Source organism: Dermochelys coriacea, chromosome 1 (genome assembly GCF_009764565.3).
Source record: "Dermochelys coriacea isolate rDerCor1 chromosome 1, rDerCor1.pri.v4, whole genome shotgun sequence".
NCBI classification, from domain to species: Eukaryota; Metazoa; Chordata; order Testudines; family Dermochelyidae; genus Dermochelys; species Dermochelys coriacea.
The window spans coordinates 182,312,320-182,384,408 of record NC_050068.2 but is presented as its reverse complement, the minus strand read 5'-3'; the positions used below and the strand labels follow the sequence as shown (position 1 = coordinate 182,384,408).

The 72,089-nt window shown below is 41.7% G+C and overlaps 1 long non-coding RNA gene across 1 annotated transcript; it reads right to left on the bottom strand.

Moving 5' to 3' along the window:
- Positions 1-28,583: 28,583 nt before the first annotated feature.
- Positions 28,584-54,797, bottom strand: LOC122457732. Its single transcript, XR_006277408.1, has 3 exons — positions 54,692-54,797; positions 33,158-33,164; positions 28,584-28,629 (listed from the first exon to the last, which is right to left on the bottom strand). It is a non-coding gene; the product is annotated as an uncharacterized LOC122457732 (long non-coding RNA).
- Positions 54,798-72,089: the final 17,292 nt, after the last annotated feature.

The window sequence follows — 72,089 nt, the reverse complement described above, 5'->3', positions numbered from 1 at the left end:
CCACTAACGGCAGATTGTATCACAGTGCCTTGGTATCCTTCTTTCCCCCCACCTCTCCCAACATGTGGAGTTAAAAATGGTGACTTGGAATTTCAAAATTCATTAACAGCTGTAAAGGTTATTTTAACTAAGTCAAAGATGTTTGCTAGGGTCATTCTTGTTTTCCTTTCAGTAATGATAAATTTGCCACTCTGTAATCACTCCCCTTGGGTCTATGGAGCTGTCAGTAAACAATGAACTAAGTGTGGGTGTTTGGGAAACAGTTAGTCCATTTCAGTTAGAGGTTATCCAGGCCATGTGTGTGTTACAAAACCATTTCTCCTGAGTAGGAGAGGGGTACAAGTTTTTTCCCAGAACTGTGCTGGATGGAGGAAAGCTGCAGATTTCAGAGTGTTTGGGTGAAGCAATAACAGGATAAAAGTCATGTGTAAACTAATGCACTATCATGGATTCTGACCCAATTCTGGCTGCCGATAGTTGCCAACTTTTCCTGAAGCAGGAATGCCAGCTAGTCAGTCACATTGCGGAAAGGGCATGTTTTCCAGGCCCCCCTGTATAGCTGAACTAGTCCACTCCACTCACAAATGTCCTGTTTTGTCACTATATATTTGAATACTTCAGCTCCATATACTGCAGGTTTCCCTCCAGCAGTTTGGAATAACATCTCCCTCTGCCAGTATGGCACCACGAGAACAATTATGTCTTCCAAAATATGAAAGGCCTGAAATGACAGAGAAAAGCCTTTTTGCAGAAATGGCACTATACACACCTGACCCTACTCTCATGGGAATTAGTTATGAAATTTTTATGAAGCAAAACAAAGTTATAAATTAAACTTTCCATTGTCTCTGCACTTCAGTAGCTGTGGTTAACAAGGCTGAGTCCAGAGACAGTGTGAGGACTGAAGCATTCCCTTCACAATAGGCTTCACTTCAGAAATGTCAATTTGACATCCTTGAGATTCCACCAAAATTAATTCTGTGTTGCTCCACTCAGCTAATTTAGACAATAGCCTTCTGTTTCCTGTCCTGTTTCAGAATCCTCAACCTATACTGCCCTCTGTTCTTCGGAAACCCATTCTTTGGCCCAACGTATCTTCACAAGCTCTTCCAAAAAGAAGCATTTCAGTGATGAAGTTATGGTCAATGTTCTTGAGAGGGCAGACCACCTTATAGTCCATAGTCCAGCAGGTACAGAATTAGATGGACAAAAGACTGGAACAACAGACAGGAGGAAAGGCTGAGGCTCTTCACCCACGTGGAGGACAGGGCTTCAGCAAGGGCGCTTCCAAAGCAGTTGCTGCGACAGAAACATGGCTAAGGGAGTAGGACAGAGTTCAAAAGAGAGAATTGTTTCAGCAACTCCAGTCCATAATGGCTACAAGAGTACCATCTCCTGCTGCCTCCTCAACACCACAGTGTGATTTCCCTGCAATATATCCTCAGTCCAGCAGTATCACTGAAGGGACCTCAGGAGGTCATCAGTCCAACCCCCTGCTCAAAGCAGGACCAACCCCCAACTAAATCATCCCAGCCAGGACTTTGTCAAGCCTGATCTTAAAAACCTCAAAGGAAGGTTCCACTACCTCCCTAGGTAACCCATTCCAGTGCTTTACCTCCCTCCTAGTGAAAAAGTTTTTCCTAATATCCAACCTAAACCTCCCCCACTGCAACTTGAGACCATTACTCCTCGTTCTGTCATCTGCTACCACTGACAACAGTCTAGATCCATCCTCTTTGGAACCCCTTTCAGGCAGTTGAAAGCAGCTATCAAATCCCCCCTCATTCTTCTCTTCTGCAGATTAAACAATCCCAGTTCCTTCAGCCTCTCCTCATAAGTCATGTGTTCCAGTCCCCTAATCATTTTTGTTGCCCTCCGCTGGATGCTTTCCAATTTTTTTCACATTCTTCTTGTAGTGTGGGGCCCAAAACTGGACACAGTACTCCAGATGAGGCCTCACCAATGTCGGATAGAGGGGAATGATCATGTCCCTCGATCTGCTGGCAATGCCCCTACTTATACAGCCCAAAATGCCATTGGCCTTCTTGGCAACAAGGGTGGACACACTGTTGACTCATATCCAGCTTTTCATCCACTGTAATCTCTAGGTCCTTTTCTGCAGAACTGCTGCCTAGCCATTTGGTCCCTAGTCCATAGCAGTGCATGGGATTCTTGCATCCTAAGTGCAGGACTCTGCACTTATCCTTGTTGAACCTCATCAGATTTCTTTTGGCCCAATACTCTAATTTGTCTAAGTCCCTCTGTATTCTATCCCTACCCTCCAGCATATCTACCTCTCCTCCCAGTTTAGTGTCATCTGTAAACTTGCTGAGGGTGCAATCAACGCCATCCTCCAGATCATTAATGAAGATATTGAACAAAACCGGCCCCAGGACCGACCCTTGGGACACTCCGCTTGATACTGGCTCCCAACTAGACATGGAGCCATTGATTACTACCTGTTAAGCCCGACAATATAGCCAGCTTTCTATCCACCTTAGAGTCCATTCATCCAGCCCATACTTCTTTAACTTGCTGGCAAGAATACTGCAGGAGACAGAGTCAAAAGCTTTGCTAAAGTGAAGGAATAATACGTCCACTGCTTTCCCCTCATCCACAGAGCCAGTTATCTCATCATAGAAGGCAATTAGATTAATCAGGCATGACTTGCCCTTGGTGAATCCATTCCTGATCACTTTCCTCTCATCTAAGTGCTTCAGAATTGATTCCTTGTGGACCTGCTCCATGATTTTTCCAGGGACTGAGGTGAGGCTGACTGGCCTGTAGTTCCCCGGATCCTCCTTCTTCCCTTTTTTTAAAGATGGGCACTACATTAGCCTTTTTCCAGTCGTCCAGGACCTCCCCTGATTGCCATGAGTTTTCAAAGATAATGGCCAGTGGCTCTGCAATCACATCTGCCAACTCCTTTAACAGCCTCAGATACAGTGTATCCAGCCCCAAGGACTTGTGCTCGTCAAGCTTTTCTAAATAGTCCTGAACCACTTCTTTCTCCATAGAGGGCTGATCACCTCCTCCCCATGCTGTGCTGCCCAGTGCAATAGTCTGTGAGCTGACCTTGTTTGTGAGGACAGAGGCAAAAAAAGCATTGAGTACATTAGCTTTTTCCACATCTTCTGTCACTAGGTTGCCTCTCTCATTCAGTAAGGGGCCCACACTTTCCTTGACTTTCTTCTTGTTGCTAACATAACTGAAGAAACCCTTCTTGTTACTCTTAACATCTCTTGCTAGCTGCAACTTCAAGTGTGATTTGGCCTTCCTGATTTCACCCCTGCATGCCTGAGCAATATTTTTAATACTCATCCCTGGTCATTTGTACAATCTTCCACTTCTTGTAAGCTTCTTACAAGTAGCTTGAACAATTCCATGTTGGGGCAGTCCATACATTCAAGACTCATGGGTGGCTGTGCAGGGCAACTAAACCCCATGCAGCCTTCCTTCTTCAACCCTTCTCTGGTGGAAACCTCCATTTCCCTCTCTTGCCAGCATGTGTAAAGAAGGAAAAGGAAAATGTGAGGCCAAAGGACATGTACTGGTAGGGGACTGTGTCGGGAATTAACTATTTCCTGATTTTGCGTGTGTGGTTTTGTAATGACAGCTGGCCTGCCCAACAAGGTGTGAGTGCTTTATTATTTTAAGATGTGTTTACAAATAAATCATGTTATATCTTCAGGAAAGCTTATTGTTATCACTGTGTCATATCATACAATCATTATTTGAGATAATACAGCTAAAAACACAATCAGGAGCAATTAAGCTTTAGTAATCAAATGGTATTTCTCTCTTTAGCTGGGTACAGCAAACTCATAAATTCCATCTGTACACCCATTCTTCTCCCTAATCCAAATTAATTATTCATCATGTCATTCAGGCTTACAGTTCATGGCAACCAAACTCCCACCCTCACATGCACCGTCCCCACCTCCCATGAACCCCCCCCCCCCGTGGCAAGCACATTTCTACAGGTACTATCTTCCCCTCTGTCATTGGGCCATGCAAGTCCATAATGTGAGAACACAAAGCATCCAGGGGATGATTTCTACTGCCCAGGTGGAGCTATCGCTGTGAGAGCAGGTTACACTCTTTAGCTTAGGGTACCGATTTACCGATCTCCACACTGCCATAGGTCCATTCAGGGAGACATGGCTCACTGATGGCTTCATATAGGTTGAGCAGAGCAAGCCACAATAATGCAGAGAGCATTGATGACACTGGCATCCAAATGCATCTATAGATATCTCCAATGTGATTTCAATTTGCACATTCAACAACTATTCTATACGTGCTGACACTGTAATTAAACCTTCTTTTGCCAGGGCCTCTGAAAGCATGGTATGATTTCATAAACCAAGGCAAAAGGGGTAATGTGGGGTTCCCCAGAATAACAGTGGGGAAGTAACACCATTTATGTCAATGTCATTTGGTAAGAATAGTGTCCCAGCTTTTCCTTTACAACCCACACTGACATTCATAAATCTGCTTCTCTGGTCCACTAGTGCCTGCATCGCAATGAAGTAGTACCCTTTGTGGTTTATGTACTAAGATGCTCCTTGAGGAAGGCAAACTATGGGCACATGAGTTCCATCAACAGCCCTACCACAGTCAGGGAAGTCCGCTGTCTCAAAGCCAGTAATTACCTCAGGAATATCTTTAATGCCTCCCATTTAGGGGTAAACCACATACCTGATTGTCTCAGTTATCTGTACCACCACTTTACCCAGAGTCGACTTTCCAACTGAAATTAGATTGGCAATGGACCTGTAGCAGTCTATGGTAGCTAGCTTCCAATGGTTATAGCAACACATTTCTGGACTGGCAAGTGTGACATTAGTTGTGTCTCCTTATGCTGGAGGGTCAGGGCAAGCTGCTCTCAAAGCTCCAGAAATGTGGCTTTCTTCATTTGAAAGTTCTGGATTCACTGCTGATCATCCGAGGTCTACATGACAGTGTGGTCCCATCAGTCTGTGATTGTAGCTCTGTGTCAGAAGCAGTAATCTATATAAGGGGCATCAGTGGCTATCTGGCTATCTGAGCAGCATCTACCAGTGAGAGTCTGAGATGGCAAGGCAGAACTCCTCCTCCTCCTGCAGCTCCATCAGGAAATCCATCAGGTACAGAAAAAGTTGCTGAAATATCCACCAGTGCCTTGCAGATGCTCTGCCCAATTCCTGACACAGTAGTGAAAGCACCAGCAAGAAAAGTTTGTCAAAAGGTGCCACCTCCATGTTGCTGGCTCTGGTAGCTGGGAATGCACAGACCAAAAAGACTCCTCAGTGCGCTATGTTGGTGGGTTGTTCAAACTTCCTGTAATGTACAGGGTGGGCAGTAAAATTTTCCCACAGTGCACCACTGTCTTAGGGCTGGAGCAGCCACATTTGGGGGTGGAGGGGCACTAAGGTCTCTGGGCTATGATTACTTTGACTTGGATCTATTCGCTGCAGTGTGGACACCAGAACTCCTGGTTCGAACATGGGTCTTAATGTAGGGGTTAAAAACCTATGTAGATGCTCAAGCCTAGGCATTTCTAACATGGGTCTGCTGACCCGAGTTCCACTAATCCTGGGCTTAATTACAATGTAGATGTACCCTGAGAGACTTAAGAAGTGCCTAAGCCATAGTGTTAGGGTGGAGGTAGGGAAGACCTAGCAGTATCTCAATTTGAAACAAAATCCTGAGTATGTTTGGAAAGGGAGGCATCAGGAATCCTTAATGCAAGAGCCCTTATTCCTTGGACTAAGAAAAAAAGGAAGAGAAAGGAGGTGGCTAAATGAAAGCATTTTGGTGTAGACAGCAGGTCAAGATCACCTTTCACGTAACAGCTGTAGGATTCCAACAAGCTACTGTATAGGTGCTGGAGAAGGTGGAGCTGAAATATGAGAGATTCTATAATATTAATAATAATAATATTAATAATAATAATAAAACGCTGCCAGTATTTATGATAAAGTTGTGGATAAGTGTTCTGTGTTGGTACATTTCATTAGTGAGCATGTCAGCTTATATTATTTTGTCTTTGCTGCTTTAATAAATAGCTTAGTTTAAAACCAACTCCCACAATGTCTATGGTGGGAAGAAGAGCATCTTTCTGCTCCCGACAAAGGGAGTGAATCTTTTTCTTATTGATAGGCAGCAGCAGATAGGGAACTGAAGCAGTAAAATATTAACTTACAAAAATTGAAAAAAAAATACGGTTTCTGATAAAGAAAGAAAAGTCAGTTTTCACATGTTCCAGGATTCTTTACAGCTGTGAGTTTGTTCCTTGGGCTTCTTAAATTCTCAGCTTCTTCGTATTAGTAAAAGGTACACTCCCACTGATTAAAATGTGTATGTAATTGAATTTGAGTTTAAAGTGCATTTTTCTATAACTAATGTTTTCATTGAATCAGACAGAGCTATATCAGGGATTTTCATTCCTAACATACCTATATTAATTATCCATGTTCTACTGATAGTTATTGAGTGTTTAATTAAAATGCATGCAGGGGATATAAAGCCCATTAGGATGAAATAGCATGTCAAACCCCAAAAGTTGTAATACACTTGCAATAAAAATGCCAACTGTTGGCTTCTGTATATTTATTGCCAGCAAGCCTGGGGAAAATGGGGTGGTAGATGTTTCTGAAGTAATACCCTCCCTTACTACAAGTTGGATGGTCAATACTTGAATTATTAACTCAACAAATCAACCAGAATAAGATATATTTACAGCCTGATATTCTGTGACATTAAGTGTACCATATTTGTTAAGATTCACTGTGGGTGGGGAGAGAGTTGAGGATGTGGGAGTAGTGCAGGCAGCTAAAAAGGACAGGAATCTATTCAGATATATGTCTAATAAATTAACACAGATATCTTTGCAAAAGAGCCTGTCAATGTGCTATGTTCAAAAACACACTATTAGATTTGAAGAAGCTTAAATTCATTAATCTCTGTGAATTTCTGACACTTGTCTGACATGATTCCAAATGCTTACTCTGATGTAACATATTAAGTGAGGATAATAATATATTTGAATTTATGAGGTGTGTTTTCATTGCAATATATGTGATTTCGCACACACAACTCTGAATGCTAATGAGTTAAACGTAAATTCTTATGCACTGTGATGAATGAATGACAACTTTTTTCTTAACAAATAATTATGGATGTGATTCACCTTGGAGCAATTAAATCATATTAGGTGACATTTTTCAGAATGTCTGGACATGGTTTGTAGTTTTTCCTGCAGAACTGATTCATTTTCATTGTGGGGGGTGCAGGGGAAGAGCTGTGTCCAAAACCCTCTCAAATGGAAAACCAGTTCATATTACTGATTCATAATTCTGATTCAATTTCACAGTTAAATATTATGGGTATAATTTTCCACTCCAGCTGGGCCATGCTTGGTGTATGAACTGAAGTGGTAGGGGAAGGGTGATTTTCAGCCAACTTTATACCTCTGGTATTCTGGCCCAACCTGCCAAAGAAGTTAGAGAGACAATGTTGGTGAGGTAATATCTTTTATTGGATCAACTTTGCTGGTGAGAGAGTCAAGCTTAAACTTACACAGAGCTCTTTGTAAGTTTGAAAATTTGTTTCTCTCACCAGCAAAGTTGGTCCAATAAAATACATTACCTCACCCACATTCTCTCTCATATCCTGCATACAAAATAAGTTAGAGCAACTTGAATGCTTCTTTAAATTATGCTTAATTGCAATTGGCCCCTTGGGCCATTCCATAAATAAAAATCATTGGACTGCAGTGTGCTCTGGTCATGTCCCTCCATTCCCTGACACAGCTTGTACTCTGGGAGCTGTGATGTCTGTGTATGGCCATTCCATTAGCTTTGTGCTATCCAGAGAAACTTTATATGTTGGAGATGGTTCCTGGTACATTCCATTAGGTATCTAGGCCCTTTACACAGCCAGATTATCATAAAGCATATGGACAGCGATGGAGAATTTGACCAGTACTTTTAGTTCAAATCTTAAAATAATTTTGTGGGACTTTGTACTATGGGTACTGATTTGATTTCATAAGTACGTAATTTTAGTATAGTATCCTGTTTAATATGGCTAAATAAAGCACTACATAATGTAGTGGCATTTACAGAGGAGCCAGAGCTGGAACTAGGTGCCCAGCCTCTTCCACATGCTCTGCACTTTGGCTGTTTAGGGTTAGGGTTGAGTCATAAGAGTCAACTCCTGGTTTTTCTGAACCGAAACCGACTTGTAATCTGAAGCTGGAATAACCAAAACCCAGCCTCTCCTCAGCCCATCTCCTGCAGCATTACAATGGCTTCTCTAATGATCTGGCTAAATACAATAGTTACACAGAATAATTGTATACAGTTACTGATGGGGCTTTTATAGGGATCTTGCAGTGAAGCATCATATACTATCATCTTCTGGTATCTCCACTTTTTTCCCTTTGAATAAAATATAGTTACGGAAGGATTTTGTCAGATTTCACTCTAAATTCTGTGAGATTCACAAATAACTGATGTGTGCACCCAACATGTTGGTCTTAATGAAACATTTTAAAGAAGGAGGTACAGAAAGTAAAATTAAAAATCCAGTGTATGTTTTCACAAAGAAAATTGCAATTTTTTAATACAAAAGGCTGGGTTGTCATGTTCTCCTTGCAGAATATTAGAAGTGACTGTTTAAAAAGGAGATAATTCACAGTAGAATGAATTAAAACAAAAGGTTGAAGGCTTCTGCTCAATTTGCATTTGTATTCTCCCATGCTTGATAATGTTAAAAAACAAAGATGATTCCCCCCTCCCCCGGTTTGCCATCAAACAGAACTACTGTTACTTTTTAATTCCGTTTGTTTCTTTGTAATCAATGTTTAAATCAAGAGATCCAATGTTCCCATCCTGATGCACAAAGTTCTATAATGCCAACATTTTGCTGAGGAGTGATTTGGGAAAATGGCCTTAGGCATTGCTTCTTTTTCTCATGCTTAAGGAGCAAAGAAAATCTCTTACCACGTCAGTGCTACTGGAGTCATGACTGTTTGGCAGCTATTTAATTAAAAACTGTTTTAGTTTAGTGCCCTTTATACAAATGTCCAAGCAGCTGTGGTTATACTGTAACACTTACATATGTCTGTGCTGGCTATTAGCTTCTCATTTTTCATTTTAAATATAGATGGTATTCTGGGTCATCAGACTTTTTTTCAACCTGCAGCCAATCAGCCCTCTTCCAGAGCCCCCAGCAACTCAGCACTAACCATAGCCACTCCTTCCACTCCTGCCAGCCAATTTCCACCTAATTTGAGCTACAGCCCGCAAAACATTAGAAATTGTTTTGGGGCCCAAATGCCACAAGAATTGTGGGATATAGAATGTTGCAGGATATTCTGTTGCCATTTTTAAGAACAAACTGCTTCTAATCATTTTACTCAAAGGAATCCTTAATCAGGATCAGCCATTTCTTCTGTCCATATGAGGGTCTCAGATTGGCTGGAAAGTATCACAGCCCTTTCTAAATTTGGAGAATGAGGGATGGAGCTTGATACCAAAACTCAGCTCTCTTTTCTGTGATCATATTGAATTGCCACTTGAAAGCCCCAGGTTCATCCAGTGCATTCTCTATACCATGAAATGGTGCTAGTCCCAGGGAGATGCATATTCTTGTTCAACTGACAAGTTTTGCCTGCCTCAGAAGTAATTTACAAGAAAAAGAAAACTGATTACAGGCAGCTAGTTATAGAACTTACCTGTGTTCTGTGATCAAATTTATAAACAAAATAAACTTTTGGCACTAACTCATTTACCCTCCCGTCTTAACTGCAAGCTTCTTGGCATACAACACAAGTAATAATAATAGAAAAAGTTCTAGATACCACTGTGGTGTGAAAAGTTTAAAAAACTAGACAGTGTTGCAAATTCTTGCCATTTAATTATCACAGATAATAGTTGATGTTTTCCTTGAAGCCCAGCTCCTGCAACTATGTGAATATATGAGAATTTGAGCTTTCAATTAAATTTCTGTTCTCATGGTTGCGCACAAAAGCTGGAAACTGTGACCCAAGTCCACCTGGAAGGGTCAAACCAAAAGGCAAATAAGAAGTCAAAATATATTTAAAAAAACAACCCCCTCCTGTTATTTAAGCCAATTTTATGATTTTTTTAGGGACCTGACTTATGACTTTTTTGAAAGAAAAAAATAGTGGGCAATAGTGTACATAGTGTGACAGGGTCGGGCCAGAGGGCTACAGAGAGTAATCCTATTGGGATCCAGGAAGCGGGCAGCGAAGCCTGTCCACTGCTAAAGGATCCCCCCCAGCCTAAAAAGGGGGATCCACAGGACCTAGATACCAAATAAATCCTGGGGACAACTAATGAAATAACAGGGACAGGAGTATGGTCAAAGGAAGGAAACCGGACCGGGACACCGAGCAGGGAACCCTGGACAGCGCCCACTGATCCTCAAAGAAACACTCAAGATGTGTGTGTGCCAGGGTTTCCCTCATGTTGCAAAAGCGGCACCTGTCTGGGATACAAGTGAACCGTGCCAAGAACATGCCCGTGCTCACGGCTCAGTGAAGGAGCGGCCAACTGACATCCCCGAAGGGCCTCGGGACTAAGGTGGAATATAGGCTGGCCCACCGGGGCTCCTCACCCTCCAAACGTGGCAGGAGGTCCCACCATTTTGTATCGTGGTGGGACAGGACGGTGAGGGCGTGAAGGGTGTGTAGCACAAGCGTGTATAGATGTTTTCTTGGCGCGATTTGAAAGCAGACCGGCTGCATCTCGTGCAGCCGGCTTACAGTGAAGAGGTGAGGGGGTCGGTTGGGTCCACGGTGCAGGGGTCCAATTAAAAGGTCTGGCGTGCCTGGGGTAGGGGGTGGGCGGGGCGTGCCCTCGTGCAGGACCCAGTCGAGATAAACCCGAGCAGTGGGCAGCAAAGCGGCCTTCACCTCCTGAAGTATGCACCGGGGAGCACAAGGTCTGGAGAGCACCTGGGACCTGCGGAGACCCATCCTACAGCCGCGGGTGTTCAACGCTGCGATGGTACGAGGTGTCATAAGGAGGGCTGGGGGAGATCCTCGCCGGCAGGGATGCTCGCTGCTCCCGATGGGCCGCGCAACAGTCCGTGACCCACCCCGTAGGAGAGTAAGGAGTCACGGAAGATGCAGACCCGAAGGCAGGCCACAGCGCCCTGCTTCCTGGTCCTTTTGCCCTCCCCTGTGAGGGCCCTCGTGGCCCGGAGGATAAGATGGAAATCCCCCCATCGTTGGAGAGCGAGCTGCACCTTGTTACGGGAGCCACGAACGTCCTCGAGGAACTCCCGCAGCTCCTCTCGCAGCATATGGGGGTCCGGGGTCACTAGCCCCCGGCTTTGCTCCGGAGGGACCGCCGCCACAGCCCCATGGCCCACCGAGATGGGCAGGGAAGGGGCGGACCCCCAACGTGGCGCCCGATGGGCTGGCACCACATGGCCCCCCTCGAACCCCGGCTCACTTGGGGGCAGCAAAGGGAAGATAGCAGCCCCTGGTGAGTCGGGACTGGGAAATACAGAGGCTGCTCATTGGGGACTATCCTCTGGGGGTGAGGAGGTGGTGGCCCCAGGGGCGGCAATGATATCACGGGAGGTGGAGGGGACAGGGACGGGGTTGAGAACAAGGGCAGGGCAGGGATCCAGAGAAGGAAGAGGACAGGTGTTGGAAGCAGAGGCAGGGAAAGGGGCAAAGGCAGGATCCTGGGCTCCAGAAGCCATGCAGCTGGAGATTGGCCCCCCTTGGTGGAGCTCAAGGGACTGATGGGTGGGAAGGGGGCTCTCCACGATACTGGGCTCTGGCACCACGGCCGGCGGAGAAGCCACAGCATCTCCAGTGGGGACCCCGCCTGGGAAGGAGGTTGGTTGCCCCATGCCCACAAGGGACAGCCTGTGGGGCCCGGGTCCAAGCTGCACGGCATTGGCCGTCGCCTCAATGGGCTCGGCGGCCGACAGCAGGGTGCCACCCGTGGCTGGGCAGATGGAGGAGCCCAGCCAACCCTCGGGCGTGGGAGCAGAAGCAGTAGGTAGGGAGGCGGAGCATGGAGAAGGGGGGGCCGGGGTGAGGTCACTCAGATCAAGGCCCGCTGGCAGAGGGTCGTCCTCCCCCGAGGTGACAGGGGTCAGACCCAGGGCCTCAATCTCCTCATAGATGGAGCGGAGCTCCCCTTCCACCATCCCAGAGGTCTCCCCACCAATGTCCAAAGTGACGCTTGCCTCGGGGCTCACAGGGGCTCCAGATGGTAACGGGGCAGGGGGGGCTCCATCGGGGGCCTTGAAGGGAAGGAGCTCCAATGGATGGATGGTACTGCCCTCCCATGCTGCCACGCCCCCCCAGCCGGCACTGGGGGATGGAACGCATCCGTGGGCAAAGCAGAGGGCTCAGCATCGGTGCCCCCTTTTTTGGTCTTCCGGGGGGCTTCCGCATCAATGGAAGGAGTGGAGCTTGAGCCTTCCGCTTGCCCCGCTTCCTCTGGACAAGGGCCCAGCCCTCCATGGCATCATCAGGGGGCTGGCTAACAGGGGTCGGGTCGGGAAGCAGAGGCGATGGCTCAGGAACTGTGGGAGGCAGCAGTGGAGCGGCATGAGGGAGGGAAAAATCCCCCTGGGGCAGGCCCTCTCCCACACTCGGTGGTATCCCTGCCACACCCTCCGCTAGATGCCCTGCCAGACTGCAGGCAGCAGAGGCGGGGCTCTCCCGCTCATCTGGGCGTGCTGGGGGGAGCGCCCCTTGGGCCCAAGCGGGAGCAGTGGTGGCCTGTGTAGGAGGAGGGGCAGCTCCGGATGACAGGCAACCAGGGGCGCCGGCGATGACAGGGCCGGCGCCCCGCCGGGGCTCAGGGGTCCCGGATGCCTCTCCTTGCAGGGCCAAGGGGCAGTCCCTCCAGACATGCCCCATCGCCTGGCAGAGGTAGCACCGGGCCTCCCCCGTGGAATAGTGCACCCGGTAATGGGCCCCCTTGTAGGGGACCAAAAAGGACCCCTCAAGCGCCTCTTCATCACACACCACCGGCGGCAGTTGAAGCTGCACTTGCCGGCGGAACGAGAGAACACGGATGCCCAGGATGAGGCGGATGCCCAGATCATCCAGCAGCTCCAGGGGGACGAACATGCCCCCCACTGCCAGGCCCGTCTCCACCTCCTCATGGGCGGCGGCCTCTGATGCTAAAAAGAAGACGACCTTCCCGTACATTTTGGAGGCCGCCACAATGGCAGTCTCCACATGGGGCGAGGCAGGCACCAGGAGGCAACAGACGCCGTGCTTTCTGGTCATTGTGGGAAAGGGGCCTCGGCCACTATAGATGGTAGCGAAGACAGTGGGCGGGAGAGATGATGTAGCGGCAAGCGGGGGGGCTGCCGCCACTTGGGCGTATGCCCTGCGGGCCGGGGGAGGGACACCCGCAGAGCTGGTGGAGGGAGCAGCGGGTAGGGACGCCGTGGCTGGTGGCGGGGCCACGGCAGTGGGGGCAGTCCCTGCCATGGTCTTTTTGACAGGGCCCTTCCCCTTCTTCTTCCCCTGGCCCTTCCCACCGGCTGGGGGGGCTTCCCCATAATCCGAGGGGGCAAGAGGCATGGCAAAAGTGGAGGTCACCCCGGTGCCCGTCACTGCCGGCGCCCCAACGGGGGCAGGTGGTTTGGCAGCAGCGGGTAAGGTAGAGGCTTGGGGTGGTGACGGAGGGGCAGGTGGGGGAAGGGTGTCTGGGGCTGCTGGAGGGGCCCCACCTGTCGTGGCCTGCACCATAAGAAGCAGGGAGGGAAGAGAAAGCACCAGAGAGAGGAGGGGAGAGGGTGGGCAGGTCGACCACTCCTCCCTGCTAGGCTGCAGGCAGGGGAGGAGGGCGCCAAAAAAGGGGGGGACAGACGGGGAGGTTATCAAGGGCTCGTAGCGGACAGTCACCAACCCAGGGTAGAAATCCGGCTCCTCTAGCTGCATTGGGGAGGGAGGTCACAAGAAAGTTAGGGGGGTTCAGTGAAATGGGGGCAAACTCAAATAGGGGAAGAGCACAAACGCATGGGCATGGGCAGGGAACCGAGGAGCTAGCTTCAGAGCTCAGGGCAGGGCAAACAAATAAAAGTTGCAGAGGGAGAAGGGCGGGGCAGGCAAAACAAAACTGAAGCCAGCGAGTGCTGGGGTAAAGGGGAGGGCAAAAAGGCTGCAAGGGGCAAAATGGGGCAGGTAACAGGGGACAAAGCTGGGGCTCACTGAGGGGGTCCAGTTCAGGAGGATGGGGTGGGCGCATGTGCCCACATGCGCTTGCAAAGAGTCAGTTTGGGCTGGCTGCTGCTTCAGGCCCAAAAGCTGGTGAAAGGGCGCGGCAGGCCAAGCAAGCAGTAGAGTCCCAGGGGCAGGAGCTGAGGCAGATGGTATGCAGCCAGTGGAGGTGGTGGAGGGGCAGCGGTGGTGGTACTGGTGGGGGTTGGGGGGGGACATACAGATGGATCAGGGGCAGCTCCATGCCACACCCCCTGTGTCCCTAGAAACACAATCAAGATCCCCACCACAAGAGCACAGTTTGAAAATTACTGAGTCTTATGGCCCCCTCCACAGTGGTCTGCAAAGTCTCTAGGTGCTCCCCCACTGGCAGATGATCCTCTCCTTCTCCTCCTCGGGGCTTCAGCAGTTCCAGGCAGCAGACTCCACAGCAGCAGCAGCTCCAGGAACTCCAGGTGGTGGTCCAGGCAGGCAGAAAGGACCCCTCTCAGGTGGTGGTGGTGGTGGTGGTGTTCACAGCAGCAAAGGCTGGAGTCCCTCACTCCCCACTTCTGGGGAGTGGGCCAGCAGGCCACCCCACAAGGGGCTGCAGTTGGAGCTGTAGCAGCACCCAAGGGTGGGGGGGTCCAGCAGCCAGCCAGCAACCAGGTAGCAGAGAACGGGGGGATGGGTGGTGCCTGGCCCAGGCAGAGGAGCAGCTGGAGCAGCAGTTACAGCAGAGAGAGCCCAAGGCCTAGCAGCAGCAGCCCTCTCCCTCCTTCTTTCTCCAGGTCAGAGGGATGCAGGAGTGCAATAGAAGAGAAAGATGTTGGTCCCGAGGTAAGATTGTTTTCTGGAACAATCAGGAACCTTATGGAGACAATTAAGACAGGCTGATTCAAACACCTGCAGCCAATCAAGAAGCTGCTAGAATCAATTAAGGCAGGCTAATCAGGGCACCTGGGTTTAAAAGGGAGCACACTTCAGTTTGTGGTGTGCGTGTGAGGAGCTTGGAGCAAGAGGCAGTAGGAGCTGAGAGTGAGAGTGAGAGTGAGAGTGAGAGTGAGAGTGAGAGTGAGAGTGAGAGTGAGAGTGAGAGTGAGAGTGAGAGTGAGAGTGAGAACGAGAACGTGGACTGTTGGAGGACTGAGGTGTATAAGCATTATCAGACACCAGGAGAAAGGTCCTATGGTGAGGATAAAGAAGGTGTTGGGAGGAGGCCATGGGGAAGTAGCTCAGGGAGTTGTAGCTGTCACAGCTGTTCCAGGAAACATTCTAGACAGCTGCATTCCACGAGGCCCTGGGCTGGAACCCGGAGTAGAGGGCAGGCCTGGGTTCCCTCCAAACCTCCCAACTCCTGGTCAGACACAGGAGGAGTTGACCTGGACTGTGGGTTCACAAAAATGGCCAAACTGAGGGCTACAGTGAAGCTCCAAGGTGAGCAAATCCACCAATAAGTGCAAGACCCACCACGGTAGAGGAGGAACTTTGTCACAATAGAAGTGCTTCTCCAGCTGTTCCCACATATCTAAATAGCTTAATTGCCATCTACAGGTTACAAATTGTGACAAAATAGTACAGCTGGGAAAGGGTTAAGAATTCCTGTCTATCACATGTTTGGATAGGGCTTACAAGGAAGAGGGAAGGTGAGCTTCATGGAACCCAGCCCAAAGGGGAAAACGGCAGGAATTCCCCAGAAGACTGGGACATGGCCCAGTTGTGGGGGTTCTTTTTGTTTGTTTTTTTTCCCTCAGAACATTTTGGGATGCAGCTACTGAATTCTGGCAAGAAAAGGATAGGACTGAATGGACAATTCGCTAGTGGGCAGTAGCTCACCTCAGTGGACACTGGAGATAGAGTCGTCTCCCCAGGGAGACTCATGGCCTAGTTGGGGAAACCGGAAGGTCCACAAGGGGGCACTGCTTTAGCCACACCACTACAATCGTACAATCTTAGTCAGCTCAAGTTTTTGATCACCCCTATCAGTAGCTTGGGTGAAACAGAGCAACTGTTTTTCCAATTAAACTGGCCAGTATATTCTGGCCTCTTTGTGCCACTTTGCGCTGGTCCAGAGTGAGATAAAGCAGCCAGATAATACCAGTGAATCTGGTGATGAATGTTAACATTTAAAAAATTAATGTTGATATATAACTTAAAATTATTAGAAATATGTGGTAAAATGCTTTTTCTTGTTTAATATTAATTTATGAACATTTTATTTAAAAACCCTAAACTTCTGAGAATAAATATTTAAGAACTCATTAAAATAGAGTTCAGAGTACATATCAGTAATTTAGGGGTAAAATACATTACTGTACTGTTGTAATTATCCCAATCATGTGTTGTTAATTCAAGAAATTCAGAGTTTAGATTGAATTTAAGATAAATACACACATGTTAAGGTATGGAAATGGAAAGTTAGGGCATCTAAACAACCTTAACTCAGCTCTGTAGTGACACCACGAATGAGGAAAATCTGAATGTGTCTTCTGAAGTCGGTTTAATGTAATCTGGGATCATAAACTCTAAAAAAAAAAATGGCTTAATTGTAATTCTATCAGTATTGCATAGTGTTAGGGGGAAGAGAGAGATAGTGTGGGGAAAGAACATCAGAAAAAGAGACTAAAAAAAAAAGTGCTAGCTATTACCTCTTACAATTCCCTCCAACCAATATTTTTTTTCCTAGCTAGTAAGCCTTAATATTGATTGATTGAACAGTTAATGGAGTATCTCATTTACCTTAGTTGTCAGAGGCCTGTGGTTTTTGAAACAGAAGGCGCTGAGTTATTGCATGTTCACCATGCTGCATGTAAGAGGTTAAACTGATTCATGCAGTGCTCAACTACTCCCATAAATTTCTATAGCTATAGATTTTTTTCTTAATTAAACTATACTAATTGACTATTTCCTCAGTTGGAAGTCCACTCCGCTCATTTAGAATTCAATTTGTAAAAATCATACTTCCTTATTTTTTTCCTACACACTTTCCCTTTTAATTTAACCTGGGTCCTCTACTTGTGCTGTTTCAGAGTATCAAAGAGACACTCAGGACTTAAAATAGACCATCAAACATATTTGGCAATAACTCTTAGCCACAGTAATTCGAATCAGATATAGGAAACTACTAAAAACAGGAATCTCAAACATCAAGACTTCTGAATATGATTTAAATTTCTTGACTCTTTAGCTTTTTTGTCCAGTTCACAATCAGATCCTAAACTATATCCATTCTCCAGTTTCATGTCAGATGTAAATGAAATGACATGAAAACAGCTGCTGTTGTAAGAGTTCCTCCAATCATGATGGCAGGAAATCTCACAAGGCTGATTGATCGCACAGAGATTTCCTACACTGATCTTATGAGGATTTGACATTATTAAGTCTGAACCCAAACCCTGATTTCACTTTAGATTCAAAGTTTGGATCTAGTTGTACCATGGTGTGTTCTTTCATTTTAAATTAATAAAATAAAATTAAAATAAAATAAAAAGATATAGTTAAGGAGAGAGGCCCAAACTGTTGCAATATTCCTAGAACTTGGAGGGAGGACCACAGGTTGCAGGAGGGAAGAGTTGGGAGGAGGCAACTGGGACATGGTCTGTATGCCCTTGGCTGGAATGCTTGCTGCAGTATAGTGACATATATGTAAATAGTTCTTACAAAAATGCCTGTTTAGTTTTAGAAGCATGGAGTCCTATCATATTGTAACCAATATGTGATACATGAAACACAAACCACATCCTGCACTCTAAATGTGGCCTGACTGATGCAGGATAAAATAATAACTGTGTTTTCTTGAACTTCTGTCATATGCTCTTTATGAAAACTCACATCCCTTCTTTACTGCTACTGCATAGTGGAGTGGAAATTTATTATGTATTGTATATAGACAAGAACCTCATATTTAGGTGGACACAGGAGGTACCATATTGTTACATAACAGGATGATTTTTATAATAAGGAAAGATACTACCTTTCAAGAAATCTGAATTCAAAAAGGACAAGTGCAGAGTCCTGCACTTGGGATGGAAGAATCCCATGCACCGCTACAGACTAGGGACTGAATGGCTAGGAAGCAGTTCTGCAGAAAAGGACCTCCAGGTTACAGTGGATGAGAAGCTGTATATGAGTCAACAGTGTGCCCTAGTTGCCAAGAAGGCCAATGGCATTTTGTGATTTATAAGTAGGGGCATTGCAAGAAGATCGAGGGACGTGATCGTTCCCCTCTATTCGACATTGGTGAGGCCTCATCTGGAGTACTGTGTCCAGTTTTGGGCCCCACACTACAAGAACAGGTTTCAGAGTAGCAGCTGTGTTAGTCTGTACGTACATACCATACAGACTGTAACAAGAGTGAACACCCATTGTCTCATGTTCTCTGTGTATATAAAATCTCCCCACTGTATTTCCACTATATGCATCCGATGAAGTGAGCTGTAGCTCACGAAAGCTTATGCTCTCATAAATTTGTTAGTCTCTAAGGTGGCACAAGTAATCCTTTTCTTTTTACACTACAAGAAGGACGAGGAAAAATTGAAAAGCATCTAGGGGAGGGCAACAAAAATGATTAGGGGACTGGAACACATGACTTATGAGGAGAGGCTGAAGGAACTGGGATTGTTTAATCTGCAGAAGAGAAGAATGAGAGGGGATTTGATAGCTGCTTTCAATTACCTGAAAGGGGGTTCCAAAGAGGATGGATCTAGATGGTTCTCAGTGGTAGCAGATGACAGAACAAGGAGTAATGGTCTCAAGTTGCAGTGGGGGTGGTTTAGGTTGGATATTAGGAAAAACTTTTTCACTAAGAAGGTGGTGAAGCACTGGAATGGGTTACCTAGGGAGATGGTAGAATCTCCTTCCTTTGAGGTATTTAAGATCAGGTTTGACATAATCCTGGCTGGGGTGATTTAGTTGGGGGTTGGATTAGATGATCTCCTGAGGTCCCTTCCAACCCTGATATTCTATGACAATGTGTTATGCAACTTGGAGAGGAAAAAATACTTTAAAATATTTCTTTGACCTGATAATGAATTGGGTAGATAAAGCTGAACCAATTTTCCAGCAGATAATTGGCAAGCTTAGATACCATATGCCTATTTATGGTCTTTATACCATTGGACAGCTTGTGGGATTGCCTAGCAGTTCTTTATTCAAATTTTAATTCAAGTACATCATATAGCACCTGTTGTTGGTGTTAGAGGTAAATATTATGCCTAGGTCACTACCCTAGGGACCAAGCTGATAACCTTCTAAGGGAGTTCCTTTTACAACAGGTGACCCCTCTCTACATCCTCTGTCTAATTAATTGAAAGCTGGCAACATACTTTCAAAGCTGATGTTCGCTGGAAGTGGCCCTTAGGCCCACACAAATAGAGATATTATGATCAGGGTATCAAGGCAGGTTAGCCACTTGCACTAGAGCTGAAATGCCTTTCCTTCACATGCACTCTACAGGCAGCAGAATTCCCAAGTGGTTCCTTGTCCATGACAAACCGAGCTCATTAATGTGAGATTCCATGAGTTTTGTACCTCATTATAGATGCCAAAATCTCCTAGCAATGGTGCTTTTTTTAAAGTTTCTTGAATTAGTATCTTTTGCCCTTTCTTGTCCCTATAGCAAAATCCCCATTGGACTATTATCAGTAAGAATGAAACATCTCAGCTCTATCAGTCTTATAGAGAGAGAAGGCTGTGACAGTTTCTATTTCAAGTTTCATAAGCATTTTGAGTTACAACAGTTGTATCCCTCGTTTGTATGTACAGGATAATCTCACTTAATACTTGTCAGACTCTCTTAACCTTGCTGTAATATTTCAGATGCAGATTAAGCATATTAGAAGAAGGAGAATTATATCTTACTACCGAGCACAGGTTTTAAGATTCTCATAAAGGTACAGGCTATGAAGCTGAGAAATATTTTATTCTCTCAAGTAGACAAGTCAGGTAAGTTTTAATGTTCATTTTACATCAATTTATAACATTAATACTTTCTAAATATTAGTCCCGCTGCTGAACTAGTTTAATATTAGAAGGAGTTTTGTTTCATCCTCACAATTCCTCTTGGGTAAAGTTTAGTCTACATATATGTTTTAAGGAATGTATATGAAATTTAATTATATAGCCCCTTTCCCTGATCATTACTCTTCATCAAATGTATCAATTCAAGGTATGGTTTAACTATTATTTACTGTTTCACTTTGTCACTCTTTATCAGATGTATTGGAAAATGACCTTACTTTTCTTACCGGTGTTCTTTATATAATCTTTAGCTATACTGCCAAAATTTAACTAAGAGTGTTGATCCCTGCTCTCTTATATGCAAAACCCCTATAGAACGTAAAGACTTTTTTTGTCTGAGTTATAGCTGTGTCCTCTGTTTGCTTATTAACCCTTTCTTCCCCTCCATCCCCTCCCCAGCACCATTAGTTCTCCTTGTTTACATACATTTGGCTTTCTGTTATTTTTTTTTAATTGGGTGCATTACTGCAGTGTTTTTAATACCGCCCACTGGAATCAAACTATTAATCTTTTTTGCTGTTTGGGGCTGATCCAGAGTCCACTGAGGTCAATGGACAGAGTCCCATTGAGTTCAAGATGATTTGGATCAGACTCACTGTCAGGAATGGTACAAAGTGCTGCTGAGGTAGCATAACCAGCCCTTGGGGGTGTACTTCGAGGCACGGAAAGTAAGTCCTCTTATTGATTGAAACGTGGTGTTCACAAAAGGAGTCATGTCCATTCTTCCTACAACCTAGGCCCCCCATTATACAGGAGTTAAAGGGCCTGTTCCAACGTTCATTGAAGTCAGTGAGAGTGTTTCCATGAACACCAGTGAGCACTGAATCAGGCCTAAAGTAAAGGTGTATGAGGAGATAGAGGTCCTAAAGCTTCAGATAATACAGAAAAGAGCTAAGGAGGAAGATGATTTATAGCTTTTACCTGAACTTTAAAAAACAAACAAACAACATTTTGAGCAGATATCAAACATGCAAAAGTTCACTGCAAAAGTGAAAGTTTCAGAAGGTTTATGAGTGTCTGAATAGCGAGAGTTAAAATGGAAACTATTATGCAGCCTTAGTGCTAGCAAACACTTCCATGAGCTATCGATATTCCATGGGCTTATCTTTAAAAACAGAGTTAGTAAAAGATAAGTGTGTATGAAAATGCCCAACAGTTCCAGATATCTCAAGATATCACCTGAATAATCATGTCTCTAAGAAACCATAGGCTATTTGGATAAGTTATTTGAAACAACTGTCTAAATTCTTTTATTTCATGGTCAGGAAGCGCTATTGCTTTAGCTGTGGAAATAAAACACACATTATTGTGGTGTTTAGATGCTGCTTGTAATTATTAGAACTGGGAGCACTGGCTGTTGGGAGTTTGAAAGGATAGGAAACAGGAAGGAGTGGGGAGGAGTTGAGAGGCTGGGAGAAAGCTACAAAGGGTGCAGCAGCAGCTTGGTAGAGAGGTTTCCACTTTAAAAATAAAGTTCTTTTGAAGTTTGTTAGTACCTTGCCTGGTTGCTACAACATTTTGGTGATGAGGATCGATCTTCTGCCTCTGAACCCACCTGCACGCTTTCTGCAAAGCCCAGGTGAGTTTCCAATTGCTTTTACTGCCTGTATCCATACGTTTGGGACTTATCTGCTTGCAATCACTGCTACAGAGATTTCTGAAGTAAGAAAGCATGCTCTGCTAATCCACTGCCTTGGAGCAGAAGGGCAATGTATATTTTACACTTTTCCCCTTGCAGATGATAAATATGAGACTGCACTTACTGCATTAAAGAACTTTTTTTGTGCCAAAAGTGAATGTAGTAGCTAATCACAACAGATTTTGCCAGCATGAGCAGAAAACAGGGGAGACTATAATGCAGTATATTGTTTCCCTGCGGAGTCTGATTGTAACTTGTGACTTTGGGAATATGGCAGATGAGATGATTAGAAACCAGCTCATTGAAAAAACAATCATGCTTCATGTAAGAGAACACTTACTTCTAGAACCACAACTTACACTAGAAAAAGCAATAACCATTCCTACTCAGATTGAGTCAGCTACAGCTGAAGCCAGAATAATAAGCATGGATTCAGGAGGCACAGTCCAGGCTGTGACTCCTTTGCAGAAAAGTTCACTATCACTGCAGACAAATGATTACAAGAGGAAAACTAATGTAAAACCACCGAATCAGCAAATTCAAAATACAGTAAAAGCATGCTTTCGCTGTGGATCCCCACAACACCTTGTAAGCTACACAGGATGTCTGGCAAAAGTAGCTTAGTGCAATCATTGCAAAAAAGATTGGGCATTTTGCTAAAGTATGTCTTAGCAGCCAGTTCAATCAACATGTGCATGCAGTTACAATACCAGATGTTACTGTGCTGAGCGTGGACAAAATCCAGAACAAATAAAGTGTACTGTAAATGTTTCTGCCATACCCTCAGGCAAATCACACTCTATTCAGCTAATGTTGGACACCTGTATCTATACTACCTGATTCCATCTATTTGCATTACTTTAAAGATGTGCCTCTTACTGAACACAAACTTCACTTGGTATGGTATTTGAAAAACCATATTCCAGTACATGGCTGCCTGCCAGCAATAGTTACTTTTGGTGTTAGCTGTGTAACTGCAGAGCTCTACATTGTCCCCAAAGCACTCGTATCCTTGGCAGAGATTTATTGGCTGCTTTAAATCTCAGGGTAGTTAATGGACAAATTGATCTTTCTCAGCAAATCACTCTTGCAGTACACACACCAGTTTCAGCTGGGACCCAACACCCGGTTGAGGAGAAACTCGGCTGTGCTTATGAGTTTCTGCATCAAGTTAAAATGCAGAATAATGTGATGCCTGTACAAAAGAAGTTACGGTGCTTACCATTTTCAGTCAGGGAAGCTATTTCAGAGGAACTTAGAAAACTTGTTCAAAAAGGACATTGACTTCTCGGAATGGGTTTCACCTATAGTAGTGATGCAGAAGAAGAGTGGAGGCATTCACCTTTGTGTGGACTTAAGGGAGCCAAATAAATCCATTGTGATTGACAGCCATCCTCTTCCTCACATAGAAGAAGTATTTGCAGAACTCCGTGGAGCAAAGATGTTTTCTACTCTTGCTTTGAAGACCGCACACTACCAGGTTATGTTGCATGAAGATAGCAGAGACCTCACAGTATTTATTACATGTGAGGTACTATTTTGTTTTAAACGTGTTCCATACGATCTTGCATTTACCTCAAGTGCCTTCCAAAAAATGATGTAATTGATTCTGAAGAATCAACATGGAGTTCAGTGCTATCTGGATGATGATATCATGTTTGGAAATACTTCTGAGGAGCATGACAATAACCTTCAGACTATACTAAACTGCATCAGCACAGCAGGCCTCAAGCTCAATAGGTCCAAATGCAAATTTAGACAAACTGAACTCTCCTTTCTGGGGCATACAATTTCACAGGCTGGATTAAAACCTGATCCAGATCATATCCTGGCAATTTCAAATGCTCCTCCTCCAACAGCTTTGCAAACATTACATTCCTTCTTGGGTCTTACCTCCTGTATGCAAAATTCATTCCCAATTATGCTTCTGTCATTGAACTGTTACGAGAATTACTATGCAGAAGTTCAACCTTAGTGTGGACAACGGATGCATAAGCTAGTTTTGAAATGGTGAAAGACTTGATTGTACATAGTCCAGTACTTGCACTGTTCAGTCCTGCATTGCCCACAATTGTAACTACTGATGCTTCTGATTATGGACTTGGGGCTGTCCTCACACAACTTCATGAGGAAAACACAGAGAGGACTGTTGCATTTGCTTCAAGAACACTAAGTAATGCTGAGAGAAAATATTCTACAGTCAAAAAAGAAGCACTTCCTTGTGTCTGGGCTACTGGAGAACTTACCTGTGGGGCTGCACATTTAAGTTGCACACAGACCACAGCCCTTTGACAATGTTGCTCACCACGAAAGGACTGGGAAGAGCAGGATATCGTATTGCTAGATGGTCTGCAAGACTACTTTTTTTTCAATTACGAACTGGAATATAAGCCTGGAAACCAAAATGTGGTTACTGATTGCCTTTATTGCCTGCCTTTGCCTTCACCAGATGGTCCACCGAAGGATGAGGATATAATAGTTGCACTTATTACAAGCACTCTTACTGTAGTTACAAAAGAACAATTTCAATCTGCTTGTTCAACGTGTCCAATTCAAAAACTATGGGAATTTCTGACAAAGAGATGGCCCAGGAACCCTAAAAACCTTCACCCATTTTTGCTACCTTATTTTAGAGTTTGGGAGGAACTTTCTTTGCTTGATGGCTATGTGCAACGAGGTACACACCAGCTACTTATGCCAGAAGAATTTCAGTCAAAACTCATACACCTGGTACACGATACTCATCAAGGAATTGTGAGAACCAAACAATGACTATGGGATCTGTATTGGTGGCCAGGGATGAACTCTCAAACTGAAGCACTCATAAAATCCTGTGTCACTTGCCAAATACATGATAAGACAGCAGTGACATGTAGCCCTCCATTACAGCCTGTTCCTCTTCCTGAACCTGCATGGGGAAAAAGTGGCGATTAACATTGTAGGACTCTTTAATACTGCTCCAAGTGACTGCCATTATGCCATCACTTTAATAGACTATTTCAGTAAATGGCCTGAGGTAGTGTTTACATCGCAAATCTCTTCTGCTACAGTAATTAAGTTCCTCTCTTCAGTTTTTAGCAGATAAGGTAACCCCAAAGAACTTGTTTCAGATAATGGTAGTCAATTTGCTTCCCTGGAGTTTGAAACTTTTCTAGCAGAGAAGAATATTTTACACAGAAGGTCATCCCTATATTACCCTCAAGCCAATGAGGAAATCGAACGGCTTAACAGAAGTTTGAAAGAGTTTGCAAACGGCTAAAATGGAAGGGCGATTGTGGATAACCTTCACTACTGATTTCTTGCAAGGATACCAGGCTACACAATATGCCACAATTCAAAGATCACCCACAGAGTTACTGCAAGGGAAACAGATGAATACTAAACTGAATATTGCTGGATTGTTAAAGGAACGACCTGATTCCCCAACTGAGGATGATGTGAGAAAAACAGTTGAACAGAAGAACCAAGCAAAATATAAAGCTTTCACAGACAAGCGGCGGGGTGCTAAGAAACCAAAGTTCGAGTGTGGTTCCTTCATTAGAATATGAAAACCTGGAATTTTTACGCAAAGGGGACCATAAATTCACAGCTCCTCTTAAAATCATAGAGAAGAAGGGACCCTATACCTATCGACTTTCTGATGGGCGGATATGGAATGCTTCTCAACTTGTACCTGCCTATGCACCAAGAGGAGATTATGCCCAACACCTGGTCTGTATTGGATGACTTCACCATAGTATCAACACAACAAGACATTGCGCTGAAACCGGGACTTAAGAGATGGCCTGTCAGATCCAGACGACCACCTGTCTGGACTAGAGACTATGTTATGTAATATCTACAATGTTTTCAGAATAATATTTCTGCCAACATTATAGTGTCTTGTTTCATATTTGTTCCTGTAGTTAGCATAACAATGTTTATTTTAATTGGGAGAGTTTCTTGAGAGGAGGGAATGTAGTGTATAGATGCTGCTTGTAATTATTAGAACTGGGAGCATTGGCTGTTGAGAGTCTGAAAGGACAGAAAACAGGAAGGAGGGGGGAAATCACAAGTGGAGTGAGAGCTAGCTACCAAGGATGAAGCAGCAGCAGCTTGGTAAAGAGGTTTCCACTTTAAAAATAAAGTTCTGTTGAGGTTTGTTAGTACGTTGCCTGGTTGCTACAACTATGTGGGCAGGCACCCTTAAAATATGATTTTCTTGTCTTTGCATTCATTTGTGTCTCTTCCCACTTTCAGTAAAGCGACTGGCATTCTTTATGGGTGGATTATCACCAGTGTTGAATATGACAGTGGCAGTGTGCTTGTATTTTTAGGAAACAAGCCCTTTTGCCTGTGCTGTGAGTGTCAGACGTTTTGCATCATGTAATTTACCTACACTGGGAAAAGATGCAGAGGAGGAAGAGAAGGTGGATGACAGGTGCCAGCACTCTTAGAAAAGGATCCTTCACCAAGTGGATCAAGCAAAGCTGCCAGCACATAATTATCCCTTTCATGAATTCCACTGATTTTAGGGTGTGAGAGCAATTTAGCTGGTTAAGTCTTGATTTTGATTTTCTATAAGCATAACGGCAGCAATATTGCTTCTTGATTTTGCTACTGCAGTGAAGCAGATATCAGTCAAATTCAAAAACATTACTCTGCTTGCTTCCCTAAAGTGCTGTTGCTCCTTCCGGCTATATAGCCTCAGCTTGTGCCTCTTGGTCACTCAGGTTGTCTACTTTTATGGTATCTAAACTTGGTGTTTTCCCTGTAAACAGAATTTCAACACTGACTTACCCAGGTGTTCACTATCTTTTTGTTAAATAACGCTTGTGCAACAGATGGTGGGAATGACGAAGCATGCATTTGCTCCAACAATAAAAGAAACAATCAAAAAGGCTTACCAGCTGTTTTCTCTTGATCACCATTACATTGCATCAATTGCGGGTTAAGGAGGGCAATGACTGAACTTTGCAGGCATTTCTGAGGATTCTTTAGAATGTGGCTGACCCATCGGATCTCTCTATTGCTCAGCATTTTCCTAATATACTATTCGAGAGAATGTTTCAACAGTAGCTTTGCCTTTAAGATTTTTTCCCTCTCAGTTTTGACCATCCTGTCATTTCCTCCTCTATTAAACTAAGCCCTTAGTTCCACTTTCTTTTTTTGACTGTGAATTGTCATCAGCTTCCTGTGCAGATAGGTGGATGCTATTTTTTTAAATATTTGGCTGAACCTGAATGGGAACTGGCACCATAAAGCTCAGGACCTCCACATATAACAGGTGCAAGTTCTTGAGTATGAATTATCCCAGCTGCAGAATTGGTAGTTTCCCATTCTATATTCTCCAACATCACAAAATAAACTGGGAAAACATCTCTTGGTGCTGTTTAATTAGAATGGTAGGTGTTTGCACTGAGGTTTGCAGACAGCACTCACACTGTAGTGTTCTTTCTTAGATCATAGCCCTGTGACAATTGACAGAGCAACAGCATCTGCAAAAGTGAGAGGTAATGTGTTTCTCTACATCAGGTATTTCTGGGAGAATAGGTAAGCCTGCTGCTTGATCTGATGGTCTCCAAGTCCAAACTGTGTTGGAGGAAATGCACAACTGAGTTATAGAGCTGAGAATACCTCAAAGAAAACAACCTACAAACAGGGCCCTCTTGTTTAAACAAGGTTCTATGTTAAATCCAGTGGTGTAGCTGGTCAGGTCAGAATTGAAAACCTGCTACTGTTATGACCGTAAGCAGTACAACCTGTACTGGTCAATGCCAAGTGCTGGGCAACAGATAATTAACTCAGAAACCTCAGGAAGCACCAATGGCTTTGAGCTAATGAGAGCCTGAGAAGGGTAGTAAAACCCTTGGTGGAGGAAATGCCATCAAAAGGTGGATGAGCAATTTCACTCAGTGTTTTGGCCAACAACATGCACACAGGTCAGATTGGGGCCTTCAGCTGTGGCTGATAACCCATATAGGAGTGAAGCCCCGAAAGGTAGGCAGATGGAAGATCTCCTCTGCTCTGGCAACTCCTACAGCGTAGCTGGTTCCAAATGTATTGACTCCCATACTTCCTTTGGTCCAAACCAGTGAAGTCAAGACGGGGACGCTGACTCTTGGGCAAAGCAGCACCTCCATGTCAACTGCCCAGGCTATTGCAGCCACATCTCATGGAGAGGACGCTCCATCCTTGCTGGCAACATGGACAGAAAATGGAAGGTTTCAGAGTAGCAGCCGTGTTAGTCTGTATTCACAAAAAGAAAAGGAGTACTTGTGGCACCTTAGAGACTAACAAATTTATTAGAGCATAAGCTTTTGTGAGCTACAGCTCACTTCATCGGATGCATTGGTAGAAAAAACAGAGGAGAGATTTCTATACACACACACACACACACACACACACACACACACACACACACACACACACACACACACACACACACACAGAAGATGAAACAATGGGTTTATCATACACACTGTAAGGAGAGTGATCACTTAAGATAAGCCATCACCAGCAGCAGGGGGGGGAAGGAGGAAAACCTTTCATGGTGACAAGCAAGGTAGGCTAATTCCAGCAGTTAACAAGAATATCAGAGGAACAGTGGGGGGTGGGGTGGGAGGGAGAAATACCATGGGGAAATAGTTTTACTTTGTGTAATGACTCATCCATTCCCAGTCTCTATTCAAGCCTAAGTTAATTGTATCCAGTTTGCAAATTAATTCCAATTCAGCAGTCTCTCGTTGGAGTCTGTTTTTGAAGCTTTTTTGTTGAAGGATAGCCACTCTTACGTCTGTGATCGAGTGACCAGAGAGATTGAAGTGTTCTCCAACTGGTTTTTGAATGTTATAATTCTTGACGTCTGATTTGTGTCCATTCATTCTTTTACGTAGAGACTGTCCAGTTTGGCCAATGTACACGGCAGAGGGGCATTGCTGGCACACGATGGCATATATCACATTGGTAGATGCACAGGTGAACGAGCCTCTGATAGTGTGGCTGATGTGATTAGGCCCTATGATGGTATCCCCTGAATAGATATGTGGACAGAGTTGGCAACGGGCTTTGTTGCAAGGATAGGTTCCTGGGTTAGTGGTTCTGTTGTGTGGTGTGTGGTTGCTGGTGAGTATTTGCTTCAGATTGGGGGGCTGTCTGTAAGCAAGGACTGGCCTGTCTCCCAAGATCTGTGAGAGTGATGGGTCATCCTTCAGGATAGGTTGTAGATCCTTGATGATGCGTTGGAGAGGTTTTAGTTGGGGGCTGAAGGTGATGGCTAGTGGCGTTCTGTTCTTTTCTTTGTTGGGCCTGTCCTGTAGTAGGTGACTTCTAGGTACTCTTCTGGCTCTGTCAATCTGTTTCTTCACTTCAGCAGGTGGGTATTGTAGTTGTAGGAAAGCATGATAGAAATCTTGTAGGTGTTTGTCTCTGTCTGAGGGGTTGGAGCAAATGCGGTTATATCATAGCGCTTGGCTGTAGACAATGGATCGAGTGGTATGATCTGGATGAAAGCTAGAGGCATGTAGGTAGGAATAGTGGTCAGTAGGTTTCCGATATAGGGTGGTGTTTATGTGACCATCGCTTATTAGCACTGTAGTGTCCAGGAAGTGGATCTCTTGTGTGGACTGGTCCAGGCTGAGGTTGATGGTGGGATGGAAATTGTTGAAATCATGGTGGAATTCCTCAAGAGCTTCTATCATGCATTCTATTCTATCATGCATTTCTACAACTACAATACCCACCTGCTGAAGTGAAGAAACAGATTGACAGAGCCAGAAGAATACCCAGAAGTCACCTACTACAGGACAGGCCCAACAAAGAAAACAACAGAACGCCACTAGCCATCACCTTCAGCCCCCAACTAAAACCTCTCCAACGCATCATCAAGGATCTGCAACCTACCCTGAAGGACGACCCATCACTCTCACAGATCTTGGGAGACAGACCAGTCCTTGCTTACAGACAGCCCCCCAACCTGAAGCAAATACTCACCAGCAACCACACACCACACAACAGAACCACTAACCCAGGAACCTATCCTTGCAACAAAGCCCGTTGCCAACTCTGTCCACATATCTATTCAGGGGATACCATCATAGGGCCTAATCACATCAGCCACACTATCAGAGGCTCGTTCACCTGCGCAACTACCAATGTGATATATGCCATCATGTGCCAGCAATGCCCCTCTGCCATGTACATTGGCCAAACTGGACAGTCTCTACGTAAAAGAATGAATGGAGACAAATCAGACGTCAAGAATTATAACATTCAAAAACCAGTTGGAGAACACTTCAATCTCTCTGGTCACTCGATCACAGACCTAAGAGTGGCTATACTTCAACAAAAAAGCTTCAAAAACAGACTCCAACGAGAGACTGCTGAATTGGAATTAATTTGCAAACTGGATACAATTAACTTAGGCTTGAATAGAGACTGGGAATGGATGAGTCATTACACAAAGTAAAACTATTTCCCCATGGTATTTCTCCCTCCCACCCCACCCCCCACTGTTCCTCTGATATTCTTGTTATCTGCTGGAATTAGCCTACCTTGCTTGTCACCATGAAAGGTTTTCCTCCTTCCCCCCCCCTGCTGCTGGTGATGGCTTATCTTAAGTGATCACTCTCTTTACAGTGTGTATGATAAACCCATTGTTTCATGTTCTCTGTGTGTGTGTGTATATAAATCTTTCCTCTGTTTTTTTCCACCAAATGCATCCGATGAAGTGAGCTGTAGCTCACGAAAGCTTATGCTCTAATAAATTTGTTAGTCTCTAAGGTGCCACAAGTACTCCTTTTCTTTTTGAGAAAACGGAAGGTGGCAGTTATGGGTTATAAGCTCTCACTTGAATGGCATAGAGGAGGGTGCCACGGGTCACCTTCGATGGTGGGAGGAATCACTGTGTTGAATGGCAGATAGAACCCTTGCACAGGGCAAAAAAGAAAACAAGAACTTTCCGGCTTGGAAACTGTAATGTCAGGACCATGTGTCCGGGATTGATGACAACCTACAATGATGACAACCTACAATGCACAAGCAGCATACAGAAGTCAGCTTTGATAGACTGTTAGCTGTACAAACTCAAAGTTGACATTGCAGCACTTCAGAAAACAAGACTTGCAGATGCTGGTTCTATCCAAGAGGTCAATAACACCTTCTTTTTTGCAAGATAAAATCAGCAAAGAAAATCATCTGCACAATGTCCGTTTTGCTGTGAGAAACAAGTGGGTAAAGCTCCTAGAAACACCCACTGGGAAGTCAGAGCACATCATCTCACTTAAACTTCAAGATCATCAATTCTGTGAACATCATTAGAGCCTATGCACCAACACTCAAATCTAGCCCTGAGAAGTATACATTTTACAGCTGTTGGCATCAAGTCATCAAAAGAATACCATCAACTAAGCAACTTTTCCTCCTTAGTGACTTTAATGCAAGATGTTTTGCAGGTAACAAGTCATGGCCAGATTGCCTAGGACATTTTGGCATTGGCAAGATGAAAGAGAATGGCCAACAATTTCTTGAATTCTGCACCCAAAACCAAATATGCATTACCAATTCATATTTTACAGGAAAAGATCTCCACAAAGTGAAGATTACAGCCAAGAAAATACATAGAGCAAAATTTAGGAGCAAGCCCAAAATCAATGCTATTAACACCAAAAACCAGAGGAAATGCCAGGAGTTTGTGCAGGCTTTTGAACTTAGCAAGCATGGAAAGCCATTATCAGAGAAGGCGGGGGAATTTTGGGAACAGTTAAGAATAACAATCCATGAAACAGCTTTAGCTACATTTGGGGGAAAGAGACCATCAAAAAAGGACTGGTTTGAAAAATATGAAGTGGTACTATTATCTCTCATCAATATTACAAATACAGCTTATCTGGAACACAACAAAAAAAACCAGAGAGCACTAAGTGAGACTTCAACATGCAAAAACCAAGGTACAGTGAGCAAGCAGACGCAGTGCAAATCCTTACTGGGTCAAGCTCCATGAAGCAATACAGGCAGCCTCAGACATAGGAAACCTCAAGTCATGTATAATGGCCTGAAGAAAGCCCTAGGTCCCACTGTCAACAACCCCTCTCAAATCGCATAGCGGTGAAATCATTACAGATAAAAGCAAGCAGTTGTCTCATTGGGTTGAACACTATTCAGAGTTATACGCACAAGAAAGAAACATCACCAGTGAATCACTGGACAAAATACAAATTCTACAGGTCATGCCAGAGCAAGAAGTGGAGTCCACTGTAGAAGAGCTAAGCAAGGCCATTGATTTGCTAGCAAGTGGCAAGGCTCCTGGAAAAGATGGCATCCAAGTGGAAATCCTCAAGTGTGGGAAAGACAGCCTATTACCATATCTTCATCAGCTTCTACTTAAATGCTGGAAAGAGGATGAGGTACCACAAGAGATGTGTAACACAAACATCTTCACTTTATATAAAAATAAAGGTGAAAATGGAGACTGCAACAACTTTGCTACTAAGCGTAGCAGGAAAAGCTTTTGCAAAATTCATCTTTGTGCACTTACAACAGCTGGCGAATCATGTCTACCCTGAATTACAGTGCGGATTCAGGGCTGGAAGATCAACTATAGACATGATATTTTCTCTGCCAATATCGACCATTGCATCGACTTTGTGGATCTAACCAAAGCATTCAACACAGTCAATAAAGCAGGTCTATTTGCAATAATAGAAAAGATAGGATGTCAACCAACCCTGTTCAAACTTATATGTTCATTCCACAACAACATGAGAGCAACTGTGCAGTTTGATGGGTCCACTTCAGACAGATTAGAGATGAAAAGCAGAGTGAAGCAAGGATGTGTTCTTGCCCCTACACTCTTTGGAATCTTCTTCTCAGTACTCTTGAACTGTTTGTTTAAGGACATGAAAGATGGAATGGATCTCCACACAAGATCAGATGGGGAAACTCTTCGACCTGTGCCAATTTAAGTCAAAGACCAAAGTAAAAAAGGTGCTAATCAGGGAACTTCTATTCGCTGATGATACTGCCCTCATAGCCCACAATGAAGATCTATGACAAGAAATCATGGACTGCCTTTCAAGTACCTGTCAGGCATTTGCTTTCACCATCAGCATCAAGAAAACAGTTGTATTAGGTCAGGGGGTTCCACAAGAGCCTTCAATTACCTTAAGTGCAAATCAGCTAGAAGTAGCCCAAAAGTTCAGCTATTTAGGTTCTACAGTGACCACCAAACTCTCACTGGATGAAGAACTAAATGTTCACATTGGAAAGACCACCTTCAGCAGACTAACTAAAAGAGGATGGAACAACTCAAAGCTTACAATCAAGACCAAAATGCTAATGTACAAAGCTTGCATCCTCACCACTCATGTGTGGTGGGGAAACATGGACAACATATGCTCATCAGGAGAAAAGGTTGAACAGTTTCCACCTACGTTGTTTACGCTGCATACACAACACCAAATGGCAAGATCAAGTCATCAATGCAGGAGTTCTTCAAATGGCAAATTCACCAACTGTGACAGCCCTGCTCAAGCATAGATGACTGCACTGGCTGGGCCATATAAGTAGTTTGGAAGACGGATGCCTACCCTAGGACATGCTACACGGGGATCTATCAGAGAGAACAAAAACAACAGGATTTCCCAAGCTTCACTATAAAGACACATGCAAGTGAGATATGAAGGAATTTAGAATTGATCCTGACCAATCGGAAATATTGGCAAGTGATCGTAACAAGTGGCGCCATCGTCTCCATCGAGGTATCAAACTCCATGACAGGAGCTGGCTCCTACAGTTTGAGGAGAAAAGAGCCCATAGGAAGTAAGCAGCTCCCAACCAAGACACATATTTGCAATAACTGCCAAAGATCATGCAAATCTCAGATTGGCCTATTTAGTCACATGAGACACTACAAACCATCTACATCATAGGCTGCAATTCCCACCATCTCTCGCAGATGAAAGGATGCCAACAAAAACTGATTGAAACTGCTGCAGTATCTAATTTATCTGGTACTCATCACCATGGTACCTGAGTGCCTGGGGAGAAAGGCAGTGTCTACAGTACACAGGACCCAAACCACTTACGTTCCATAGGTCAAAACCCAAACACCTTAAACTTTACTTGGAAATCAGCTGGTAATCATGGCACACTGGGGTAATGTGCTCTCTGCATGAATCACCTTTTAATAAGCTGCCTCGATCCTTCTGGGTTAGTTTTATAATTTCTGAATAGTGTAAAGGTATAACTTCAGGTAGAGCACATTACAGAAATTCACTATCCACAAAATCATTCAGCAGTCAGTTCTGATCTGGCTTGTTCCTTCTTCACAAAATACTGGCAGAAACCAAAACAGCCACCAATCTTTGTACAGGACTAAGACCAACCTCAGTGAGGCCAAAGAGACCTAATGATTCAAGGCATTGCAGGAGGTGCCTTGCCACACATGTAACTAATCTAATCTCATTATTTCTACTATGCTACTCAACTGTTTGGTCTGAGCATTTTGATATGTCAATAATTGGAAACATCAGAATGAAGAGATGGTATCTTGAGAAGGGGTCTTAAGGGAGGTCTGGAATCTTGCCCTCACATAGGGATTTGTTAACAATCAACTCCACTAGTGGCTCAGCAACACCCCTTCCCTTGCCTGCACCAGTAACGAGGGGCATGGTGTTACAATCTGAGAACATCAGCAAGTAACCAGCTAAAACTCAAAGAATCCTCAGCATTTTTCCCATAGAGGACATGGCTATGCCTCTAAAGAGATGACTCAGGCCAAATCTGAGAGGTCTTATCCACAAAAGTTGAATAATTCCTGACACTGGGAAAATCATCCCTGTCAACAGATGCAGAACCACTTTTATTCATCATATGAAATGGTTTCACTAACTGGAACTTTGTAGATGCTGTATTGGTGGTAAAGACACCTCCTACAAGGCCAAGGCATAAGTTTTTTTTGAAAATAAGGGAGACCAGTTACAGCTTCCAGCTCCAGAGCTCTAGCAGATCCTCCCATTTTATCTCCTTCAGGTCATCTGAACAGTATGGTGATGTTCAAGGATCAAGCTGAGAAAGAGAGTATTTAGGAGAGCTATTATACCCATAGTCAAGGACAATATGTAAGCCCCACCAGACCATCATTGGAGTGGTCAGCTCTCAGGGAACAGCATTATTCTTCAGAGTGCTCTGAACCCAAGAAGTTTCATTAGCTTCCAAGGATGGACCATTAAAACTGGCCTTTCATCTTCCTTAAGAGGAGAGAGATTCCTTGGCCTTAAAAGAAAAACTATTATTTTTTCTGATTAGTATAACCTAGACTACTGATTGATGCCCATATTTATATGGGCCCAATCATGTGAAATCAGTGGAAATCAGGAGCCTAAACTTTGAGAATCTGGACTGTGATGCCATCCAGCCCGAGTCTTTGATATGGGTAATGTTTATTTGCTAAAAGTTCCCCATATATGAGTTGGCTTTATGGTGTTCTTTATGTATATTTTGTTTTGTTTTGTTTTTCCTAGCAGATGTCTGACAAAAGTAGTATTCCAGAAACTGCAAACTATAAAGATAATTCTAAAGTTGGCGGAGGCTTCTAGATAACTAGTTCTTGCTATATTGGCATTAGTCCTTTCCTTCTGTTTTCTGTATGAGCATTGAGGACTTGACAAATTAATAGCTTGTTTCCTCTGAGGACAACTCCTCCTGTATTGCTACATATTGCTGGTAGGACTTAAGTTTCTGCAACTCCATTATTAAATAGGCCTGGAGTCACAAAAGGAGTTAGGCACCTAGAAAATCATGGGGGCACATGGTGCTTCATAAAGCATGAGTTACGTGTTGAGGCTTCCTACACAATGAATAGAGAGAGAGAATTGCCTTGGAATGTGATTCACAAAAAAAACCCCAGTATTATAGGCAGAGAGTTCCCTGTGCTAGCCGATGGAGATACTGATCAGAGGGCTATGTGCTAAGCCCCACCCTGGTTTGCAGGGAGGTACCTATCTCTCCTAGGGATTCACAGCCAGGAACCACTCTTTAGAATTAGGTGCTTAAGCCATTTTTCCAAGAAGCCAGGGCTGGCAGGGGTGGGGAGGAGCCCAGTGGCTGGCGTACCCCCTGGGATGTGGGAGACACCTGGTTCAAGTCCTCCCTCTAGCTGAGCGTGAGAAGAGGGTTGAACAACAGCTCCACCACCTTTCAGGTGAGTGCTGTAACCATGGGAATATGGGGCATCCTGATGCAGGGCTCACTCTGTCTTTCCGGTTGAAGCTGTTGCCTCTGGAAAAGTCATTGGAGCGGGGGGACTGTATCCTGGGTCTCCCATGCCCTGGGTGAATGCTTTAACCATCAAGCTACAGAGTCATTCTCATTCTCATGACTCTACTCAAATTTGTGTTTTGTTTCTCTCTCTCTCTGTATGACTCTTTCTTTAATTATTTAGGCACAATGGAACAGCTCCAAAGGAGAGACTGATTGGCCCAAGGGGCCCCACCCAGGAACCACAATTGCTCACTTTAAACTGTAGCTGTTTAAACCCCTGTAACCTAGGGTATTTGCAAGTTTCCTTTTCCTGCCAGCTTTACTAAAATGCCTTTTTACTTAGCTATGTGTCTGAGCAGTTACTGGGGCCTACCAGGACTTGCACCTACGAGGCCTAGCTGTTGAAACTCTTTTAGGGCTTGCCTCAGAGTCTTTATAGTTCTTGCCTGGCATGCCCTTGGGGGTTTGATGCACTTTGACACTGAACGACCCCATTAATTATACTATCATGGAGAAATTATTCTGATTGGAGAAAGAACTAACTATTGAGCAACCTCTGTAGTACGGGGAGCAATGTAGGTTGGGATGACAAGGTATGTGGAACTATTCTTCAGATGTTGGACAGCACAATATTTTATATCATGAGTAGATTGAAGCACCCGTTGTCTGAAGGAGTAACAGCATTTTATCTCTTCTAAATGCTCTATAGATGTGGAAACCATGTAATTTATCTTCTATTGTCTCCTCAAGTTTCCCCTTTATTTCAGTAGGAAATTGATACTAAGGGAAAAGCAGCACATTTCTGAGGGACTAGAAAACAGGGTATTTCTTTACAAGATTAAACAATGCAGGCCAATGTCACACAATAAATAGCAGTACAGTAAGGAACGACATTCCGTCCCCTACTCCCAGCTATAGATGCACACAATAGACAGAAGTTTGTTTTCCCCTTAAATGATGTATGTGATCATGTAATGGAAGATCTTGTTTTAATACATACACACAAGGGTACAGAGTTAAAGCTTCTGTGGGAACCAGAATAATAATTCTAAATGCCCTGACCTTTGTAATATGTTACAAGCCTAACTTCAGTCCCTTACTTCAGTATGTCATTAAATAAAAATCAGATGTTCTCTGGATTCTCATTTAAGATAATTGTTCATTGTATTTTAAATATAGAAACACTAATGTCTTTGTGACCCTGTAGGGTCTGAAGGTCAGTAGCTGTATATTGAACTACATAGATTGAAAGATTCTTCAACTTTTTACAGACTTCTCTATTTTAAATATTGAGAATAGCTTTGAGAATGATAGAGGCCGAGATCATGACCCGTGGTAGAGGAGCAATGGTTGTACCTTTAGGGGAGAGGGAGAGGGTGTGTGAACAAAGGGGCTTTAAGGTATATTTGTATTAATCGTGGGTTTGCTTGCACACTGGACCAATACCTGGCATTCCCAGGTGCCACTCAAGCAAACAGGGATCATTGGGGTGTAAGGGAGACCCCACCACACCCATAGGCTAGCAACAAGGATATGGTAAAGACAGGAGTGTGAAGAATACTTCATACCACCATAATTATATAAAGCTTCCCTATTGCACGGGACAACTGGGCCCAAAATCTTTCAAACGGTAAGTGTGCACTGTACAAGCAGCAGTAAATATAAGGTCCTAATTCTGCTCCATTAAAATTAGGGGGAAAGTCCTATTGATTTCAGTGGGAGTGGTATGGGACTTAAATTTTCAGTCTGATAGTGTTTTAGTTCAGCATAGTTGAATACTTGTGAGCGAGACCACCAGTAACAAGGTGGACTATTTTCAGTATGGAAGGAAGCTCTTCAGCTCTTTATACACACCTGAGTATATTCTTGATAGGCAGCTTCTTTTTCATGGTATATTTTCTAATGTAGTAGCCCTAACTATCCGAGCAGAGTGTATGAAAACGATAGACTTCTGTATCTTCCAGCAGAAAATCTGAAAGCAATTCAGCAGCACAGGAAACTTGGGAAGTGTTTAAAGAGTTCTTCTGTTTGTATCCAGTTATTTTGATACAGTTAGACAGAAGCAGACCCTGATAGTCTTTTCATGCTGAAGCCTGTTTTTGAAGTTTTCAAAATGTTTTAAAGTCACCCAGCTACCAATATGAACATTTATTGGAAGAAATTTGGAAAGGAGAGCAATACACTGGAATCCTACACACCCGGTGGTAAATGGATCAAAATATTTTGTGATGGAATTTGAATCCTTTTTTGTATGCAGAAACATTTATTACCAATTGTTTTACTTCACTGTCTGTGTGTGTGTCAGACACAGGTATTTTAATGCAATAATGAGGTCACACCAGCTGGGAAAATGTGAGACCCTATTTCAAATCTAGCTAAATTGCCTTTTAAGTGACATGGCCTCTTCCTCCAACTCCTTATAACTCTAGGAGGCTGCCTGTATTTGCTAGCATTCAGAATCCCCAAATTTCATATAATATGGTTATTGATAGAATTATTATTATAGGTAGGATTTGGATACAATTAATATTATTGTAGATGGGATTGGAGAAATCAAATATTCAATACTAGCTTTGGCATAAACAGAGTAAAGCTTGTTTTTCATTAAGGGGTTCTATTTGTTTGCACTGAATCTTCATTTGCATAATAATTTACCCACCCTGTTAGTACAACTGCTGTTTTGTAGGGCAGGGAAATTTTAATATTAGCTTTTTCAGATGAAAGCATGTAGAATATGCAGCTATTACAGATATGGGCCCCACTCTTCAGGGCTTCAGTCAACACATGATTTATAGGGAAGCAAAGAAGACTGTAACATCCTTATGACTTTCTAATACGGGGGGCCACCTCTGGCCTAAGTTAGAAGATTCAGGGCTCTTGTACCCGCCATGATGCAGCAGAATTCCAGCCATATTCTCTCTCCTCAGGCATGCCTGTGACACACCCCTGCACTGGAATTTGCAAAAGGAAGCCAGATATGCTAGCTCTACATTGCCCAGAGATTTGCCCAAGATGACAGAATTCCCAGATGGCCAGCTATGCTGGCTTTCTGGCCTCTTTGTGTCACTCTGGAGCCAAACATCCAGCACATAGGTAATCAACCTATTTAGTCCGCATTTAGGTAGGACTGAGCCTGCCAGTTTAATGGGAATAAACCCTGTTTACATGCATCCTTGTAAAGATTGACAGGTTGATTCTCTTCTTTTTACACTAGTTTTGGAACCATCTTCTGGTAACTCCACTGATTTAAACTGAGTTGCTGTGTGTGTGTAAAATTTGCACTAGTTGTAGCAGCATGCTGCTTTCTGTATGTACTGTACATACTGGAAAAGGATCTTAGCTCTTTTCAGGACCTCAGTAGCAACACTTTATTGATTCAGAAAATAGAGAAATAGTGGTAGGGCAAGACCAATGTATTGTTAAAACAAGTAATTTTCTTATGTGTGAATCTGTGAAATCTTTATTTTGAAATCCCAGTTTAGTGAATTAAACTATTTTGAATTATTTTCTTTGTTTCCAGGAACAGGCTTGGTATATGAGCTTTGTAAAGGCTGCATAAATAGCAAAGCAACTTTTGCATTTACAGATGCCTACACATTTACAAATGCTTTTATCTTCAGAGGCATATTTGACAGACTAGACCCACTTATAGTTTGAAAAGACAGACACCTGTTTGAATTGCTGAGTACAGAACATTTGAAAAATCAATGACAACTCACAAGGGTTTGTATAGAATGCTCCCTATTGTAAAGCTTGCTGCAGAGCACAGTGTGAAACTCAAGTGGTCATATGATGGGAGAATGGCTGCATTCATTTCCTAGGAACTAAAGCAGTTATTAGCAACATCAGTTGCTCTTGGTCATAATATAATTTATCTACCTACATTTGGCTGAGCTTTTCTTCTTCCATTCAATAATAAAATGCTACTTTTTGTCAGTTGCCATGCAGTTATCATTACTGTCTGTATTCTGCGCGCTCTCTCTCTCTCTCTCTCTCTGCTGGTATTTTCACCTCCAGCCAAGTGCTTATGCAAACATCAGACCTACTTCTGTGTATATGTGAGTTTGTGTATAATAATTATAAAAGAAAGATTTCTGAGCACTAATACCGCCTGAGCCACTTGGTGTTGCACTGGATTGCTGGTGCTGCTCAAGCCATGATTGTCCTCTTGCTATTAAACTGTTAGTAAACTAGTTACTAGAGGAAAACAAAACCAGGAGGTACTGGTTGCTGAGTGTTTTGTAATCCTTCATTCTTTTCCCACCAACCTTTAAATATATATCTAACTAGAGCATCAGAAAAGTGGGAGGTGAAGCATACATCAGCCATTGAAGAGAGGAATATTTCTGGAGTGTGACATGTAGGATGTGTGGGTATATGTGTGTTTATATTTACTTGTTATGTTGTGTGTGTGTGGATAATATAACTGTATGTGCATATACAGATAAAAAGATAAACATTTTAAAATTACAGTGTAAACTTGTTCTTTCAACTTCTATCTAATCAAATTCTGTTATATTGCTTATCAGCAATGGGTTGCTTCCTTTCACATTTGAATGAGATTTTGGATGTCTCCAGAACATGTTGGAAAAACAGGATGGTACTGAATATATCTTCTGTATAGAAAATGCCTCATCTGTTTCCCACTGAATTCCTATATAAATTGTTATTCCATTGGCCTCTATGGTCTGTGGATCAGGGCTATGTTGCTTTGATCCTAAAGAATGTTTCTAACTATTCTAAGTTACCACTGAAATTGAGTCAATTCTCTTCTAAAACAACTATTTCAGTCTGTATATATCACTTTAGGAGAGGATGTAAAACAGCATATCTTATAAATCTGAAACACATATAGGCCAATATATTGTAGGCTGATATTTACAGAAGGCAAGGTTGGGTTTGTTGTTTTTGTTTTTTTACAACTAAAGTTTATTCTTTGTCCTCATTGTGTTCATTTTGTATACATAATGGATGTTACTGTTTTACACTGTGGTAGGGCATGGTGCTAAGGGATGTGGTGCACAATACCAAATAATGGGATTAGGTGCCATTACTTATGACTCTTTGTGTGGCATCTTCTTTGTTTCATTTTGTATGGATATAATCTCTCAATACACAGATAATTAGGACAAAAGAGAAATCTTAATAGCTAAATGCTGATTTATTTTGCTCTGTTATGCAAGCATGCACACAAAATGTACAATTACGTTTCAGTAAAATGTTTTTTTCCTGCCATATTATTTGATTTATAGATAGTTGGGGTTTTTTTTATTGTTCCTCTAATTACTCTGGGAATCGTCCTACATGGTGGTGGGAGAGGAGCACCATATAAAGTATGTCTATTCTGATGAATTTCCACCAGAGATCTGGGAAATTCTTTCATGGAAGCTGGCTAAGTCTGCAGTAAATGATGAGCTTTTTACCAGGTGGATGTTGAATTGATTCAAAGGCACTCAGCTGCTGCATCATCTTTATTTTCACACATCAAAGCTAGGCACATTGCAAGCAATTAATCATGTACTTGTTTATTGTTTTGGATTAAATGCATTTTACACACTTTTTGTTGCTGAATTTAATTTAATTACAAATCATCCCTATGTGAATCTGTCATTAATTTAGTACATTCGCAGAAAGGAAAGGAGGAGAGAAATAAATGAGGTTTGCTTTTGTGATGTTGCTTATTTTTGAATCAAAGGGAACATAGGACACATTACTTATCATTGCTATTTTTAAAATGAATCAACTGCAAAAACTGTTTACCAGCATGTCTGGCAATGTGAAAAGAGCTCCTAAGCTCTAGATGCCAGTTCCTAGAGCACACCTAACTAATTATCAGGGTCCACAGTTCTATGGCTGGAATTCATCCCTGTGTAATGGGCCAGTGCGAGGACAGATCACTGAAGCCCCACCTAAATAATGTGTGGGATATAAATGGTGCCTACACTTTGTGCTAGTCTTCTGTGCAGAGGTGAATTTCCCCATTTGTGCATATTCTGTCCATTACTGCAACCTAGGGAAATCTGTGGTGCATAGACAGCCTCTCTACCATGTCAGCAACAAAACAAAGCTCTTTCTGGCTAGGGTCAATAGGTGATATGCTAAGTTTGTAGCCACTGGACGTTGCTGTATGCATCTCTTTCACTGCCAGCTTTTTAACAGGAATAAAAAGAATTGGAAAATTATTTTTAGGTTACATGTGTGGCGATTTTTAGTCACTGATTGACATGTAATCTTTTCAAGATCTGGAATAATGTACTTGTTCTGCTGTTTTACATGTGTGAAATAGAAAGCCATAAACAAATGCAGTAGATAAAGGAAAGCAGAATGAATGTAACTTTTTATCAGTGTAAGAGTAAAACAAAGTTTCTATCAGAAGTCTGAAACCTGCCTCTCACATGCTTTATGGAGCAACCAAACAAACTACTCAATCATTATATATTAGGAAAAAATTGAGAATTTGTGGTGCAGGAGGTATTGGACACTTGAATTTTCACAGGCATGGAACATTTCTCAGTTCAGTTGTGTCTGTAATTGGTATAAAATCAGGAATACTTGCAGTCTTTTGCCTGGCAGAGAATAAATACATTGGACTGATAAAGTATATGGAAGGCAAGTTCCAGACTGATGCAATGTGATATCCAAGTATCACAGTGCTATCTGGACTCTGTATGCTGGCGCTCCATAAGGCAATGAGATAAAGTTGTCTGGGTGTCTCGGGTGGAAAGTGTTGTCTGGACTTTGCATTTCCTGGTTGTCTTTAAATGTATGGTTCTTTTGTTGTTGTTTTTGTTGTAAGGGATTTTGGGGAGGACTTAACTGAGTATTCCTTGAGATTTTTTTCCAAGGTTCATATTCCAGAAGGTAAGGGGAAGAGAATGCATGGTTGTGTACTAACAACTTTAACACATTTTTGTAGGGTTTCCCACTATAGAGTTTTACTCATTTAATAATTAAGTAATTGCAGTACCATAAAAAACCCTAAATTGTTAGCTCTGACTGCATTATTGGATTCTCCTTCTCATGTTATAGCAGGGCAACCGTAGTGTCTAAGTCACCTGAGTAGTCTTTCTTTGTACCTATCCCAAACCAGTTATTTTTCTGTATTGTAAAGTCCCATGCAAATTTATGTGGCTATGTATTACTTTTCTTGAAAAATGGAACACAATTTCTTTCATATAACTTTGTATATATATTTTAGCATACTGAAAATGAATGAAATTATCATGCCAATATCTCTCATGGTCAAGAGCAAATAGCTGTGGTTCAGTGGGCCAGAGTAGGCAAAATAAATGTTCCATTACCCTCTACATGTGTTCAGTGAGGCAATCTAAATTTTCCTGAGGAGGCCCAGAGCAGTACCTCACTGCCTTGAATTGTGCCCTGAGCTCTCATTCGACAATTCCCTCATGCCCAATCCTTGTGCTTTCTCATGGTCCCTTTGCACCCAGATGAATGCTTTCTCCTGAGTGCCATACACACTCTTCTCCTGTTGCCCCACATTCAGCCCCACCACTCTTCCCTCCATATTGCTCCACACCCAGCTCCGAGTTCTTCCCCCTGCACTCAGTTCTGCAGTCTCCCCACCCTGCACCCAGCCCCGAGCTCTTACTCACAGCGCACTCTTCATGCAAATTCAAATCTCAGGCGTGGCACTAGCAAACCATAGAAACAAATACAGTCACATCCTGGTCTAATGAAACTGAACACATGAAGATAAATGTTCATAGTGCATAGGAACTGGGTAGTATCCCTCTAAATAGTTCGTGAGCCATCCAGTGGCCTTCATTGTCTTCTGTATTTCAGAAGCCACCAGAACCCTGCCAGAACAAGGCTATCTATCTATCTATCTGTATGTGTAGCTAGGCCTTGCATGTTGTATATAGTTAGTAACAGTTATTTGGACCCTGCCATGCCTGTGTGATTCCTTCATCTTATGTTTGTTGTGTAAAGAGCAAAAAGCATGACAAATGGAAATCCTAATCCTGGAATATAGTGAGGTCTAAAAAAATGAAAAGGAAACTGTAGCCTTCAATACTAGGAAAGTTAACTGCTTATTTAGAGGAAAAAACATAAAAGGATTAAAATGTCTGGCTGTTTGGGGAAAATGGACTTACTTTTTTGATAACTTTTTTTTATATGCTTAAAGTTTAGTAGATAAAGATAATAGTGTTGACATAATATACTTAGCCTTTTTTAAGGCATTTGACTGATTACTACATGATATTTTAATTTTTATAGAATTCTAGTTTTTTAATCAACATGGCACATATTCAAAGGATTAAAAATGGCTAAATAATAGATCTCATGGTAAATGGAGAATCATCATAAAGTGGGTGTGTTTACAGTGGGGTCCCACAGGGATAGGTTCTTGGTCCTATATCAGTTAACATTTTATCCATGACCAGGAAGAAAACATAAAATTATCACTGATAAAATTTGCAGGTGACAGAAATGTATCCACAATCGACCTAGCCTAGCCCTATATACAAATAGAGATTGAGGATAAAGACAATCCCTGGAGGGCTCACAAACTATTTAAAGGGATACTATTCAATTCCTTTACATCACAGTCTTCTGACTACTGATGTCACCATAGCCCAAATAACATGTCTGTTCTCCCCTATGGCCTCCCAATATGTGTTTCACTGAAAAAAAATAGAACCATTATGGAATGATACACAAAGTGTTCTAAGAAACTTGACTTCCTCACTCCCACTTCATATCTGAGTGCTTCTCCGGTGCCACAGAAGGTCTCAAAGACAGCAGATAAAGTGCTGTGCTGTTGCACGGAGTAGGAGGGGATTCTGGGAACATAGCAGAACTCCTGTACATTTTTTCCCCAATGCTAAACAAGTTACAACCTAGGCTTCCTGAGACTATTAAAACCAAAGTTAACATTGTGGTTTCAAAGTTTGGGTTGAACTTTTTAAAATGTTGTTCAGTTGTTTGTATATAAATGTACAGCAATTATGTTGAAACAAAGTTCATTCCATATTTCTGCCAACTTGTATAGTCTTCTTTTCTTCAACCCTTAGCCAGACAGTCGACCTTAGTGATCATTCACCATTTGGTCCATTCCTGCACAACCACAAATGCTTGGCAGCCTGAGAGTCCAACATTGGAACAGGCTTGATAACCCCATGCAATAAGGGGTCTGTCTCTGGGCTGCCTCCCCCACTCGGTTGGTAGAATTTTATCCTAGATGTTACAAGCCACCTGGAGAATGGCATTCGCTGGAACTCCTTGTTGCATCCTTGTGACATGTCCGAAAAATGACATGTCCGCCTGCGGACAATGGCCCCAGTAGTCTGTAGACCCAAGCAACCATAAACATTTGCATTACAGATGAAGTCATTCCACTTTATGCCCAATATATAACGTTGACATTTTGTGTGGAAAGCCTCCAGCATTATCCAGTCTGAGTGGCGTAGTGTCCATGTTTCGCAGCCGTACAACTGTATGGGAAGGATACAGCTCAAATCAATCCTGAACTGTTCAGGAAGTTGTATGGTAACATATATTATTTAGACTCTAACTGGAAACATAAAAAGCCACTTATCAATTATTGATTTGTAAATATTCCTGACATTGTAAGTGTCTTTATAGAGTTCTTCTGTCTATCCACATAATGGATCATCTGACTGTCATTATGTATATTATCAGTACATTGATTCCTAATGTTTGGATTGCTATTGCATTACTTGCTCTCACTTAATCCTGAAGATTAAGAATTTTGCTCTGTAGTCCATTTTTCTTACAGTCAATGAAATAATGTTCACAGGTATGCAATAATAAAGTCTATGTAAATACTATAACATAGAATTTATATGTTTATAATGTTAACAGGTAGCATTAGTGAAGACTGGAAGTAAATGAGAAATCAATCATTTTGTAAAGGATGTGTTTAAAAATGAAAAATCTAATTATGAGCTGAACTTTGGTAGTTCACAACAATATACAATGAAAAGTAAAAGAGCATAGGCTCAGAGCAAGCACTAAAAATCTGAAAATTAAGAATCAGTGCTCTGCAGATGAAAGATTGATACACTATAACTGACTTGTGATTTTGACTAGGTAAATTTTATATTGAAGGAAAACTGGGGTATCGTAAATCAATTAATAAAATTTAACTTTTATGATAAATACCTTATGTTTTCAATTAGAATATAAATATTCATTATTATGATAGTGGGATTCTGATTTTTTTCATTACAACTGCCATAATTGTATCATATATATTGGAATACACCTCTACAGCCATATCCTCTGGTCCAACTGAGCTTTGCTCACCATGGGACTGAGGTAAGTGTCCCTTTATACTACCTTTGCAGTTCCCAATTGTGGCGCCAACCAAGGGCTGATTTGGCCCATTGTGCAATTTATGGTTGTCTTGGAGTTTTCTGAAATTGTGCCTGTCTGTCCATGGTCTCAGAAGGGGTCATTCCAGTAGTACATAAAACATCTGGACAAGTGAAAGCTTTTAGTGGCAGAATTTTACAATAAGTAAATGCATTGGTTATACAGTGAATCAAGTGTATCTGTCCTGCTCTACCTCTACATGACCTTCTAAATGGCTGCCACTCAAGAATGAGAAATGGCTAATGAACTCAGTAGGGTGATGTTTTTGTTTTGTTCTGCCCGTCCTCACATTCATCCATAGCTTAAAGAATAGACTCTTTTAACAGAAAAAAAAATGTGCAACTCAAAAGGCAAGGGCGGGTTATTGCCTGTAGAGAATGCTGTAGTATTCTTAGCATTATGCCAAGAAGTCAAAGAAAGCATGATAACACAGCAAGCATTATGTGAGCCAAAACTGAGAATTTTCAACTCAAACATATTGACATATGGCTTCAAGAACTGGAGATTTATTAAAATGTTAGACAGAAAACTAGATGCCTATGGAAATAAGTGCCTATGAAATGGAGAAATTTGATCATCACCAAAGAAAGTTGAGAAATCACCAACCAGCAGCTTGTCTCCACTAGAACTAGAAGGACATGTTGGACATATTTGAGGTATGTACTCTGCATGCCAACACAGACTCCCACAGAAAACTATTTGGTGTGAGGAAATAAAGGTGCCCAAATAAAGCCTTAAGAAGAACTCTTACCAGGGAGGGTAAACAGTCTATCAGAACACCATAGAGCAGATTGAAGCAACAGCTAATGACAGAAAGGAATGGAAGAGATGAATATCTGTCCTGTGCCAACATTGCTGTGAGAGAAGCATAATAATTAATTATTTAAGCACTGTATCTATCTACACAGCATTATGAAGTCTGACTTCTGAGTGCATCCTGGAGCTAATGTACAATCTTTAAACCTACAGTTCCACTTGATTTATCTCCATCCATCTAATCCCATTTTTCAACCGTTCTGTCTTAACATCTCCACCTGAATGTCTTGCCATCAATTTAGACTACGCATGAACAAAGCTGAACACTATCTCTTTCCTTACAAACTCTCACAACTTCCTGCATTTTCTTTCACCTTTGACACTATCACCATCTTCCCTGTCACTGTAAAAATGTAGGGTCCACCTTGCCGCCGCCTCCTCACTTTCCTTGAACTCTAGGATATTTTCAAATCTTGTCACTTCTTCCTCTGTATCATTTCTCAAATCCAGTCTCTTTTCTCACACAGCTGCAACTCACAGCCAAGTCCTTCTCATCTTCCTTTGTCTGTTTCTGGCACCAATATTGCCCTTCTCAAGTCCACACAAAATACAAATTGTGCTAATATTTTTCTTTCTTATCTCTTTCACAACATCACTACCATTCTTTGAATCCATCCACTGGCTTCCCATTTTCCACTGCATCAAATTCAAGCTACTTTTTCTCATTTTCAAGGCCCTTCAGAGCTCGGAGATCTGGGTGATACCTACAATGTAGGTTGATCTAGCTATGTCACTCAAAAGTGGTGAAAAATTCACACCCCTAAAAAACATAGTTAAACCAACCTAAGCTCTGTATGGACACCACTAGGTATATGGAAGAATTATTTGGTTGAATTAGCTACCGCCTCTAGATGAGTTGGATTAACTACAGCTACTGCAGAAAAAAACACTTCTGCCATTGTAGCAGGTGTCTACACTACAGTGCTTCAGCGGCATAGCTGCAGTGCCATATCTGTGCTGCTGTAGTGTCTGTAGTGTAGACTTATCTTGACACTGAGAATCTACTTATTTGGTTCTGTCCTTTACCACACTGCTCCACCCCATCATTCCTTCTGTGTCGATGATGTTCTAACCAAGTTTCTACCTCTCCAATAACTCTTTCGGTGCTTTCTCCACACTCCTCCTTTGTCAAAATAGTGGAGTCAAATGTTGAACAGTGGTGGAGTTGGGATGAAAGGCACAGGTCACTGGTAGTGCCACCTTCAGTTATACCTCTTGGCTTGAAAAGGCACCACACATACACCTAAAGGTTGCTGGAGGGGGGATGGTCATCTGTTCCCACCCCTCCATGAGTTCTGTCACCCCTTCATCTTGGAACATCTTTCCCTGAGCAAGGCATTGAGGTGACTCCCCATCGTCTTTATGGATATGATTCTGCCGGGATGTGTACATGAAATTGACAGTTAACAGCAGATAGGTTCAATTGGGATAATTGATACTTATTTAAAATAAAAATGGGATGTTTTATCTCTCCCCCCACTCACCTGCCATATGTTGCTTTTCTTTTCACACTATGAGCTATCTGGGCCAGGCAGTGCATCTTATTATATGTTTGGAAGACAGCTAGTACATCGGGCACACTACCAGAATCCAAACAGTAAATAAAAATTGGTGTTGCATAACACCCTTGCTCTTCTTGTAGATTAAACGACCACCCTCATTTCTCATTGCCCACCAAAAAACACAGTTCTCCATCATTCCTCATACCCGGACGCTGTCTGCTCTGATCCTTGCACCTGATCATAATTAAAGAACAATGAAAGCGGAAGCTCTTCCTCTCTGTCCTTTTCTCTGTTGGCACAGGAAGAGCTTCCTCTTTCACTGGCAATAGCTTACCCCCTTCATAACCCCTGGAATACAGTTAGGCCATCAGACTCTGCTTTCTTAATCTTGAACTTCAGTCAGTCTTCCTTCTCCAGTGATTTGCAGTTTGTTCCAACTTCCCTTTTTTCCTCACAGTAGCATCTTTGCTATCCTTACTCTCCCTGAATCCCTTATTCCTCTCTATCTTTTCCTCTTAATTTTCCTCCTTCCTTTCTCTCTCTGTACCTTTTTTCTTCCTCTCCCCACAGTGTCCTCCTCTCTTTTCTATTGCTTTACTTTTATTAATTCAGCCTGTCCTGTCTTCCCCTTATCAAACTTGGCCCCATAATCTATTTCAAACCATTAAGTCTAAGCTTTTCAAAGGGGCCCCCAATTCCTATTGACTTTCAATAGGAGATTGGCTACTAACTTTCCTGGGGTCCTTTGAAAATGACAGCCTGAATGAATGAATGAATGAATGAATGAATGAATGAAATGAGCTCACAAAATGTTTTCCAACCATCGTTCTCCTCACTCTGTTGGTATGTAGAATGCCTTATACATTCTGCCGGTCCCCTTCTATTTGTGCCTTCTAACTAGTGAGCCCTTATGGCAAAGACAGTGTCTTCCTTTGTGTTTGGAAAATACTTAACATGTTGTGGGTGCTACTGGAATATAACCAATCTAAATAATAATTAACAGAATGCTTTGTATGTCATACTAAAAACCTGAAAGAAGATAACTATGAATACTTCTGAGAGTGAGGTTTGACGAGCTGTGTGCTGGGGGCGAAATGTTCAAAAAGGTTCTCAGCACTGGCCTAACTGCTTCTATTGAAGTTAATGGAAATTTTACCATTAATATCAGCAGGAGCAGAATTAGCCAAATACATTGTGGTTTTGAAAATCTCACCTTTGAAAATTTAAAGGGTTTAGGGATTTTTTTCTAGAATTTCTAGAAATTCAAAGGTGCTTTCAAAAAATCATTTTAGTGTCATAAATTGATCATTGCCAGATGCTGAAATATTATTTATGGACATATGTCCTTTCAGAGCTTTTTACCCAAGAAGAATATTCACATATACTCTCCTTATTCAGATGTGGGTATTTATGGTTTTGTTGACTTTTTGGGCCTAGCCTCAGAGGTGCTGTGGGTAATAAGTCAGTAATCTTAACAGTAGTGGTTAAACTATTATTGTACAGTGAAGCTCTAAAGATTAAATAAATCCTGCTATTCTGGCCATAAAGATTATGTTTAGCTTGTCATTGAAAGGCCCGATAGTCTGATAGCTGAATTTCAAAAAGCTGCATGCAATTTTAGGTTTGATACTGTCATTAATACTAACGAGAAACGTGCAGAATTTCTTGCATTGCAAATGTATCCCCAAGATTGATATAAAAGTGCTGTTTGATAATGCATTTGAAGCAGGATATTCAGTCTTAAAAGGCTAATTTCATATTTTCTCTTTAGCCTAGACAGTATTTCTTTCATACACCCGTTTAATATTCTTGTTGCCTAAATCGTATATTAATGTTTTTAGTTTCCATAGCTGAAAGGCATAATTCTAATAATGAGGAGAAGTAACTAGAATGCTTGATGAAGAAGCTAAGCTACAGAACAACAAGCAGACTTTCATTAACTGAGATTTAACAACTGGTCTGTAAAGATACCACAGTTTTGCCATGTCCTCATGAAAGAAATGTATTGTTATTATTACATCATGCTATAGTATCAAAAGGGTCAAATCAACCAAAACATTGTGAAAGTATTACGTACAGCAGAAGCAGAAAGCAATCTAAGAGGAAACCACAAAAAATGTGATGGCTCTAGAATTATTTCACACAGTGTTTCATTTTTCCGCTTTCAGCAAGAACTCTAGCACACCTACTAAATCACACAAAAACAGTCAGAATCAGCACTTACCCCTACGTAAGTGATACAATCTCCTAACTAAATTCTCTAGTTTCTTTCATCTCCAGTATTTCACGTTAAAAGGAAAACTAAATTGAAAATCTCTGTGCTTCATTCCATAATTTTAAAAGATATATTTGTGGGTGATTTACAGGATAGCTGCTGCCTATTCAAAGTGAAAACAGAGAAGGGTTAACTTGTTCATGGTTGAAGAGGTTCCTCAAACACTACATACTATATTTGTTGTTTGTAACAGTTCCTTTCTACATATGGAAGAGAGAGTTTGTTTTTACAATATTACTTAATTTTGTTTTGTATTCTATGAGAAATATTGAACAAGAAGGTTTTTTTTGAAGTTTAAATGGAATTCATATCCTGAAGATCTTAAGGAAGTGGTGTGGTTTTTGTTCATATGTCCAACAATTAGAAATGTAGGACTTAAGTTTCCTGTAAGCCACCCCTTATTTTTTTTTTCTTCCATTTATTTACATAGTCCCTTCATAGTGACTATACTGCCATGTCACAGTCATAGAGATTAAGGCCAGAAGAAATCACCAGATATTTCTAACTGGTAACATGTCTTGCATATTAAACAGTCTGGCTTTTAACTGGAATGGTACTATATTCTGCTCAAATCTAATAGACACATGGCTACTATGAAATTCAGAAATATTCACGTTGTTTAACCTGCTGAAATATTGGCTGTACATTTGATGCACTGTCAATTTGGTTGCCAATCTAGCTGTCCTACTTGTTGTATTCCAAGCACTGTTGAACTTAAGAACATAAGAATTGTTATATTAGGTTACACCAATGGTCCACCTAGCCCAGTATCCTGTCTTCTGACAGTGGCCAGTGCCAGATGATTAAGGGGGGAAGAAGCAGAACAGGGTGATTATCAAGGGGTTCATCCCCTGTCATCTAATCCCAACTTCTGGCAGTCAGAGATTTAGGGACACTGGTGTTGCATCTCTGACCATCTTGGCTAATAACCATTGATGGACCTATCCTCCATGAACTTGTCTAATTCTTTTCTGAACCTCGTTATATATTGGGCCATGACAACATCTCCTGGCAATGAATTCCACAGGTTATGCATTGTGTGAAGTACTTCCTTGTCACTGTTTTAAATCTGCTGCCTATTAATTTCATTGGCACGTCCCTGGTTCTCATGTTATATGAAGGGGTAAGTAACACTTTTCTATTCTTTCTCCACACCATTCATGATTGTATAGAACTTTTATCATATCCCCAGTTAGTGGTCTCTTTTCTAAAATGAACAGTCCCACTCTTTTTAATCTCTGCTCATATGAAAGCTGTTTTATGCTTCTCACCATTTTGTTGCCCTTCTCTAAAACTTTTCCTTTTTTTTTTGTGATGGGGTGACCAGAACTGCGTGCCATATTCAAGTTGAGAATGTACCATGTATTTATATAGTGGCATTATGCTATTTTCTGTCTTAATATCTATCCCTGTTTTGATGGTTCCTAACATTTTTAGTTTATTTTATTGCTGCTGTACATTGAGCAAATGTTTTCAGGGAACTATCCACAATGACTCCAAGATCTTTCTTGAGAGGTAATAGCTAATTTAGACCCCATCATTTTGTATGTCTACTTGGGATTATGTATCCCAATGTACATTATTCTGCATTTATTAGCATTAAATATAATCTGCCATTCTGTTGCTCAGTCACCCAATTTTATGAGATCTCTTTCTAACTCTTTGCAGTCAGCTTTGGACTTAACTATTTTAAGTACTTTTGTATTACTTTACTTTTATAAACTTGGCCACCTTATTGGAAATCTCCTTTTCCAGATCATTTATGAATATGCTGAAAAGAACTGAATCAGCCCAGATCCTGGGGGGAACCCCACTATTTACTTCTCTCCACTGTGAAAACTGACCTTTGATTTCCTACAATATAACTGATTAGAGATTCATGAGAGGACCTTCAGCTTATCCCTTGACTGCTTATTTTGCTTAAGAGCCTTTGGTGAGTGATGCTGTCAAAGGATTTGTGAAAGTCCAACTACACAATATCCAATGGATCACCCTTTTCCATATGTTTGTTGGCCCCCTGTCACGTTATTGACTTGAACTGGGACCATATAGATCATTGTTGCAACCAAGGTCCTGTAGTGGCACCAAATCTTATATAAAGGGGGTCAAATAAGGTGTCTAAGATAAGGTTATGGTTTGCTGATTATGATTATGCTGTCTATATGTGTTTATCATTTTTGTAGTTGAAGTTATGAATATTGGTTCTATACTGTCTATATTTCAAACTTATGCTATGCTTCTGGGTGACACCCCAGACAAGTTGGTGTCAGCTCTGCCTAGCCCATTAAGGACCATCAGCTACACAATTGACCCATTGAGAGAAGGCAGACATGGCGGGTGACTCAGCAAGGTATGCAGGGACATGCCTATGGACAGAACTGAGGTTTTTCCAGGCCATGTGATGGACAGATTGTCTTTGGAACAAAGAAAGAAAGACCACATGGCAAGAGAATATAAAAAGCTGCTGCAGCTCCTCCATCTTGTCTTCAATCCTGCTTCTTACCTCTGGAGGAACTTTGCTACACTGAAGCTTTGAAAGAAGGACTGAATGACCCATCCCAGCTGTGGATGTACTCCAGAGACTTGATTTGAACCTGCAGTTTATTCTATCGCTGCTGCAAGCCTGAACCAAGAACTTTGCCATTACTGTATGTAATTGATTCCATTTAACCAATTCTAGCTCTCATCTATATCTTTTTCCTTTTATGAATAAATCTTTAGATTTTAGATTCTAAAGGATTGGTAGCAGCGTGATTTGTGGGTAAGATCTGATTTGTATATTGACCTGGGTCTGGAGCTTGGTCCTTTGGGATCGAGAGAACCTTTTCCTTTTACTGGGGTATTGGTTTTCATAACCATTGGTCCCCATAATGAGTAGCACTGGTGGTGATACTAGGAAACTGGAGTGTCTCAGGGAATTGCTTGTGTGACTTGTGGTTAGCCAGTGAGGTAAAACCAAAGTCTTCTCTGTTTGGCTGGTTTGGTTTGCCTTGGTGTGCATAGAAACCCCAGCCTTGGGCTGTAACTGCCCTGCGTTAAGCAATTTGTCCTGAACTGGCACTCTAGTTGGGTCCCGCCAGAACCAGCATCATTATACCCCCCTCAAAGAATTCTAATACATTGATGAGGGATGTTTTTCCTTTACAAAAGCTTACAAAAGACTCTTCCCCAACAAATTGTGTTCATCTATGTGTCTGATAATTCTGTTCTTTACTATTGTTTCAACCAATTTGCCTGGTACTGTAGTTAAGCTTACCAACCTGTAATTGCCAGGATCACCTCTGGAGCCTTTTTTTTTTCTTTAAAAATGGCATTACATTAGCTACCCTCCCCAGTCACCTGGTACAGCAGCTGATTCAAATGATAGGTTACATGTCTTAGTTAGTAGGTCTGCAATTTCATATCAGATGTCCTTTGGAACAGTTGTGTAAATACCATCTGGTCCTGGTGACATTACTATTTAATTTATCAATTTGTTTCAAAACCTCTACTACTGACACCTCAATCTGGGACAGTTCCTCAGATTTGTAACCTAAAAGAATGGCTCAGGTGTGACAATTTCCCTTGCATCCTCTGCAATGAAGACTAACACAAAACTTTTAGGTTTCAGAGTGGTAGCCATGTTGGTCTGTATCAGCAGAAAGAACAAGGAGTACCTGTGGCACCTTAGAGACTAACACATTTATTTGAGCATAAGCTTTCATCGGCTAAAGCCCATTTCATCACATGCATGCAGTGGAAAATACAGTAGGACAATATATATATACTAATTAAAGCATGTAACCCATCATTTGAATCAGCTGCTGTACCAGGTGACCGGGGAGGGTAGCTAATGTAATGCCTATATCTATAGATATAAAACATGAAAAAATGGGGGTTACCATAACAACTCTTAATGAGACCAATCGATTAAGGTGTGCTAGTATCAGCAGGAGAGAAAAAAAATTTGTAGTGATAATCAGGATGGCCCAATTCAAACAGCTGACAAGAAGGTGTGAGTAACAGTAGTATGGGGAAATAGTTTTTATTCAAGCCTAATTTAATGGTGTCCAGTTTGCAGATTAATTCCAGTTCTGCTGTTTCTCATTGGAGTCTGTTTTTGAAGTTTTTTTGTTGAATAATTGCGACTTTTAGGTTTGTAATTGAGTGTCCAGGGAGGTTGAAGTGTTCTCCAACTGGTTTTTGAATGTTATAATCTTGACAATTCTTGACAATTACACCATGATTTCAACAATTTTCATCCCACCATCAACCTCATCCTTGACCAGTCCACACAAGAGATCCATTTCCTGGACACTGCAGTGCTAATAAGCGATGGTCACATAAACACTACCCTATACCGGAAACCTACTGACCGCTATGCCTACCTACATGCCTCCAGCTTTCATCCAGACCACACCACATGATCCATTGTCTACAGCCAAGCTCTAAGATACAACCGCATTTGCTCCAACCCCTCAGACAGAGACAAACGGGTGAAAGTAGGTCGAGTGACTTACCGGTACTCTGGGGCCAGCTCTGGCCCCCAGAAGGGGCGGGGCCTAGGGTGGAAGGGGTGGGGTTGAGGGGGTCAGAGCCAGCCCCAGCCCACCCTGTAAGGTAAGTGCCCCCCCCACCAGGGTAGCAGCAGCAGCCTTGGGCTCTGGGGGCTATTTAAAGGGCCCAGGCAGTAGAAGCAGGGGAGCCCCAGGCCCTTTAAATAGCTACCGGAACCCTGCAGCCGCTACCCCAGGGCTCCAGCAGTGGAGCTCTGGAGGCAATTTAAAGGGCCTGGGGCTCCAGCCACTGCTGGGAGCCCCAGGCCCTTTAAATTGCCTCCTGGGGAAGCCAGGCTGCCCCAGTACGGTGCACCGGCTCTTACTGGTATGCCATACCGGGGTGTCCGGCTTACTTTCACCTCTGGAGACAAACACCTACAAGATCTCTATCAAGCATTCTTACAACTACAATACCCACCTGCTGAAGTGAAGAAACAGATTGACAGAGCCAGAAGAGTACCCAGAAGTCACCTACTACAGGACAGGCCCAACAAAGAAAAGAACAGAACGTCACTAGCCATCACCTTCAGCCCCCAACTAAAACCTCTGCAGCCCATCGTCAAAGATCTACCACCTATCCTGAAGGATGATCCTTCACTCTCACAGATCTTGGGAGACAGGCCAGTCCTTGCTTACAGACAGCCCCCCAACCTGAAGCAAATACTCATCAGCAACCACACACCACACAACAAAAACACTAACCCAGGAACTTATCCTTGCAACAAAGCCTGTTGCCAACTCTGTCCACACATCTATTCAAGGGACACCATCATAGGACCTAATCATGTCAGCCACACTATCAGAGGCTCGTTCACCTGCACATCTACCAATGTGCTATATGCCGTCATGTGCCAGCAATGCCCCTTTGCCATGTACATTGGCCAAACTGGGCAGTCTCCTATGCAAAAGAATAAATGGACACAAATCAAACATCAAGAATTATAACATTCTTTCATGTATAGTGCCTCTCTCCCACCAGTAGACCTACTCTGTCATTCCTATATATTTTGTACTCTGATGTTACCGTGTCCCATTAATTATCATTGTTCCATGTTTCAAGTTTCTGTGCTGCTTACTATATCAGGATCCTGATTTAATATCAGGCATGTAATTTCACTTATCTTAGTATTTAGACTGCTTGCATTTGTATATAAGCACTTATAAAATGTATCAATATTTAGTTGTCTGCCTTCACATGATATAATTGAATGAGATTGTTTCATTTGATTGTTTCTTTTCAGTTCCTGCTTGTACTTTATCATCTTCTATCCTGTTTTTACTAGGATAGAAAACCCCTTTAATAAATCATCCCCTAAGAGATGTCTCTGTCTGAATCATCTGAATGCATCCGATGAAGTGAGCTGTAGCTCACGAAAGCTTATGCTCTAATAAATTTGTTAGTCTCTAAGGTGCCACAAGTACTCCTTTTCTTTTTGTCTGAATCATGTCTTCCTCTGTACCTATCGGCTTTCCCCCATTCCTTAATTTAAAATTTCTTTGACACCTCTTTAAGTTTAGCTGCCAGCTATCTAATTTCTTTTTGGTTTGGTGGAGCCCATCCTTCATATACAGGCTCCTCCTTTCCCAAAGGGTTTCCCAGTTTCTAATAAAATTGAATCCCTCCTCCAAACACCATCTTATCCATACATTAAACCCTGAAGTTCTGCCTATCTAACTGGCTCTAAGCATAGAGCTGGAAGCATTTCAGAGAATGCTACTATACTCTAATCTCTTACCCAGTAGCCCAAATTTGGCTTCCAGGACCTCTCTCCTACCTTTCCTTATGTCATTGGTATCTACCAAGACCACAGGTTCCTCCGCAGTATTGCTCATAAATTTATTTAGATGTCTTGAGAGGTACACAACCTTTGCATCTCCCGGTCATTACAAACACATCTATATTTCTAATAATCAAATCCCTCATTACCATGACCTGTCTCCTCCTAATAACTGAGGTCCCCTCCTAGTGAGGGATATCCTAATTGTGAGAGGATACCATGACATTGTCTGTAAGGAGGGTCCTAAATATAGAAGAATTTCCCACTGCTCCAACTTGATGTTCTCCTTCCACAAGGCTTTCAACCTCCTCAACAGTGCACAAGCTGTCAGACTAGGGGTGGAAGTTCTCTACTGTGTCCTGGATAGTCTCATCTATATGTCTCATTGTCTCTCTTAGCTCCTCTAGTTCAGTGACTCTGGTCTCAAGAGCCATGAGCTGCTTGCACACAAACACCACTTGTCCACGCAGCAGGTAATCATACATGCTGAAGTCAGTGCAATAAACTGGATAGTCCCCTCTCTGCTGCTGGACTTCTGCCTGTATTATTTTTTACTTTTGCAGGATTTTAGTTTTTCTGGGTTTTTTTTTTTTGCTTGTATGCTCTTTGTTTTGTTTTTTGGGGGAAGAGTATATTGGCCTAAGTTTAGAGAATGTTTATTGGGTGGATCAGGCTCTGACGTTCCCTTTCTAACCTCCCTTGCAAAACTCCCCTGTTTGCTAGCTTGTCTGGTCACCTAGGAGCTGTCTTTTTAAACCCCTCTTCTCCCTGAAAAAGAAAAGGAGTACTTGTGGCACCTTAGAGACTAACAAATTTATTAGAGCATAAGCTTTCATGAGCTACAGCTCACTTCATCGGATGCATTTGGTGGAAAAAACAGAGGAGAGATTTATATACACACACAGAGAACATAAAACAATGGGTTTCGAGTTTTTTCATGAAGTTGACAGATTTCCACTCTATACGGCTAAATTCAGTGCCTTGCATAATGACAGGTTTCAGAGTAGCAGCCGTGTTAGTCTGTATTCGCAAAAAGAAAAGGAGTACTTGTGGCTTAGAGTGGTGTGTGTGTATATAAATCTCTCCTCTGTTTTTTCCACCAAATGCATCCGATGAAGTGAGCTGTAGCTCACGAAAGCTTATGCTCTAATAAATTTGTTAGTCTCTAAGGTGCCACAAGTACTCCTTTTCTTTTTGCGAATACAGACTAACACGTCTTCTCCCTGAGTTAGCCTTGCCCTCTAGTCAAGGGATCCTAAAGAGATTATGGATCAAAAGATTGTCTTCAGAGCTGAAGTCAATGGCAAAACTACCCGATTTTGATAGGACAGGATTTAATCTATAGCATCCAATTCTTTCTAAAGGTATATGACTCAGATATAAAATTGACTATACAACAGATGCACTTTGGCGGTGATGTTAATTACATGGGTTACATTTTAGTTATATTCATAAAAGTATCTTCCATGCAAACAAATAAGTTTATTGAAAAAGAAATTAAGCTGTCTTCCCAAATGTAATGCTAAGTGTTGGAATGGTAAATCTAATTTTCTTGTTCAGACTTGACTTTTGATAAGTTTCTAAATTAGACGGCAGAACAATTTCATTTTAAATGATTCCGTAATCAAAGTTGATATCTTGACGATGTGAAACCAGGTAAATGAATGGCGATAGGATTTTTAAATAAATAAAGTTTCCTTTGAAAGATGTATGATTGGTCTAAGGAGTCATTAAAGGCTGACTTTGTGGTTTACTCTGTTTGCTGCATAAACTCTGCTAAAAATTATATTGAATTTTTTTACAGCAAAAGTATTTTTGGAAGAAACAACTTATGTAATGATTACAGCTATTGCTACACTATTCATTATGTATGTTTATTTTTACCAGCGTGCACTGCTGTTCTCTTGATCATGTAGCATGCTGTTACCTAGATCAGTGGTCTCCAAACTGGGGCGTCCGGCAGCTCTGCACTTCCACAGCTGGCGTTCCCCTCAGTTGGCCCTCCCACAGTAAGTCTTCTGGTCTTCCTCTGGCAGTGGCGCGTCTGCGGCAGATCTTCTGCTCTTCACCCTGGGGGTGCACAAGCCAAAAAGTTTGGAGACCACTGACGTAGATAAACTGCAGGCACTAATAGCTCCAGAAACTACTGTGGGTGTTGATTAAAAGTACATAGCACAGTGTGTTGAGCATCGCCATCTTGATATCTAAGACTTTTGGAGTCATATTAATTGATACTGCACTAATTGATTGCAACAATGTAGTTAGCACAGTCCTACTCACACACTGGTCCTAGATCACTTGTTACACTTCACCCAATATAACCTGTTAATAAGGCAGAAAATACATTAAGATCTCACTTGAGCCATGGTACAGTAACTCCAATTTCAGCACAGCATTTGTCTAATTCTTATCTCAACTGTGCCTGCTAGCTAAAGCTCAGCTCTTTGGGTTGGACTGTGAATGATGCCTGGACAGGCATTCTCAGAACAGCATCAAACCATGTTTCTTAGCATGACAAACATCCCTCTCTAAACAATTTTTGATAGCTGACCTTCAACTTTTTGTGTTAAATAGCTTTGTTCTTACGGGGTCTTACAATATACATCTGGCTTTGAAAAAAAGAGTTTAAATATGGAAAGGATGATACAGTCTGAATTACAGGAAATAACAAAGTCTTATTTTCTTAGTTAGGTAGCCATTGTTAAAAATATAAATTGTAGTTGACTTACTGCTTGTAAGAGATGCTGGATTGCTAGTTTTAGAAACTGAAGTCATCTCTTTATGTGCAAGACAACTGCAGCACAAATAGCTGTAGCGCAAATTTTCCTACTTCATCACAGCAACATATCTCAATTGTAATCTGGGAGAGGCCTCTCTAGGGAGTAACATCATGGGTCAGTGTTCAGACCTATTCAGTCACTAGTCTGTGTGAGAATGCCAGCACATCCAGCTGGCAATCATAATTTCTATGATCTGGACACACGTCCACTAAGAATTGAAGAGAGACAACCGACTAATTTCACAGAGGCCACTATAGAAGCATCACATGGTTGTGACTTTTGGTCAATGCTCTGCTGTATCAGATTTGAAACAGTTTCTTAAAAGTGAAATATTCTGTAGCCCACTACCATGTCTGGACTGTCCAGTTTCACTTTGTTTTTTTAAATAAAAATGTTTAGCATCATTGTGTAATAATAATGGGTGCACCACTAGGCTCCAAAAGAGTTTGGTATAATCAGCAAGATACTGAAAGGAAATATAGTTACTAGATTACACTAGCTGAAATGAAAGTGTAATTAGTTGGTTTGTATAATACATTTGCAAGAAAGATGGAAGTGTAACAATGGCTTTGATGAGCCCCTTGGGGGAAAAAAAAACATATGAATGATATGTGCATGCACACGTGTGCACAAAACAAAACCCACAACTTTCAATGAAACTTAGGAGTCTAGGTTCCTAGATCACTTTTGAAAATGAGTCCTTAGAGTCCTTATTCACTTAGGTAGTTTTAACAATTTTACCTCAGAGCTGAAAAGCAAATCTTGAGATATTAGCTGAAATCTTTTTTTCTTCCTGTTGGCAAAATAAACCTTCATAATGGAGGAGTTTAAGACAGCAGCTATATTGCAGTGTTCTCAGGAATTTAGGTTTTCTTTCAAGACTAAATCCATGGAGTTAAATCTAGTACACTCCAGAGAAAGTATCATTGTGAAATCTTGTTGCCCAGGAGAAGAGCTGCTACTTATGACCCAATGTGGGGGAAAAAATCAATATATGCACGATGTGCCCAATGTTAAATAGTAGAGGCAGAAATAGAACTCAGGTGTTTTGACTCTCAGTACACATTGCCCTTCCACCATCTCCAACTCCTCCCAATAACTCCATCAATGGGACTGTGTGTGTTATTTATAAAAGCTAGTCACAAATTTTCAAAAATTGACATTTTAATTTTCACCACTTTTTGATTAGCCCTATTAGTTGTCTATAAAATGTCATTCTGTCTAAACATTAAAGGCACTGTAGGTCAACGGGAGATGCTGGCTGCTCAGTGCTTCTGAAAATCAGCCCAATTTTATTTAGGTACCTACACTTATTTAGGAGACTAACTTTAGTTTGGCACCCAAGGTGGGAAATTTTAGTGACAGTTCCTTTATTTTATTTACTTATTTTGTAGAAAATTAAACATCATTGTGTGTGGCACCACGTCATTGCTTGTGGCTCCAATGCCTCTTTTATGCCCTGTGTTTAAATACAGTGTATTTCCCTGTGATAGGGCAGATACCCCGCTCCCTCCAGTCAAGCATAGGTTAAAGAATTCCTATGGTAACAATCAGGCCCAACCCACCTCACCTATTTGGCTTGTCAGCCCTGGGGACAGGCTCTTAAATGGGAGGAACTCAGCCGCAGGAGCGAATAGCACTCTGAAAGAAGCAGAGATAGTGCTCCTAGAGGTTAAAAAACTAGGTTATTTGCTAAGGAACAGCTTGAGAGTATGGAGAAACCTGAATGCTCTGAGAAAAGAAGATAGACTGGTTTGTTTTTGTTTTGTTTTTTTTTGTTGAAATCTCCAGGACTAAGCTTGTAGTAGGGGGCTGAGACTACCTGTGGAGCCTGAAATACCCACTTCGTATGAGGGAGGATAGCCTGGCCCCTCAGAGGCTTTGGAACTATTTTCCTTTTTATTTGGACTATCTTTCACAAGATGGAAGGGGGTGAACTTGCTATGAGATAGAGCTGGAGAACAATACCCCATATCCTAGTGCTGGACTGCAGGACTGTTGTTGCCCAGGGAATGATGTATGAGGTAATCAGGGTGCCTCTCTTTATCCCTTTAACCTGGAGAGGGATGAACTTGACACAGAAACTTTGATTCTCCCATTTTTAAGACATACCTGCTTTCCAGTCCAAACCCCTTTTTTTTCTTTGATTGGCACAAATCTTTTGAGTACACAGGCCAAATTACCGGGCTTTGGTCTTGGTATCTCCCAGACAAGACTATGGAAATGCTGTCCATCTGCTTTGTGCTTGTTGGTATAGTCCTCGGGATGTAGGAATCCCATAAACCTAACATGCTCCCTGACAGGTAAGGTAGAGAGGACATGAGGATGTGTGTAACAGCAGATGGTCCAGGTCAACCCCCTTTTTTCCCTTCTCTCTGTCCTGCTCCTATCCATTCCCTGCATATTGGCATATGGGTAATCACCCATATGGGTAATCACCGCACAGCTGAGCAAAATGTTTAGTTAGGCATGTGCACAAAACCCCATCAGTTCCATCCTGCATTTTACACAGAACCACTGTGTTTTGGCTGTTTAGGGGGAATCAGCACTCATGGAGGAGTTGGTTTGGGAGGTATGATGTAATGGCTCTGGCATACCTTTCTGACTGGTGGCAGCTGTTGCTTTGGCAGATGAAGCACTGGGTGTGGGAGATGGTGGATGAAGTGACCATAGAGAGAGGGACCATTAGTAGTGGTAGCTGTTTCCCTGAAAAGTGGCAATAAAATGGGGATAGCACTTTCAGATCTCTAGGTGAAAGGCGCTGATGATTTACTTGTGTTATTAAATAAGGAAGGTTGATGTGGTTCTCTAGTCTCTCAATCCTCCCTTGCCCATTTTCACATACACTCATCGCATGCTAAGTGCAAAGGCACCTGCACATACTCTCATGATCTGCTTAAAATGCACACAAATATACGTCCATTGCAAACTAATTTGATGAAGCAAACTCCTGTAAATGTTTGCAGACTGCTGCTTGACCAGCCAGTGACTTTAAACGCATTGAGGTCCATGGAAGATACTGTATGTCTAAAAAAAATATTTCTAATTGGTATGGCAGTTGTTTCCTCTTTGATTGCTGGATACAAAATGGCCCAAAGCATGCTCAGAGAACAAGCTGCTCTCTGGCACATCCATATGACGTTCAACCAGCTTCCTGCATCCTGATTTGATAGAACTTTGACACCTCTCTGAATTCAATTGCAAGCCAGGGAGTTTGGCTTGCAGCATTTTACAGAGCTACCTAGAAGCCTTGACATTCAGTGTTGCACCTATCCCTCATCCCGGCTATATAATATATATGTAGAAATGCATTGTCTGTGTGTATGCTGTAATTGCTTATGTACATGGTGGACTACTGTTGAGTGCACAGGGCAGAAAAAGCCATTGATGGGCTCTGTAGAAGGGAAAATGGTTACATCCAGATTGCCTCTTCTTTTTGTAATCACCATTATCTCCTATACATAAAGTATCTATGACCCATTAGCCATGTGCTTCCAAGGGGGCAGAGCAGTGGCTGGGATACAGCTGCATTTAACAGAACATGCTGGTACCAACCTGTGCTCCCCAAACTGTGGAAGAATCGTAGTGAAAGTTGCAGATAGTGAATGCTGCCTTTAACTCCCACTATGCATTTTTCAATTCTCTGAGAGGTCTCACAGTACAGCCATGTGGCAACACAGCTGTGGAAGCCAGAGACAAAGGAGAGCTGACAGGAAGAACCAAACCACGTGGTTGGTTTGTGGTTCACTAAGTTGGGGGTCCTTGATATCTACTGCTGCTTTTTGTTGGATCATAAGAGAAGTGAAAGGGCCAACAAATGTAGAATTTTTATATTAGTTCCCTTCTATGTGTGGTTGTATATAGGAAAGGAATGTATGGAACAATTTAATGCAAGGTTTGCAAAGCACTTTGAAAACATCTGAAGAAGAGCTCAAATATTTGTCCCTTTTACCGACAGATGTTGGTTCAATAAAAGATATTACCTCACCCATTTTGTCTCTCTAATATCCTGGGACCAACCCCACTACAACCACAGTGTAATGAATCCATTAGATGACTGAAAGGCTGCCCTTCACTCGCTCTTTCTCTCACACGCAAACAGCTGGGTTCTCTGTTATATCTATTTTACTGCTATTTAACTCCAATGATCACACCTTCATTATGTGACTCTTTGGATGTAGAGTCCTCAATTATTTGGATTTCATCCATATCATGGAATATCATGTCAGTGGCAAATACCAGAAGCATTTGGACTGTCTAAGGTGATGGTATAAGAGAGAGGTATAAGATAGAATGCCAGCTGCAACGTGGGCCTACAACATCCTCATTTTTTGTCCTTTGTGGCATATTACAAGCTGTGGAGATTACTGCAAGCTTTTCTAGCAGGGTTGACATGAAGACTTTGTGGGGCTAAATTGTGGGTATTGGTTGCCCTTTTTGTTAAGATCCTTACTAACCAGAGAGCAATTGCATTTAATGTTATATAGTGGTTTATGTAACACAGGGATTTGGTTCCAAAGAGTTATTTTAACCATAATATTTATTACTTGTATGAGAGCATAGGGGCAAGATGCATACTTTAAAAAAATCAAATTCAATAAATATATAATGCTTGGTTCCAAATGGCAGCGTAGCATCCTCTCTACAACTAATTCAGAAAATTGCGAACAAAAAATGTGTTTTAGGTGAGCTAAATGCAGTACAATATTTTGGTGTAAAAAGTCTTGCTTTAAGAATCATGTTAAGCTTCTTACCTGTAAGACATGACATATGTTTACAGTGACTCCTGGGGCCAGATCTTCAGCTGATGTATATTGGTGTAGCTACACTGATTTCAATTAGTGTGCTGATTTACATCAGCTGAGGAACTGCCCCCAAGAGGAATTCTACATAGTATAATCCTGCAGAGTGCGGCTGCCTCACCTTTCTCATCAATGGATTATTCTACATAAATTGCAGCCTTGGCCGGGGGAGCTTTTAATGGAAGAAAATAAACTTAAATCTAACAAATGTTAAGAATTCCTCTTTCCTCTCTCCTCACACACACAGGAAAACCTGGAGTGGATTGGAATTGGGTAAATTAGGGGAACACCTATGCTTTGATACCTTAGATCCTAAACAAAAATATCAAATTCTAGTAAAAATACCCTAAAAATAAAATGTTAATTTTAAAAGCAAATTATTTTATTTAAATATTAATGTTGCATTACCTCATAATTTCCCAAAATGTGTTCAATCTGATATTTGGATGCAGAACTTCTAGTTGGGTGTCCCCATCTTGGTTCATCATAGCACATCAAAGACTACTAAATGGTGTAAATGATGTCATTTACAGCAATAGGAAAACGGGCAAGAAGTTGGAAAAACTTAAGAAAAAGTATGCCACAGAGTTCTCACGGAGTTTGACCTAGTATTCTAATGTGGATTCCTTCCTGAAAACATGAAAATAAACATAGGAGCAGAGATTAATGATCAAAATAGCAAAACGTAACTTACTTTGTAGAGTTTTCACAAATGATTAAAGTGTGGGAAATTGTGTTCTTGTGCTCTATGAAAAGTAACAGGTGTCCACCAAGCTGCAGTGAAGCAAAATGACACGCTCTTTAGTATATTGTTTATGAGATGATCAGTACATCTGTATCCCTGCCCTCCTAGTGAATATGATTTCAACTTCTTCCTCAAAATAGGTACCATAAATGTTCCCAGTAAATATTTTTTCACACAAGGTATCATTTTGGAAAACTGAGACACTCTGCCTAACCTTCCTGGATAAAAATTTCTAGCTGAGAATAAGTACAGTGGCATGTTTTTGTAATGCTTTATTTGAAATAGTGGGACACATCAATTAGAGATGGCTTGAGCAGCAGCTTTTCACCTTGTGGAAAATATTGCCAGAGAGAGTTTGTTCCAAAATCTTGAGAGTGTTTACATCTTTAAGAAATTAAATTAGCCTGGCACAGATTTGGTTCTTCTCTTGATGTGTTATGGTCTCCTCTCTGCTTACCCTGTACTAGCCTTATCATTTGCTGGTGGTAACAAGATAAACTATAGCCTTTGTTGGACATCATAATTGCTGCCTTGATCCTTGTCTCGCCACTTCATTTAAACAGGAACTTTTAACTGGAAAGGGTTGGTTTGGGAAAAAATATCAACTCAACGAAATTTTGGAAAAAAAGGTTTGAAATTGGTTAAACATTTATATTTACTTCTTTAAAATGAAAAATTCCCATTTTCTGGTTTGAAATGACTTTTTATTTAAAAATTCAGCTAATGGTAAATACAACATTAAAAAAACTAAATTGAAAAATAATCAAAATATTTTCAATTGACCTGAACTAAATATTTTTCAGAATTTTGATTTGTGATTTTTTTTCCCAAATCTCAAAAATATCTATATGATGAAAAAAAAAACATTTCTTGCCTTGATCTATTCTTAGCAATACATAAGACTGATATGGCCACCTGGAATAAATTGGGTATCTCTGAAGAGGGCAGTCTTAAACTGCTACTTTATATGCAAAATTCTGTACTAGCTTTGGGACCTGGGAATGATATATGGATAAATTTAAATATCTGTTAATCATTTACCCAAATGGACTCCTGACTTTCAAACCATGGGATATTTTTTAAATATATACAGCCAGTTCTAAAATAAAGTTATATTAAAAAAAACTTTTCTAGACATCTCTGTTGTGCACCTTTATCAAACTTAATATGCACTAAATTGGGCAGATAGTATGTATTTGATCTCTCATGCATTGTTTAATACACCATCAGTCTATAATTTATAACTTTTATGTTGTGGTTCTTATAAGAGACCAAATAAATGCAGAATAATACCTCTTAAATGTTATGTCTTTCGTAAGATATTTGCAAATTTCAGTGAACTACCCTTCAGAACATTCCTGGGTCTATTAAGTAGGCAAATATTTATTATCTCCATTTCACAAATGGGAAAAACTGAGGAAGAGATTGTTCAAATGATAGACAGTTTCCAGAATGACACAAGAACTCTGTGGTAGTGAGGAATACAGCCTAGATTTTCTGAATGTCTTTCATGTCTTTTAACTATTAGGTAAGCTACACACTCAAGCGCCTCTTTCGTTTCAATTTATTTTTATTTAGATTTACAGAAAGCCTCTATTGAGCCCAATGCTACACCCTAGGTACCCGTCCTGTAAATTGCAATACACAGTACAGAAATAGAAGTGAACTGTTCAAATGTAAATAACTACCAGACCCTTTCAACTTGCACCTTAAAATCCTGGAGGTAAAGAGAGGTTTTGGCACATGCCTGGAAGATTAACAAATCCAAGGTCTGGTGGCTCAGGACTGGGGAATGAGTTTCAAAGTCATGCCCGCTACTTGCCCTGCCAGCAACTCTCTTCTATTTATGGTGAGGGAGCTCCATCTCAGGTACTTCTGCTGATCTGTGCTGCATTCTATTGCAGTAGTATATGGATCCAATGAGTAGTCCTGTCCAGAGCTAATACAAGTTCCACCAACTCTTCTGGCTACTTTCCCCAACCTACCAACAGTATTCTGTTTTTTCTGCCTGAATCAGAGCCAACTAAACTTCATCCAAGCTGCAAGTTGAGAAAGATTTGCTTATTTGATCCACCGTCATAGCCAGGTCACAGACTACACATGTCCCAAAGCTAGTGTTGCCAGCTCTCATACTTTTATCGCAATCTAATAATAGGTGGTGTTTTTCCTAAAGCCCTAGCTTTTGAAGTCAGGTGAAAGATTGAGAACCTCAGCTCTCCCTCTTTTTTTAAGTAAGCTTCTAGCCCCTATGGTCGCAGTGAAAATCATGAAAATGTAGCACTCCTTCCCCTGTAGTGTATCCCAAGGGATCAAAAGCCAGAAGGCAAATAAAAAGAACACCCAACTGTGCAACTAATAAATGGTTTAAAAATCATTCGTATTTTTTTATTTAATCTCATTTTTTGGAGCTTGACTCAGGACTTTTGAATATTTGGTGTTAGCCGTACTAAGTTTGCTCACTTTCTTCAGTTACCACTGATGTTTCCATGCTCCTCTACCTTACTCTAAGGGACAAAGAATGCCACATCTGCACCTTCTCTGATCTTTGAGACCAGAAGCCAACTGGGTAGAGAAGCACTCTGTTGCCATCTTACCATACAAGTCATAGAATGTACATCAAAAGCCAAACAGAAATTCAAAGCCTGAAATAGTCTTACCTTGCTATTTACTTAGGGTGATCAGATGTCCTGATTTTATAGGGACAGTCCCAATATTCAGGGCTTTTTCTTCTATAGGCCTATTACCTTCTACCCCCGTCCAATTTTTCACACTTGCTATCTGGTCACCCTATATCTACAACCTGTATAATCATTCATTTCTATCTAGTAAAAAGACTGGAGTTGGAAGAATGCAATCAAAGGAGACTGTTGGGCCAGAATTATCCTGAACCAAAATCCATTCAACAAAGGGGTGTGTGTGGAAGGGGGGCTATCAGGGAGATGGTTATAGTTCCCTTATTTTCTAGCTGTTGCAGCCCTGAAATAAATTAACTGATGACAACTGGCTGTGTTTCCTAGGTAGGATAACTGTGAACTGGCAGTAGCAGAGCCCCTCTCTCCCGTCCCTGTCATCTCTTCTATGCCATGCTGGGAAGGGATAGCTGGTGTTGAAGCTGACTCTGCCAGGTTTGCTCAGTTGAGAATTCCCCTTGTCAGGTGTGGCCAGGTTATGGCTCCTTTGTACCAGCACACGTGAGCCCAGGGTAGATAATCTGGTCTTTCTTCTCATGTGTCTTCCATAGTGCCTCCTTCTGCTATATTTCTATATGTCCAGTTTATGCAGTATACTGAAGTAGATACAGTACGCTATGTCCAAGCTGCCTTTTTTTTTAAGTATACTCTGTTTCTTTGTGGATGGGTTGACTTTGGTTTGTTCAATGCTTGTCGCCCACACAGTAAATCAATTCTACATGACACTTTTCCTTAGGAATATAACCCAGTTTTTTTTTTGTATAAGATTCTGAAAGGAAGCTTATAGTGAATGTCTCCCATGCAACCTGATTCATTCCTTGTATTGATTTCCAAAAGTCTGCAATAGGACAGCAGCGCTTCAAGTTATTGAACACTTAAGAATAATCTGCTTGGATTTTTTTTAGTCGTAAAAAATTGATGTTTTACAAACGCAGCTGTTGTTTAAACTATGAATGATTTATTGAGGTAAAGGTTAAGGTACTGTTTCTGCTCTGGTCTTTTTGGCCTTTTATCTGCATCTGTGGTATGAGATCTAATAATAATATGCTGCACTCATACTCGGTAATTCAGATGGGAGCAAAATGGCATATTCACCCAAGAAAACCTGCACTTGAAATGGCACTTGAACAAGTCTAGAAAAGCCAGGAATTTTAGAATTAAGGACCCAGTGTGTACTCCCCAAGTGTAGGGGAGTACACACTACCAGTATCCTGCCATGGAGACTAGACTGTTTAAAATGTTGTTTTATTGTTTATTATTTATTTATATTATTCATTTATTATTTTGTGAATTGCTTTATAGTTTTGTAAGATGGGTGTGCTAACCAGTAACGTATCTGTAGAGGAGATCTGAGGTAAATTTGCTCATGTCCCAACTAACAATGAGTCAATTTTTATAGATACCCTCCCTATGCTATCCTGTGGTTTACTTATTTATCCTATCCTGTGGTCTTTACTTAAACACTTGAATTTTAGCAAAATTAGGGAGGATGGTCTTATGGCTAATGCATGGGACTGCAAGTAAGAAGATGTGGGTTCTATTCTTGGATTAACTTTAAATTTCCTATATTACCTTAGGCAAGGTGGGAGAGGTAATATCTTTTATTAGATCAACTTCTGTTGGTGAAAGAGACAAGCTTTCAAGTATACACAGGTTTTTCTTCAGATTTGAAGAACTCTCTATAAGCACAACAACTTGTCTCTCTATTATTCTGTATTAACATAGCTAAAACAACTCTGCAAATTACCTTGGGCAAGTCATTTACCCCCTCTATGCTTCAGTTATCCCAGCTGTAACATAGGGATAATAAGACCTTCCTCACAAGGTTGCTCTGAGGCTTACATCTTTAGTAAATCTTATTCTCCATCACATCAGTGTAACTCATTGATTTCAGCCAAGATATTCCTGATTTACACCAGCATAAGAGAATAGGCCTTGTAACTGCAAATACTCAACCTTCAAATACAAGGCTTGGTAGAAGTACAAAGCATTACCACTAGTAGGAATAATAATAAATAATGTTTGCTTATGGAAACCTAGAAAAGGCAGCTAACATCCTAAATGACTGGACGCTGGAACCAACCATACTAGCAGTTTTATTTAGTTCTAGAGTGGCTAATAGTGTCTGATATGCCTTTTCTTCTAGATGGTTAGCCTAGTAGGGGAGCATTGCATATAGATCTTCTGGTGATGATATAACAATGATTTTAGTGTGCTGGCTTGTGAGAATATGTATCAGTGCTCCCTACTGGAATGTGGTAGACCTACCTGTGTGTAAGAATTCCCTCTCATTGCTGAGTTTGATGGAGCTATTCTTTTAGCTTGGGGAGAGTTTCTGATTTCAGAGACTACTCTCCTTTGGTTTCAGACCCAATGCCTCTTCTTAACTGAACAGCAAGAAATGCTAATTTTTTTGGCAATGTGATTTCTCTCTCAGTAGCATTACATTCCAAAGATGATGCTTTCCTCACATCATGTAGTCACCTGGTGGTTCTTCATGCAGGCAGTTATGATATGGCATGATGAGGAACTTCATTTTCAGCCCTTCATTAACCAAGTGCCAATTTCTCTATAAAGAATGCAGTCAGAGTTTTAGAGAAACACCTTGGTATTGCTAAAATTTGGCATTTTCTCTTCAGGTAGAAAATGCAAACACTTTTAAAAGGTGGGGAGGCTGGGGAGGGCTCCTGACCTCATTGGAAAAGAAATCATGTAAAAATTTTTTTTTTCAAAATCTGTAGCAGAATATAAATTCTTTTGCAAGTAATCTAATTAAATTGTACTTGGCTCCACAAGCTGAGTGCCGGTCTATGGCTTATTAAAATGCTCTTTTTTCTTAATTCATCATCTTTGATAGAATCACAGCAGCTCATCATTGCTCCATGTAGAAAAGCACCCCAGGAAGTGACACCTGTTATCTTGAATGGCATTTCTTCCTTCCTCAGTAATTACTTGTGCACATCATATTTGCATAAGAGTCTTGATGACGCCTTCAGCAATCGCTGGCTTTAGATTGTTGGCCTGTTATTTCCCATCCCACCCCCTCCATCTTTTTAAATCCATGGCTTGAATAACTTGACTCCAAAAGAACTGTATCGTTTTTTAAGACTTTTGGGTGATGGGTAATAATGCAATCATCCTAAACCTCTGCCAAACGCTTTTATATCACATGTAGCTTTCAGTTTTGTTTTGGAAATAGTCTTACCAGGTTTATGTTTAAAGTATATTTATAATATTTAGGCCAAGCTATCAAAAACCTAAAAGACCTCAAATATGAAACTATATTGTCTGCCTAATTTAGGAGGCAGACCCTCAGCTGGTGTAAATCGTGATAGCTCTACTGAAGCTAATGAAACAATGTGATTTACTCCAGCTGAGGATCAGCTCCTCATTATTAATAGTGCACCAATCATTGTGATATCTAGTCACCACTAGTAGTAAGCTAGTGGTAAAATATGAATGAAGGTGAGATGTTTATGGAGAATACTGTAATTTGTATTACACACACTCTGTTAGCTGCATGTAATAATACTGGGGTGAGTTGTTCGGTCTTGTCTACATTAGAATGTTCCAGCAGTGGATCTGTCCTATCAGAGCCATGCATCCTCACATATGAGTGGTTGAGGAATTAATAATTAAAGGGACAATATCAAGAAGTTCAGGACTAAAATTTGGTACAGTACTAATAGGGTTTTAAAAATATTTAATATAT